This window comes from Juglans regia, chromosome 7 (assembly GCF_001411555.2).
Source record: "Juglans regia cultivar Chandler chromosome 7, Walnut 2.0, whole genome shotgun sequence".
Lineage (NCBI taxonomy): Eukaryota > Viridiplantae > Streptophyta > Magnoliopsida > Fagales > Juglandaceae > Juglans > Juglans regia.
The window spans coordinates 1,512,952-1,583,187 of NC_049907.1; the positions used below are offsets into that span (position 1 = coordinate 1,512,952).

Here is a 70,236-nt window from a genome sequence, read left to right on the forward strand (position 1 = left end):
TTTAACGTATTTGACTATCGTCGAAGTAAAGCGTTGACCGTTGATTGTCTTCGGTCATCTTTTAGGTTAATTCAAAGTTTTTCCCTTCCCACTTTAGCCTGCAAATTCCTTTGTTCTTTTGCTTTTGAATGATTCCTCATTTTCTTCGTCTCTCTCTCTCTCTCTCTCTCTTAATGAAAAATAGTTTCCCTTGATATTTATTCCTTAATCAGCATTTGGATCAGTAAATGTTTATCATAGATTATTTATTTGACAATATATCATGACTTTATAAATTATTAGATTAAAAATGGCTACCCATAGTTGGTTTTAACTTATTTTGGAGTATACTGTAGACTAATCTCCATCGCCCGATATTTTATTAATTTTCATCGCTCACAAGCTATATAAATAAGTATTTCATAAAAAACATGCTTTAATCACTTAGAAATTTCAAAAAAGTAAATTCGATATAATTTGATGTGGTACGTTAAATTATAAATTTATATTTTAGAGTGCTTCTATAGAGACTGATAGGTATACCGATAGAATGCACCTATGAGTGCATTTTTGGTTTTTTTTTTTCTCAAATATTAAGAAATACAAGAAAAAAAAACCAATTCAGTGCATTCCTTATTCGTTTGGTTCCTTAACTCATCTCAACTCATCATTACAACTTTTTCAAATTCCAACATAAAATATAATAAATAATTCAATTTTTTCAAATCTCAAAATAATAATAATATTAAAAAATAATATTCTAATAATATTTTATCATCTCAACTCAACTCAATTCAATTCATTTCAATATTCAAACACAATCTTAATGTTAAAAAAGAAGAAGAGAGAAATGCACCAATCGGTCTACCTAGTATTTTTTAAATTTTTATTATAAAATAGGTTTAATAGTATGTTTAGAATCTAGATAGATGAGTTTGAAAAGGATCAGGATTTGGATTTGTATTTTTTGAAATCCAAATCCTCAACTTGAGAAATAAACTAAAGATTGGATTTAGATATAGATAAAATCAGAGATTTTATTTTAAATCATTCCAATAAAAATGTTACAATGAATTTCAAATCCATTGAAACAAAAAATTTTAAAATCAATAAATTTTAAATTCAAAAATTCAAAATTAAAAAAAATAAATATATTTTTTAATACAAAGTAACGCAATTCAAAATCTGATATTTAAATTTTAAAACTAGAAGAAAACGAGATGGGGGAAATCTTGGAGTCTGGGGTCAAAGGGGAAGAAGTCCTTTTCCCTGAAGGCCGACTGCTCCAGCATCTTCTGGGCCTTTTTTGAATATTTAAAAAACAAAAGGGCCCATATTAGGTTCCATTAATGACTAATCAATTTGAACGGTTCTGATGCAGAGACGCCAGCACGAAAATCCCACGCGAAAGCAAGTACGCAAGAGAAAAGTAGGAAATAAAAAAGCGCGTTGGTGTGAGTTCCGAGTGCGTGACGAGTCGGCCGTGGCGATCGCGACGAGGACAAGCACCCCCTTCCCAAAAATACGATATCCTTTTGACGGGGCAAAGGAGAGAGTTTCTTCTTCTTTTACATATTCTACTAATAAATAATAATCGCCGATTCATTCTCCCTTTATAACAATCAACAAAACCCAGTCCTCTTCCAGCCTCAGAAACCTCTTCTCGAGTCCGAAAATCACATCACTCAAAACCCAAGCGCTGTCGTCGTAAAATTAGTTTTGAGTGCGGGTTTTCTTTCCTTCCTTTTTGGATGGGCCAGTCGTCTTCGACCGTCGGGGCTCCGACGGAGTTGAATCGCCGTGAATTCTTCCCGAGCAATCGTTTTAACTTCCGATCTTCGGCTGTTGTCCCGGAGTTTGAGCCCAATGAAGAGTTTGCCGAGGCTGACTTCTTGGAAAACGTCGTCGCCGGGCTTGACTACACCGCCGATCTTCCCGATGAGTGCTTGGCCAGCATTTTTCACTTTCTCGGATCCGGCGACCGGAAACGCTGCTCGCTCGTCTGCCACAGGTGGTTCCGAGTCGACGGTCAGAGCCGCCATCGTCTCTCGCTTAACGCTAAAGCTGAGATACTCTCTTTCCTTCCCTCTCTGTTCGCTCGCTTCGACTCCGTTACCAAACTTGCTCTCCGATGCGATCGCAAGTCGATCAGTATAGACGACGACACTTTGGTCTTAATCTCGCTTCGGTGCCCGAGCTTGACACGCCTCAAACTCCGTGGCTGTCGGGGGCTCTCAGACCGAGGGATGGAACTGTTCGCTCAGAACTGCAAGGGTTTAAAGAAGCTCTCCTGCGGCTCGTGTATGTTCGGAGCTGGAGCCATGAACGCAATCCTCGACCACTGCACAGCTCTCGAGGAGCTTTCCGTCAAGCGGCTTCGAGGCCTCCACGACGCTGCCGATCCAATCGGCCCCGGAGCCGCTGCTTCTTCGCTGAAATCCATCTGCTTGAAGGATTTAATTAATGGTCAGTGCTTCGGACCCCTCATAATCGGTTCCAAAAAGCTCAGAACTTTGAAGCTCATTCGCTGCTTGGGTGAGTGGGATAAGGTTCTCGGCATGTTAGGAAATTTCAACCCTGGTTTAATCGAAATCCACCTCGAGAGGGTTCACGTTGGTGATGTAGGACTTTATTCGATTTCAAATTGTTCAAATTTGGAGATTTTGCACATTATTAAGACTCCGGAATGTACGAACTTCGGGCTCGTGTGCATTGCTGAACGCTGCAGGCTCTTGAGGAAGCTTCACATTGATGGTTGGAGAACTAATAGGATTGGTGATGAGGGTTTAATGGCAATAGCTAACCAATGCCCCAATTTACAAGAACTTTGTCTGATTGGAATGAACCCCACGTATTTGAGTTTGGCGCCGATAGCTACCAATTGCCCAAAATTGGAGAGATTAGCACTCTGCGGGAGTGCCACCGTTGGCGATCCCGAGATGGCGTGCATTGCCACAAAATGCGTGGCTTTGAAGAAGCTGTGTATTAAGGGCTGTCCCATTTCAGATGAGGGCGTCGAAGCGCTTGCTTGGGGATGTCCCAGTTTGGTGAAGGTAAAGGTCAAGAAGTGTAGGGGAGTAGGTGGCGAAGTTGTGGAGCGGTTGCGGGAACGCAGAGGGTCATTGGTTGTGGTTCTGGATGCTTGTGAAATTGAGCCATTAGATGGTAGTGGTAGTGAGGTTGGAGTTCAAGAGAGTAGTATGGAGTTCCCACTAATTGGTAATCAGATAACCGATGCTTCATCGAGTTTTAATGGCCGGTTGACAACTATGTTCAGGACAAAGTTTGGATTCTTTGCTAGTAGGAATCTTGTGCCATGCACCTTCAGGAGGTGGTCAAACGGTGATGATAGTCTCAATGGTGACTCATGATGGACATTGTAAGAGTTGGCAGATTTGTTCTTGCTCTTTATCACTCACGCAGAGATCTTGATACGATTGCGTTGTGTTTATTGCTGTTAGTGGCTTGTGTTATTTATTTTTATTTTCCCTTGTCGAACTGTATTAGCAATAGAATGGCTGCAAAAAATGTAGGCCTGGGAAAGATCTCTTCTTGCTCCTGCTTAACAATATTTGCACTTTTGTTATAATATTTTCTGTTCACCAAGTATATTAACAGTTTCGCTAGATTCGCTACAGGGTCGATTAAATTTTGCGTAGTTTTTGGTTTCCTGATGTTTATAGTTTTATGTGACCTTTCTTGCGCAAGTCTCTGCAAAACCATGCAGTAATAGGAAGCTATGACTTGTTGAAGGTAGTTTGGAACCTTTGCTTCCGCATAATTGTGGATGCCGGAAGCTTTTGTTCTCCGCCCGCAGGTATTTGTTGATATGGAGCGTCTATGCGTTATAAATCTTTAGTTTTGGAACTTGTTTTCTCTCTCTGTTGAATCAGTCTGAAATTGAGATTCGTAAACTCCTCTCTGTATTTTTTGCTTGAATGGTCCCACGAGATTTTCTTACAGTTTTGTTATTGCTTGTTTGTAGAAAATTTAGTTGCCTTTAGGAATGGAGATATCATTGCTTATTCAGGACTCAAGACATTCTTTGTTCTTGATGATTCTTGTGGTTAGAAACCGCGTTACACGTTTACAACAGCAACAATTGAAAAGTTGTGCGGTATTATGGACTGTATGTTGTAGTTCCAAAGAAATTTCATAAAAGTAAATCCACAAATTGATGTGGTTTGATGTGATACGTTAGATTGTAAAGTTACTTTTATTGTAAAACAAATCTAATGTACCACATCAAACCACATCAGTTTGTGAGTTTATCTTTGTAGAATCTCTTTATGGTTATAACACTTCCCTGTCTTATAACATTGCTACTATCACTTTTCATGGAAGGCCTTTGCAGCTTTCAATTGCTTTTGTGTGGTTTGAGAGGAGAGTTACCCCTGATTCTGTGTGGCTCAATAGAAATTTGGGTCAAACCAAATAAATGGCTTTCGCAGAAATATTTTCTTTTTCTGCTCTTGGCCGGCCAGCTGGTCTCTCAGTTTGAATTGCATTTGAGAAACGTACAAATGTTGATTGCCACTCCAATAGAGGCCCTGTTAGCAAAGGATTTTAAAGAAATAGTCATCCATCGTGTACAGAGTTACCCTCCATCCAGCTTATAGACATATCAGACTACCAGGTAAACGGATATCTGAATCGTTCCAAATAGAGAGGGCCTCCATATCTCAAGTCCTTGTCTTCAAATTTCAAGACTTTCTGCAATATCCCATCGGAGGATACCTCCTCACGTAGATAGGCGATGCCTACATTAATATTTCTGGTTCCTTCTCCCACAAACTCACTCTCCTCTCCTTGGCTGCTACAATGTTTTCAAAGCCTAACACTGTTTCAAAATTTAGTATATTTTGGAAAAATCTATGTTATCAACGTCAAAAGTTTCTTATGGAAATCTTACTCGAACTCCAGTGCATTGGTACATTATCTGCTTTCAAAAGCTCAAGTGCTCAGCATTTTTTGTCATGATCTTAACTACTAATTATTAACCAGGCCTTGCATAAAGGTGGCTGGACTAGTATTAGGGTATGTTTAGGAGCACGACTTTTCTCAGATTTTTTCAGACTATTCCACTACTATTTATAGATCATCTGAGATACTCTTCTACCCGATCAAGTTCTGCATATTGACCAAAACAATTTCAGGTTGCCATCATGTTCAGAATGAGAGAAGTGCTTGGAAGAATATTCACTAAGAACTGTTGGTTGCTGCTGTTATAAGACTTTTCTATTCTTCCTGATTTGAATTTTTTAGGGTTGAGAAAGACCGTTTCCATATAGATTAGAAATTTAATCCAACTATAACATTGTTTATGCTAAAACTACGGCTTATTTGCTAATTAATATCATATTTTTGTTACGAATTATGATTGACAAAAAGACGAAAACTTATCAAGAGTCCTCACGCAACAGAACTAATGTGTCCAAAACCATGTGAATTACAAAAATGAATGTGAAAAAGACTAGCTTTGTGTTAGTTTAAGTTTAGTTCGATTCTGTCCAAAATGATCACGGATCAACTTCAATTCTCGGATTACGGTATACCAACATCATCCGTATCGTATCCATCTCTCTCTCTAAAAAGGATGTCCAAGAAATCGAACTAAGCATTAATTGAAAAATATTAGGTTTAGATTGATTGATTCTACAGGAAAAAAAAAATGAAGCGGTTGTAAGTTGAACTTTAACCAACCCAATTTGACCATATTGTTTTTTTCAACACTTGATTTTTCCCTTATTAAAACACCTTGGAAAAGTAAATATGTTGGAGTGGATAAAATATCGCAAGCACACAATGGATTTGTAAGTTTAAGATGAAGGGCTTTCATTAGAAGACAATATAAGAAGAGAGGAAAAAGAGACAAAGAGGAAATAAAGGTTAAGAAATGACAGAGTGTCAGGAGGAAAATGAAAGAAGTGAGATAAAGGAGAGGGGATGTGACATAAAGGAAGGAGTGACTGAAAATAAAAAGGGGAAACCAAACGATTTGAGGGGGACTTTTGGGGGCTTCCTGACTTAAACTTTTCCGAGAACTTTTTCAACCTAACGCCCTGGACACCAACAACAAGGCCACCATCAAAAGATAGATATTTGATCTTCATTATACAACGAGGATGAGAGATTATGAGAGACTGTAAAACAATCATATTATAGTGGATTCTCCCCCTCCAAAAGATCCGTGGACGTAGGCATTATGTCAAACTATGTAAATTTATGCATCTCCATTTCTTTTATTTCCTTGCATTTAGTCTCCATTCACTGCCATGGATGTAAGCATCGACACAGTACAGCCGCACCAGACTACTACTGGAGGCTTCAGACCACACTGATTGAGCCCGAATCAACATAGGCATTAAGAATTTGTGTCGTCTGTGTGATCGACTTCTTTTCTACATCGAAAGTGAGAGAATGATGATTTTTCAGCATGTGAAATAACCTCCGAATGAGCAAATAATTTTTTCCAGATAAGTATTATAACTTTTTTAACTGTTATTTTTATTAACGACACTGTTGAAAAAAAGTTGGGTGAGTAAACTAAACACTTCCTTGCCCATGTGGTAAGTGCACTCTGCACTTAAGTACTTTCTATGCACCCAATGCGTAAGGCCGGGAGCCCAAACTCCTTTGCCACTTGAACTATAAGTGCCCATTGCTTAGTGTACTTTAAGCGTACTATACACTTAAATGCACTGTCTAAATACTGCGCGTGTAAATATACTAGGCGCTTGCACATGTCATGCATAGCATTATGTACTGTGCCCATTATGCATGGTGCGTAGTACGCTAGGGTGAATGTTGTCGTGCCCCCAAAGGCTTGTGACGTCCCGCCGCGAGCTCGGTTGACCCGCTGGCGATCACCACATGTGCACCTCGCCGTGTGCAAGAAGCACCATGTCGACCCAGCCATTTTTCTTAGTCGATGCGATCCCCGACCTCCCATAATAGAGGCAGCATAGCCACGAGGCCCCGTGCATGGGAGTGCACGTGGCTGAAAACTTCTCGACCCATCCCAACTGTGGCATAGCCGGCAGTCCACATGCCATCGTCTTTTATCCCTATCGCAATGTCCATATGCGCCAAGATGCATGGCCGATAATGGATATACGCAGCATACACCCAACGAGGACCTCCCCCATGGCCACCGCGGGCTGGCAGGCAAGGCCAACCTCCACCAAGATTGTCAGCAACTGAGACGCTCCACAGCCTAACCAACCTCTAGGTCACGCAAGCGGGCAAGCTTCCCACCATGCACCTCGTCGTGCGTGCTGAGCACCATCTTTGCCAGCATCCTGTCTTGGCCTCAAAGTTACAGAACCATCCTGACTCGACCATCACCATCTTGACTCGGCCGACGCCATCCCGTCCCAGCCTTTGCATGAGCATCACGGACTGCACATGGCTATGTGCAAACAACCACCTTGGCCACATGCACCACCAGCAGCAGCATCCTGGCCAACCACTCACCACCCCGCCATGTATCCCGTCGTGCATCTCAGCCATACGCAAGCGGGTAGTCGATGCCATGTAACCGGCCAACACGTATCGGCCATGCAGCCCAACATACACCTCAGACGCATGCATCTCAGCCTAAGCTTAAAGTTGCACGACCATTGTTCTCCTCGGCCAGAGTAGGTCACTCGGCCACAGATACTCTATCTGTAGCACCCAACCGTGGAAGTTCCTCAACCACATAGGTTTCTCGGCCAACAACCCCTCAACAACAGGGTTACTCAGGAACAAGGCCCTCGGCCAACACAGCTTGCTTAATCCACAAGTTCCTCAGCCCTGCGACTTCCTCCACTACTGAAGTATTCAAAGGCAGACAACTCCCCCAGCATAAAAAAAATAAAAATAAAAAAGAAAAGAAACGAAATGAAAAGAAAGAAGAAGAGAGAACATAAGAAGAATGAGAGAGAATGAGAAGGAGTGAGGAAGAGCGAGAAAAAGAATGAACAACAACCAACAGTGGGCAATTTCAATCAAGCAAAAATGGCTACAACGGGTAAAATACCTCGGTCTGTCTCTTTCTAAAATTTATGTGAATTTCATTTTCACTAACATAATTTATTCTTGTGGTGCAAAACACTTGTTGCACAAATCCACTAGGGCATTGCTCAGACGTTTGATATGTCTCCATAAGAAGCGATTTCTTGGCATTAACATGCATGCGGGCACTTCAGACTTCCATCATCGCCAAAGCATGGTTGCTCACGGGCCTCGCCGACACGCATCAAACTTTCATCACACTCCAATGGGATGATTCGAGTTTGCAAATTTCACACTTGTGATTGTGGATTATTTACGCTAACCGATTTGACTTCTTTAGCACGGTCAAGTGCTCTAACTACTTACTTCCTTCACTTCTATAAGGGTCGATGAGGCGAGTCTAGTCTTACGAACTATTCGACCTCTGCCCGAGTTCCCTCACATCTACGAGGGTCAACAAGGCGAGTCCAATCTTACAAATTGCTCGACCTACCTTTCCCATGAGCATCACCAGGAGAGTCTAGTCTTACGAACTAACTGATTGACCTCCCTTACGACAACAAGGTGAGCAGTCTTACAAACTGCTCGACCTCCCCTCACGGCTGCGAGGGCTAACGAGGCAGGTCCAGTCTTTCGGCTAATCGACTTATCACCACTTTCATAATGAGCCAATAGGTAGGAAATGTTAAGGACTGCCCGACATTTTAGGCGCCCGAATAGGCGGGCAAGTCACTTGACTTCCCGACCACCCTTGCGCGCATAAATGTAGAGCTCCTCGCTCACACCTTACCCAGTTGAGTACATCTCTTGCCAAAGCTAAGCTCCACGCTTGCGCCTTACGCGGTCGAGTACATCTCTAGCCAAAGTCAAGCTCCACCGCCTTATGTGGTCGAGTACATCTCTCGCCAAAGTCAAGTTTCGCACTCGCACCTTACGCGATAGAGCTCATCTTCCACCTAGCCTCGCGCTTGGAAGTCTTTACCGCTTAATGCAAGCAAAACAAAAAACCAGGGACCCACTCCCAACTTTTTTTTCTTCTACAGATTTCTAGGGACTACCTCTGTTGCATATTTTTTCTTGAAAATTGTCAAGGCCATCTTTTGAAGTGAATTGACCTTAAGAATCGCGGACAACTAGAGGAGATAAAATATCTCAAGCCCACAATGGGTTTCTAAGTCCAAACCAAGATGAAGGGCCCCCACTAGAAATCAACAGAAGAAGAGAGGAAGAAGAGACAAAGAGGAAACAAAGGCTGAGGAATGACAGGGTGTCAGGAGGAAAATGAGAGAAGTGAGATAAATGAAAGGGGATGTGATATAAAGGAATGAGGGACTACAAATAAAAGGGGGAAACCAAGTGACTTGAGGGGGACTTTTGGGGGCTTCCAAATTGAAACTTCCCCAGGAGCTTCTTCAACCTAATGACCAGGACACCAATGACAAGGCCACTATTAGAAGATAGACCTCTAATTTCCATTGTACAGAGATGATTAGAGACTATGAAAGGCTGTAAAACAATCATATTATAGTCGATTCTCTCCCCCCAAACGACCCGTAGACGTAGACATTATGTCGAACCATATAAATCTGTGTGTCTTCCTCTCTTTTATTTTTCTTGCATTTAGTTTCCCTTCACCGCTATGGATGTAAGCATCAACGTCGTACAACCGCACTAGACTACTGCCAGGGGCTCCAAACAACACTGATCGAGGTTGGAATTGACATTGTGGCCGAGAATGACTCTTTTTCCCCCCCTCGACCTGTTGTGCCATTTTTAAGCGTTAACATATGTGACATGGTAAGATCAGATAATATATTTTCTCGTTGAAGATTGGATCAGAGGGTTAATTAAATTACAAAAATTTAAATATGTATTTTTCATTAAGATATGTTCCCTAAAATTATGTCAAATATACATCAAGATCATCCACTTTACTGTACCAACATGGCATTATTCATCAATTATTAAATTGTTGATCTAATAACTTATAAGTAATGGCATATCAACACATTGTGATGAAAGTGAAATGAGAGAAAGATAAAGTGTGTGGTATATAGCATAAGTTATACATCAAATATATATTTAAATTATGTTAAGACTGATTAATATAAATAAAAATAAATATAAGAAAAACCACGTCTGAAGAGCTAAGAACTAAGGAGTAACATACATAAAGTCATTATTCTTGGGGAATTTAGGATTGAACTGGAGGTTGAATATATCATATATCATGTTAGTGTCTGAACTTCCACATAGAAGCTCTAGATTGAGCGAAGTGATTGCACCAAGAAGCTGCTAGTTGGGTTGTTGATGGATCGTTTAGGTTCATATTTGTCGATCATGTTGTTTATGGAAGAATGAAGACTTGCTAATCCAAACACATTCACCGTAGTCATTATAATTTGTTGGCAAATTGCAGAGACAATACCTCCATTCGATGGGATGACAAGAAAAAAGAAACCAATAAGATTCTCATGATCTTGTCCTGGCAGCCTGAAACTCTCTAGTTTGCATATACATTCCTCACACTCTCAACTCACGAGGCTTCTTTTCACTTTGATTTTATCTCGATTTATGTGCTTTCGCAACTTTTTGGTACATACATGCATATATTTATTTTTTTAAGAAGAGGATGAGATTGTAATTATGCCTTCACTTATAGTAGAGGAATACCGTAGAATCGACCAGCTATCTTAACTTTCTACTAAAGCCCTTAACTATGAACTATACATATTTATAAAAACATAGCATATTACTTATAACGTAACACCGTGTTAAGGCATCCACTCCAAATGAGGAAGAAGCAGTCTCGCCCAGCCTTATGCCTCACGAATCAGCACAACCAACGGCCTCAACAAATTCTGGAATGCCCTCTAATAAGAACATCAGTCCTCACCTCTAGAATATTCTCTTATAACAAACTCACTAATGTGTAGCTCTAGGATTTGTGACTTGATTTTATTCTCTGCTGCACACTTGTATAAAGTTGGGAAATCTGATTGTATTCGGTCATTGAGAAATATTAAGAATCAGTAGAAAGATTGGTTCCTTCTAAGGAGCCTTTTCACAAACAGTGTCTATGCATTTCGTTTTCTTCTTGTTTTAGCATGGTACTAGAGCCCGAAAAGGACTAATATCCATTTTCCTTTTTTCTTCTTTCGGCCATTGCTATGGCATCTCCAGAAAATTCCCAAATATCCCATCCCTCTCACCCACCTAGCGCATATTCCTCCATCATTAACTCCTTCACTCACTTTGTCACCATTAAACTTACTCTTGAAAATTACCTCATTTGGAAGGCACAAGTTGTTCCATTTCTCAAGGGTCATCAGTTGTTTGGTTATGTTGATGGGTCTCTGTCTATGCCTCCTCCCATGATTGATGGCAATGTTAACCCAGACCACTCTAAGTGGCTTCTTCAAGATCAGCTTATCATTTCAACCCTCAATGCTTTTCTGTCTGATACCTTCCTCGCTCAAGTGTTAAATTGTACCACTTCACAGAAATTTTGAACTACATTACACAGTCTCTTTGCCGCCCAGACCTCAGCCCACATAATGCAAACTCAATTTCAATTTGCCACACTTAAGAAAGGATCCTCCTCCATAATCGATTATTTTCACAAGGCAACCTCCCTGGCAGCCACTCTTGGTGATGTGAGGCCAACCTCTTTCATCTTCTGAATTTATTATTTATTTGTTTGCTGGTCTTGGAAATGATTATGAATCAATTGTGTTCTCGATTACAACTCGGCCAAATCCTCTTACCACTCCTCAAGTCTATAGCTATTTGTTAAACCATGAATCAAGGTTGGCTCATCAAAGTAATAGCTTACTTGCAGAAACATAGATTGCAGCTCACGCTACTGCTTCCCGCCCAGTTCCCTTTGGTTCCTCATCTGGTCGTGGTCAATGTTCCTTTCCCCGTGGACAAGGTCGTGGTCTTTTTACTTCCTTCTCCAACAGACCCGATACTAGGCCTCTTTGCCAAGTTTGCCACAAACCGGGCTACACAGCCTTGGCTTGCTACCATCACTTTAATCAAGCATATCAAGCTTCTCCTCCTCCATTTCTTGCTGTCCACTACATAGCCTTACCCACCCCTTCCTCTCCATCCACAGTTTGGTTCCCAGACACAGCAGCCACCAACCACTTCACCTCTGATTTCTCCAATCTCAACTTCGACTCCATCTCATACCAAAGATAAGATCAAGTTAGCATCGGGGATGATTCGACACTTCCCATTCACAATATTGGATCTGCTCATCTTCCTTCCTCCTCTGGCAATTTTCTCCTCTCTAAATTACTTCCTGTCCCTGCTATTACTAAGAATCTTCTTTCGATTAAACAATTTTGTTATGATAATTTGGTATTCTTTGAATTTCACTCTGATTCTTTTTTTGTGAAGGATTTGCATACCAGGAGAATACTTCTACAGGGCCATGTTAGGAATGGCTTATATGAATTACCAACTGAAGCACTGGCTCCTTCTACTACACTCGGTTTCTCTCCACAAGCCTTTGTTGGTGAGCGCACGTCTTCACAAGTTTGGCACACTCGCCTCAGTCATCCGTCGCCTAGAACCACCTCCTTTATCCTCAATAAGTTTCGGCTTCCTTTCACTTCCAGTACCTTCATGCTGCCTTGTGAATCTTGTCCTCAAGCAAAGTCGCATGTTTTTCCCCACCCCATGTCACCCTCTAAGTGTGTTAAGCCTTTAAATTTACTGTTTTTGGATGTTTAGGGCCTTACCATTGTGCCGTCATCTAATGGATGTAGATTTTATTTTTCAATAGTTGATGATTTCTCAAAATACATATGGATTTTTTCATTGCAATCTAAATCCGATGTCACCTTTATCTCTCTTGCATTTTTAAAATATGTCAATAATTTTTTCTCCTCTAATATAGCATCCATTCAAATCTAAATCCGATGTCACCTCTATCTCTCTTGCATTTTTAAAATATGTCAATAATTTTTTCTCCTCTAATATAGCATCCATTCAATCTGACTGGGGAATGGAGTTTTGGCCACTCCATAAGATTTCTCAACCCATTGGCATACTTCATTGCATAACTTGCCCATATTCTCACCCTCAAAATGGCACTGTTGAATGGTGCCTCCACCACAAAATATTGGGCCGAGGCATTTTAGACTGCAGTTTTTTTAATCAATCCTATGCCTTCTCCCGTGCTAAAAAACTTACCTCCTTATCAAGTTCTTTTTCATTCACCGCCTAATTACAAATTTTTACGCACTTTTGGATGTCTATATTGGCCCAATTTGAGACCATTCAATAAGCATAAAATGGACCTTAGGTCTAAGCTCTGTGTATTTTTGGGCTACAACCCAGACCACAAGGGCTACAATTGTCTCCACCTCTTTACGGGCTGTCTATACACCTCAAGGGATGTCTGATTTCATGTGTCCACTTTTCCCTTTGCCAAGACCAGCCCACCAGCTTTTGTGTCTAGCCTCTCTGCGTCTCCTTCACTTCTTCTTTTACCACAACTCACTCCATCTAGGTCCAATCTTAACCCACCTCACTCCTAGACCAACCCAACTCCACCTGTGCTATATACTCCTTCCCCGTTATCTTCACACAACTCTACCAACACCAGGTCCATAACAGAAGTCCATGATCCCAGCCTCACTTCCAGTCCAAATACCAATCTAAATACAAGTCCAGACTCCTCTTTGTTGCCAACTAGGGCACACACACAAAACCCATCCCCTGCGCCGCATCCCTTGTCTTCAACCTTCCCTCTCTGCATCTTCAACCCCTTAACCCAAAATCATCCCATCCGATGACTACTCGCTCCCAAAATAACATTCGATGTCCCATTTTACGTACAAATGCCACAATGTTGTGTCTAGTGTCCAAACCCTCCCTCCATCTCATTGTTTTTTCTATTTCTCCTATCCTTGAATAACCTTCATCTTTTACTGAGGCCTCCAAACATTCCGAGTGGTGTTCAACCATGACCACAGAGTTCCACACCTTGTTACAAAATCATACCTGAGATTTAGTCTCTTTCTCCCTCAATCTTAATGTTCTTGGCTCGAAATGGGTGCTTAAGACTAAACGCCGTGCTGATGGCACCCTTGAATGGCGCAAGGCTCACCTTGTTGCCAAAGGGTTCCATCAGTAGGCTGGTTTAGACTTTTCTGAAACTATAGTCCGATTGTCAAACCCGTGACTATTCGATTACTGATTTCCATAGCCGTTTCTTCACACTGGCTGCTGCAACAGTTGGATATTTAGAACACTTTCTTGCATGGTGACTTAGAGGAGGGTGTCTACATGTATCAATCCCCTGGCTTTGCAAATCCAGACTATCTCAAACACATTTGTAAGTTGCGTAAGTCTGTATATGGTCTTAAATAAGCCCTTAGGACTTGGTTTGCCAAACTGAGCAATCGGTTACTGTCTCTTGGTTTTCTGCTTCTAGGTCCGACACTTCTCTTTTCACTTACAAAAATTCATGTGATTTAATTTTTGTCTTAATTTACGTAAATAATATTATAGTTACTGGATCAAATGCCACTCTTATTACTAATTTCTTAAATGCTCTTAAACTTTCATTTCATGTTAAAGATCTCAATCTGATACACTACTTCTTAGGAATAGAGGTTATTCGTACTCCTTAGAAATTATTCATGATCCAGTCAAAATACATATTTGACTTGTTGAAAAAAACCAACATTCAAAACAACAAATTTGTTTCTACACCCATGGCTACCTCAGTCAAATTAAATGCTCTTGAGGGTCCTTCATTTGAAGATCCTCGACTCTATTGGAGTATTATAGGTAGCCTACAGTATCTGGCTTTCACTAGACTAGATATATCCTATACAGTAAACAAAGTCTGCCAATATATGCATTACTCACGAATTTCTCACTGGCAAGCAGACAAGCGGATCCTTAGATATCTTAGGCTCACTCAGAATTTTGGCCTTTGCTTCTCTGCATCTTCATCATTTTCATTGTCTGCATTCTTCGATACTGACTGGGCTGGCTGCCCAGATGATCGAAAAAACAACCCACTATAGATAGATCCTCTACTGAGGCTGAATACAATGATGTGGCTAATACATATTGTGAACTTATATGGATACAATTTCTTCTTGGTGAACTTGATATTTTTCTTCTGGATCCTCATACTCTTTAGTGTGATAATTTGGGTGTCACTTATTTATCTGTTAACCATGTTTTACATTCCCGTACAAAGCATGTTGAACTTGATTATCATTTTGTACGTGATCGGGTTGCTGCCAAGTCCCTTAAAGTCTCATTTGTATCAAGTAAAGATCAACTTGCTGACATTTTCACAAAGCCACTTTCAACTGCTTGTTAAAATTTTTTGCGATCAAGCCTTACAATCACTCCTGTGCCACTTGGATTGACAAGGGCTGTTAAGGCATCCACTCAAAATGAGGAAGAAGCAATCTCGCCCAGTACTGTGCCTCATGAATAAGCACAACCAACAGCCTCAACAAATTCTAGAATGCCCTCTGATAAGTAAATCAGTCCTCACCTCTAGAATATTCTCTTGTAACAAACTTGCTGATGTGTAGCTCTAGGACTGGCGACTTGATTTTATTCTATGTTGCACACTTGTATAAAGTTGGGAAATCTGATTATATTCGGTCATTGAGAAATACTAAGAATCAGTAGAAATGCTAGTTCCTTCTAAGGAGCGTTTTCACAAACAGTGTTTATGCATTTCGTTTTCTTCTTGTTTTAGTACACCAACAATCATATCCTATCAAGTCTAAAAAAACCATCTCCTTTGGAGTCAATTCAAAATCTGCCATATTCCCTTTGGCAAGAAAATCAGTAGCTTAGTTTATCTCTCTATGTGCAAGCCTAATTATTAGATTCAAATCCTTTGTAGATTTAGAAATTTTCTCTCAAACCTCTTGAATTGACTAGTGAACATCACCCTTGCCATTCTACCAATTGCTCAATAGTTGAAAATATGTTTCGACGATAATATTAATTTGCTGCAACATAGTGCAAATTCCCAGGCCATCAAACAATTCCTTAATCTCAACCATGATGTCAAAGCCGCAACCATAATAGGCCATAAACCACCCAATAGATCCCCTTTAGAATCTCGAACACCACCTCTACCACTACATTCACCACAATTCCCCAAACTGCACTTATCAATATTTAACTTGACAAAATCTAATGGTGGGAAAGACCATTGTAGAGTCATAATTTTTTGTGCTTTTAAACCCAAGACAGGAAGTCCTAATCTATGAAAGATAGCCTCATCAGTTATGCTTAACTTTTTGCAAGCAGACACTTTCACCATATGTTGAGACAACATGCTTTTAATCCTAAAGAGAACCACATTAGTAGGTTCTGCCTTTCCTTCCATTCGAGTTTTGCATCTTCGAATCCATATACACCAACTTATAATTGATGGTATTAACCCCATTACAATACTGACAACTTTGGCCTTGTGAAACCAAACTAACACCAACTGTTGCCAACTTCTAATTCTATCCAGTTTCAGACCTGATAGCCCTGCAAAATACCCCACATTTCAATTGCTAAATCACTCAACCATAAAACACGATTAAGTGTTTCTACATTTGGACTTTCACAACAATTGTATTTAGAGGCCATAGCAATATTTACTACTATTGAGAGATGAGCTGATCTCAACTCATCTTACTATTATTTACAAACCATCTCAACTCATCTCATTTCTTCTCTGAATTTAAACGGGACCTAAATCTCCGTCTATTAGAATAAAAAAGGCAAGTTTTTCTGGAAGCATTTCATGTTGGGAAATGAAATGCTGTCCAGACACTTTATGGGAAGTGCCATGTGCCATGTGCCATACCCATTTTGCCCAATCCACTTTCAGATGGTGGACCAGGTAGACTTGGTCGAGAAACTAACCTGAGATCGAGGCTGTCCAGACAGGGTGATCCTTTTTATTCCTCATTCATAGATTCATGTTCATCAATTGATCGGCTAAACCTTCACCAATAAGCCTTTTAATCTGTTGGGAATTCCAACCATGTTGACCGCATACTTCTTTCACTGGTAGCCCAGTTTGAGTAACATGTTCTACTCTATCTGCTAATATATCTAGACGTGACTACTTATCAAACCAAAAGTAGATATTGTCCTGCTTAACAATCCAGCATATGCCTCTTAAGTTCTTCCGGTTAAAGCGATCTGATGGCATGGCTCTCCAAAGAGCAGAGTCCTTCCATGAGGCCTGAATAAGAAAAGGATGAGACTGGTTTAAATATTTATCCTTGAAAAATGTTGCCCACTTTATGCATATATGCACTTTATTCATTGCCTTGCGAAGTTGTAACAAGGTGGGAATGATTTTCTCCGGTAGCCATTTAAGAAAGCAACAAGGAGACAAGTATTCTACGGGCAGGTTTGGGGCCAAAACCAAAACATAAAATTCTCATCTCATCATTACACCTTTTTCAAATCTCCATACAAAATATAATAAACAATTCAACTTTTTCAAATCCCAATACACATTTTTCAAATCCCAAAATAATAATAATACCAAAACTTAATATTTTAAACTTCAAAACAAAATACAAAATTCTCATCTCACCCCCCAAACCTACACATCTTGCTATGCATCATAATCCACATGCAAGAGTCACATCAAGCATAGAAAACTGTGTGGTGGCAAAGAAAAGGTACGTACTTTTTTTTACACTATTCTTTCAACTTACTATACTACCTGCCTGGCATCCCTATTTTTGTTGGTTTTTTGCAATTTGAGAACTAGATTTTGTATTACTAGTGAAAGTAGATGTTTATTCATGGTAATGTAGCGAAGTCATATTACAAGGCATTGGGAATTAAAATTGAAAACAGAACGGTAGGGAATTTGATAAATATCCCTTGCCCCGACATTCATCAACTCCACGTTGTTACTTGAATAAATTGTTCATGTACAAGTGCTTTTGACAAAGTTACAGCCAGCGGCGAAGCTCAATACATGCTTCAATCACTTTCAAAATCTTCTTCATCCCCAAAACTGAATACTGAAGCATCAGCAGCAATAGCTTTGATATCACTTGCCCCTGCTGAGTCCATGTTAGGGGTCTTAAGGCCGGAGCCAGGTTTCCCAGTTCCATCACTATTTGTTGCTGTGGAAGCAGTACTTTGTGTGGGTTCCTCGCTGCTCCTGAGGGAGAGCTGATCGGTTCTACGTGCCATATTACCGATATTCTCTGCAGTGGCATTGGATGCATGACCAGTTGCAGCAGATCTAGCTCCAGAAGCAGCATGATTTTGCCTGCTCTTTGCAGTACTAGTCTCCTCTCCCTCGCTATCTGAGAACACATCATCGTTGTCTTCACTCCCAGAGACCTTACTTCTGTTGGAATTAGCTATAATCCCAGCATTTGAAGCAGGAGGATATTCTGAGCTACCATCAGATTGCTTGCTGACAGAATCTGCTTTCGACCTACTCAGTGAAGAACCATCGTAGTCTATCATAACAACTTCAACCTGGAACCCCGGAGAAGGCAATTTTCTCTGGAAAGCATAGCCAACGGCTCATTAATAGACCGCTGACAATGGGAAAGTGAAAGAGAAGAGAGAAAACTGTACCTTATTACTAACAGAATAAAGTAAAAGCAAAATCAGAAAAGAATGTCATTTACCTTATCGAAACCATCAAGATCAGAGGTGTTCAGCATTTTTCTGTTTTCTGTCATTGTTGTATTTAACCAACTGAAACAAAAATCCCCAAAAATTAAGTAAACGAAAAAACACATTTTTTATAGGTATATCCCTATAGAAAAAGAGTTCATGCTATTTCCACATCTTAGCAGAAAACAAAAAAGAAAGAAAAAACTAAACATTTGGATTTGAAACGTTTTATTTAAAAAATGATGTTCTTAAAATCATCAATGAAAAATTTTAGTAAGGCATTTCTTCTATTTGTTGGTTTTTTCTGATGATCTTCAAACCAAATGATCGAAGGTCAGATCAAAGGTCTCATCCTGTAAGGATACACCTTTTATTGCACAGATGGCATGCTGGCACAGGAAGACCTACGTTTCAAACTGTTAAGGAGAGAGATTCCTAAGGTTAGGGAAACTTCAATTGTTTGGCCAGAACGAAAACACAGCCCACAGGGGCCAGGGAGTGGGAAACAGATGAAATCGAGTTTATATGCATACCAAACTGGTAACAACGATTGTGAAAGGAAGGTGGTAATATACAGACCAATAGAAATCTCCTTGGTGGTCATGAAAATGAATTTTGAAGTCTCCCACCAACTCAGTCAGACCAGGCTCTCCTGGTAGAGCGAAGACAACAATCCCTTTCTTTGATGCACCGATCCAGAAATCTTCTGGCTGCAAAAATGAATTGGTGGGCTCATATTAGAAATTTGATTGATTATTTAGCATGTGATCCTAAAAGATTGAACTTAAAAAAAAAAAAAATCCATTAGAGGGAGACCAGATTAAATAAACATTCACCATTAGATCCTTTGTTTTTGGATGCTTTCTTGATGAGAACAGAATTCCTGTGGATTAAGGAAAAGTACCATGTCAAAAAGAAAAAAAGAATGCAAGTGAGATGAAAACAATGAAAATGCAAAAAGGTCCCTTTCTCTGCGAATGGCAACAGATAAAAGATAGAAAGTGAGATGAAAACAACGGAAATAAGATTCACTAAATTGAAGGCACTTCTAAAGACCTATCCCTATTTTCATGTACTTTTAACTCCTAAAACGATTTGACAGTTATAAAAGGTCCATGTTCTCTGCAAACAACCAAAGATCATAACTTTACTCAGTTTGAGAAATGAAACTTGACGATACACATACAACATAGAGTCTCTATCATATTTTTATATATGATACATTCTTTTATCAAGTATCTTTAGATATAACTAATATTGCAAGGATGAGTACAATGAGCCATAGCTAAGAAACATACCATTGTGATTGGAGATGGTAATGGAGGGTCTAACCCAATAAGGACACTTGTGTAGCCGAAATCCCCTTAGCATGCACCTATATAATTTTTAATTTCAGTAACCTTTTGAAGATAAAAAGAAAAAAATTAAGCATCATGGGAGAAAAATTGGGAGGATACCTACGCGCAGGCTGAATTTCACCATTGAAGTATGTTAAGACACGCTCAAAATATTTGACATACCTCTGGGAAAATCAGAAAAAAACTAAATTATTAGAAAGATGTAAAGAAGATCAACCCTTGAAAAGATAACAGCATTCTCTAAAACAATGGACTGACAATCTGACTTGGGAGAACCAGACCCTTCCCATCAATGCATCTTTTCTGGTTGTAGTAATCAATGGCCTCCTCGGCTGTTGGGAAGAACTGCAGAGAGATATCAAAACAAAATAATAATAGTAAAAAAAGCAATGAGATACAGGACAACTGTTTCCATGATACAAAACTGAAAACATTTAATGTGGCTGACTATAAGATCTAACCTTAAGGAACAAGAGAAGGCTACAAATCATCAATCCAGTCCTCGCCATACCAGCTTTACAGTGAACAACCACAACATTCTGAATGTCTTCCTTCAACCATGAATATGCACTTTGACAAAATGATTTTATGAGGTGGATAGGAGGACAATTATGGTCATCAAATGGGAAGCTTGCCACCTGGAAAACCTCCAGACAAATCAGAACTTGAGGAAGCTTACATGCCTAAATAATTCATGGACAACATTACAGCCTCAATAACCTAAATCTGTCTATTTATAGCACATTCTTAATTGGTTAACAACAACTAAAGGTAGACAGAAGTGTCATTTATATTTCTTCTTCTTCTTCTTCTTCTTCTGTGTTTAAATCCCCGTGAAATTTAGGCCTCGTTTGTATTCGTAACCCATCTCAATCCACCTCAACTCATCTCATATCATCTCATCATTACATTTTTATCAAATTCCCACACAAAATATAATAAATAATTCAACTTTTTCAAATTTCAAAATAACTTTCCCAAATTTCCACACAAAATATAATAAATAATTCAACTTTTATTCTACTATTCACAAACCATCTCAACCTATCTCAACTCATCTCTGAATCCAAACGACTCCTTAATGTTTTCTATAAACATTTATTACTAGTGGTCAAGCAATATAATGAGCACATTTTTGCCTGGTTTGGATAGAGAGATGTTTCCATCTCATCTCATCTCATCTCAATATCCAAACACCACAAACACAAACATTTTTTCAATTTTAAATCTTCAATTTTTTCATTTAATCATTACCTAATTATTCTAATTTTTCCAAACTTCCAAACAAAATATAAAAACCAATTTAACTTTTTTAAATCCCAAAACAAAAATAATATTAAAAAATTATGTTCTAACAATTTTTTTTTTTTATAATTAATAAGAGTTTTATTACCAAGAATAGACATAGCCCAAGTACACAGGAGGTATACAAGAGGAAATACCTACATACAGAAGCTAAAAAGACAGTAACAAACTAAAATAACTCCAGCATATCTTCACCATTCAATACAATAGCCTTAGCCCATAAACATAAAGTTTTGAGAAAAAATTCCCTAATTTCTTCCAACGACTATTCTTTGTCTTCAAAACAACTCCCATTCATTTCTAGCCATAAACACCACATCAAGCACAAATGAATTATTTTCCAAATGATTTTAACTTTATAATATTTTTATTCAACTTTTTTCTCTCTCCTTTCCCAAAACTCCATAAAATATTTTAACTCAAACCATTTCGGCAGGTTTGGGGGGTGGGATGAGACACAAAATTCTCATCTCATCTCATCTCATCATTACACCTTTTTCAAATTCTCTTATAAAATATAATAAACAATTCAATTTCAAATCCAAATTCACCTTTTTCAAATCCTAAAACAATAATAATATTAAAACACAATATTTTAAACTCTCAAACAAAACACAAAATTCTCATCTCACCCCCCATACATCTCAACTCAAATATCTCACTACTATTCACAAACCATCTCAACTCATCTCATCTCAACTCACTATCCAAACCAAGCATAATGTTTTCTGTTGTTTGTACTTTGTATGCTCAGAATGTATCTAGACAGTCAACACCACCAAGTGGAAACTAACTCTACTTTCACGTTCATTTCAGGTATCCTGAGTACGAATCTTATCTTACATTAATACAGATACCTTCAACTTTGATAACTAATACAATGAAAGAAATTGAGAGTTAAATGAAATCCTTTTACTTTTAATCTTGAATGTACTGAACACTAATAGTGGGAGCAAATGAACTATAATGCCTACAATATTTTTCTACCTTTAATCAATAAACAAAATAGAATTTGTAGTTCACATGTTGCACGAGGACCAGGATATAATCTTAAAAACTATTCATTGCAAAGAGTATATAATCAACCATTAATATTGAGAACAAAGAAAAAAAGTCAAGGTCCGATATCTGCACAATAGACACGATAATGCAGACTTCAAATTCTAATGATATAAATTGAGCATTTGACCTTAGTATTTTGTTTAGGCTCTGACATTGACGTTGAACATAACGATAATATTTTTGTACAAACATGATGGTAATACCAAAATGCAATATAGATTAAGGCTGTACCTTCCCCTCAAATAGTGATGCATCATACAACCTCTCTGAACAAAGATTGTAGACTTTGTATTTTCCCTGCATGTGAATGGAGGAATTTTGATAACACAAATTTGGAAGCCAGAAATAGGCAAATCATATTTGAAGTTCCAAATTTTATGGTTACTAACGGTGAACCTTTTTCCTAGATACAATAACTAGATACCCAGCCATTGCATATAGTTGGAAATTTCCAACCTCAAAAACTAAACCATGTTTTACCTTGTGGTGTGTTTCAAAAAACTTAATCACTTCTTCCATATGATTCCGATAGAATCCCTGCACAATATTTTTTTCAGTTAATTTTTTGTCCCAACAATACAGATGAACTTGCCTAATTTAACATCAAATACAAAGCACATAAGTATTTTACCTCAAAATATCCAAAAATCCCAGAGCTTATATCACCAGCTGGGAATCCCATAGCAATCATATTCTCAGTGATATATGCCATGTCCAAATCAAAACCTCCCTCCTGTCAATCAGGTATAGAATCTCTTTATATCAGTGACATTTTTGGTCCAAACATATTTTGTGAAAAAGAAGGAGTATTACAAAGATAGTATAGGATAATTGAGTTAAAGTTACCTGAGCAATAGAAGATATTCACGACCAAGTTATCACATCATTTAGCACTATAAATGAAAAAGAAAATCAACATAGGTAATAGAATGGTGAGCTACCATGTATCTTCGTTTGTTTTGAGAGACAATATGACGTGCTTTGACCTGCATAGCCTTCACTGCGCTCCGAGATGAGTCAACCAACCCTTTTGTGAATGATTCAAGAACGCCAGATTGGGCAGTTTCTGTCACTCCTTCACTATTCTCGGCTGGTATGTTTGCCACTGGACTGATCCGCAATCCTAACCCACTAGTGAAACGTGCAAATGTTGATGTCCCAGCATTTCCATTTTGAGAGTCCTCTTGTGCCGCCCCGGAGGATTGTGGAAATTTCAGACTTCTAGTCCAAGATGATATCCCAGAAGAAGATGAAATAGATGGTGTTTGATGTGCATTACTATCTTGCAGAGAGACAGCAGCAGCAGAATGTTCAACATCAGAGGCTGTAGCCAGAGGTTGAGATGATGAGTCAGCAGATTCCGGATCCATTCTGAAACCGAAGGCCATAATTAAATCAATCCACAAGAGGCTCAACCATGGAGCTTGTAAACTTAATAAAAACAAACTGGGATTCGTTAGTTGATAAAACTTGAGAGGAAAAGAAAAGATTAACCAGCTACTAGCAATTTAGATGAAAGATAAAATTATAGATTTCAAATATATCATTGTGCACAAGCCAAGCTCAACTATGGTTGTAATTTGTAAATGAGCCAAGCTGCCATGCAGTTTATCCTCAACGGCTTCCACGAAAATTTTGCATGGGCAAGCATGTACTAAAGCTAATGTATGCGACAAACAAAAGTTGGCAAGAAAAGAAATTTTAGCAGTTTTTCTCAAGGAATGGGCACTTTGTAGATACATACCTATCATGTAACATTTATATTATTCCCCTGTACTTGGGCCATGCCTATTATTCTCACAATTAATTTTCTTATTTACCGATGAAAAAATGTACCATTTATATTACATAATATTTACTTGCCAAAAATAAATAAATAGCACAATGAACTACTAAGCATCAAACTACTTAAGGAATCAATCTTTAATCCTTTAAACCAAACACAATGGCAGGAATAATGAGTAAGCAATTTAATGAAAAGGACCATATATTCTGTGGACTGTTTCCCGTTTGAGAAAAAGATTAATTGTACCTCACATTTAAAGGTGCATGCATACACGCCAAACCAATTTAATCGGCGAATTGACCAATTAAGTGTACAAATATGTCATCTTTTCAAATCCTCCAACCAAAACCCACAAATTCAATTGAAGCTTATCGTTTCAATCTCATTTGGCCAAATAAATAGATTTACAAAACGAAACAATGAGATCTGGCAGGGAAAGAAAAAAAAGATTCAAAATGTGATCAGAAAATCCACTCAATTGCATTACGAATCTACGAGTATATGCGGATAGTGAAACGCGTTCGTAAACGTAAACGACCATACTGAGCAATGGGGTTTGAGATCATTTACCAGACAAAATGCAGGCGTGCTCGGGTTGACGGAGGATCTGAGAGTGGGTTGAAGAGGTACAGCGGCGATTTCTTAGAGTGTGAAGCCTTTGGTAGAGACGGAAATGAGAATAAGCGAGTAGCAACAATTGCAGGCGGTGGCCGTGGTAACGAGCAATCCTATACAATCTTCCAATCTTCGCATACTATAATTTTTTAAAATTTTTAAATTTTTTTTAATTTAATTTAATTTTTTTATTCATTATTTATATATTTAATATTTAATAAAAATTTTAAAAAATATAATGTATAAAAATTATATGAATAATAAGAAATTATGTAAATTTTTTCCGTGGTAATAGCTGTGAGTCGCCGCGTTAAATGGTTTTGACCATTTATAAGCCATTTAAACATTCGAAAAATTGGTCTATAAAAAAAAAAATTAAAAAAATGGAACTATTATTTCATTGGGATATATCAACCTTAGTAGTTTTGAAAAAAAAAATATATATTTATTATATGATAATTTTGTATACACTTAAACACTTTGCTTATTCTATCTTTAATTTCATATTTTAATTTCCTATAAAAAAATATATATATTTATATATATATATAAACAAATTATAACCATTTTAAAAGAAATATTCAAAAGATTATTGTTTGAAAAAAAAATTACATCTTAGAACACTATGAAATTCATATGTTCTTGTAATTCATAGCATTTTCTAATGTAAGAAATTATATCATTACTCCATTTTTATTCTTAATATTCAAGAAGAGAAATCCCCATTAGTATCCCTAAAGATAATTGTTATATCTTTTTTACGTTGGTATTTACCAGTTCTTTCTAAATACATATATGAAAGAAAGTAAGGATAGATATAGTTTTGATTACAAAAAATCAAACTATCTCATTTTATATCATTTTATATAATCATTACAATTTTTCTAACTTCCACATAAAATATAATAAATAATTTAAAATAAAAATAATATTTTAATAATATTTTATTCAATTTTTAACAAAATATTTCATTTCATCTTATCTGAACTATATAACTAAACGAGACATTAGGATCTATAAATTTATTTCTTACACACCCAACATATTGCTGATGTGAAAATTTTATACATTAATTATACTAAAAAATGATTGGTATTTTAATTTTTTAAAATTATAGTAGGTTCCACTATAAATAGTGTAATGAACACACCAATTTATGCATAGCAAAACTCATATATATATATATATATATATCAGATACTGCTGAAGCTTGAATTAAAGAATGTGTTTGGATTGAATGTATTTTTGAAAACTTTTTAAATTTATGGAAAAATAAATTATGAGATTTTTGAAGTTTTTATTTATCTCAACCGTTGTCCTAGCCTCTTCTTGTTATTATTATTATTTTTTTAAGAAATAATATCAACTTACTTGCTTAATAAAAGTCAAACACCACCGGACCACCGGTCATTCATTTCATCTTTAGAGGTACCGGGTACGTAATAAAGTGATCCACCCGGATAATCCGATCCGGCCCAAGCTGGCACGTACAGAGCTCAAGTCTTGCGGCAAGTGGCCGAAGACGAAGGGTACGGCCCCACACCTTAAAAGGGGCAACAAGAAATTAAAGAAAATATGTCTTAAAAAAACAAAAATAAAAATCGCATCCTACGGCACCAAAAACGACCGCAGTAAGTCCAATCAAATGGAGGGGGCACCGGCCGGCGGCGATGATGTCTCTCCGGCCACGGCTATCTCCCGGTGGAGTTTCAGAGTGTCGCAGCGTTACCAGCATCTGCTCGACAAGTCGACCCCGCACATGCTCAACCGCTGGGTCGCCTTCCTCTTTGTCGCCTCTGTCTACGTCCTCCGCGTTTACCTCATCCAAGGGTTCTACATCGTTTCGTACGGACTCGGAATCTACATTCTTAACCTCCTCATAGGGTTTCTCTCTCCCCAGGTGGACCCCGAGATCCAGGACCTCTCCGAGGGGCCCTCGCTACCGACACGTGGCTCCGATGAATTCCGCCCCTTCGTTCGTCGGCTCCCGGAATTTAAGTTCTGGTGCGTCACCGTTTTCATTGCGCCCCCAATCATTTTGCTTTGACTTGTATCTTTTGATCGGGGCATCTAACCGTGGTTCATAATATTGGTAGCTATGTATATCTATGTGCGGGGATTGGAGTTTGCTTCTTGATTGGTAATTGTAGGTACCGTGCAAAGTTTATGTTGCAAAAGTAGGTTAGTTGGGATATCCAATCATTCCATGAAACTACCAGGGATTAATTAGATTCAGATTCTTTTTGGGTATGATATCTGCAAAGGGGATTGCAAGCAATATTGGATTTATTTTAAAAAAAATAGAAATAGGTTCATTTCAATTTGATTTTATTGATTGCTGTGTGTGGAGAAGACGTTGATAATCAGTGTATGCATTATATTTATTGTGTGCACTTGTTTGTGGTTTTGTTAGTAAGTGGTTCAAAGTGAGAGGTTCGCGTGCATAGCATAAAGACGAACTTGATTAGCAACGGATTCTTCATGCAAAGCAAGGGTGTTTAGTTAGGAATCTAGTTTGTTCTGTTTCCGTTTGTGCTGGATGATCTACAAGAACTACATATGGGTTATCAAAGCTCAAAGGTTGCATATCGAGTGTTTAATCATCCTAGTATGTTAGACCATAAATTAAATTATTAAATTTTCTTCTTCCCATGGGAGTCAAACTCTCATTAATAAATCAGTCTAACCCGTAGATTATTCACGTGTGGAGTTAGGTTTCAAATTTAGAATATCTGCTTTAATTTTTTTGATTGATAAACGAAATTATATTGAGTTTAAAGTAGACAAAGGCACGAGTATACGGGACATATACAAGAGCGTCTCCTATATATGCGAGTTTAGCGATACAAGGAAGTCATGAAAAGATATTCGATTAAAATCAATTACAATCGACCAATGGAGGAAGGTATTGAAAAATAAACTTCTAAGCGCTTCCATTGACCACTCTTGATCTTCAAAGCTTATTGCATTCTTGTCCCTCCAAATACACCACCATAGAGAACATGTATTAATAACATGTTAAATCAACATTTGTGGCAAAAATTGAAGCTGATGAGAAGAAATGTATTTAATCTTTTTATTTATATTCTAACATTAATGAACTTATAGTATTATAGTACACTAGCTTGTTTTTTGTCGGAGGGTTACACACAATGGCCTATAATTCCAATGTTATTCTGCCTCTTTTATTTGTCAGGGTGCTTTTTAGGCAAGCGTTCTTAGGACCAATGCTCCAACTTATGCTCTTAGACCAAAATATATTTTTATGATCATGGAAATATTCATCTATGATGCTGTCATTTTCGTTCTGTATTAGTAAATCACTTAAAAGGGCCTCTATTCTTGATTGTTCTGTGTACTGAAGTTCCCTTGTTTTCCTCCTTGGAAGGTACTCTATCACAAAGGCATTTTGCATTGCTTTTGTGATGACATTTTTCAGCGCATTTGATGTACCTGTGTTCTGGCCAATACTGCTTTTCTACTGGCTGTCACTCTTCATTCTCACCATGAGGCGACAAATAACGCACATGATTAAATACAAATATGTTCCATTCTCACTCGGAAAGCAGGTATCTAAGGACCCATCTTACTTGGAGTTTAGACCAACATGGTTTGTAGGCTTGTGTGTTAATTGGAATTGTGTTGTTGGTTTTAACGATATGTTCATTTTATTTTACTTTTCATAGCGGTATGATGGAAAGAGAGCATCGCCAACTGAAAGCTCAAGCCTTCCTACAGATTGATTGATTCAGGTAGATTGAATTGTATTTGCTTCTTTTACACTGCACACACCCATCTTCCTCAATTTATTCTGCCTTGTTGTGACAGTGGAAACTTTCGGAGAATGTGCTTACAACTAGATTCGGCGCCATGGATGATTGTTCATTTTCCCTTGATTTTTTCCAAGCTTCTGCCTCCTGGAAATCTATTGTTGGGGAGATGAAGTAGTTCATGAAACCTTTTTTCCTTTTTGCTCATGGTATAATTATCCTCATGTATAGAAGGCACATGCTACATTCCCGTTGCTGAGATTTTTAAAATCCAGCGGCATATGTTTCACAGAGCCTTTGCTGTGAGGAATGAGTCTAGCTTCGCAATTGGGTTAATTCAAATTTAGATTAAACTGTACTTTTTTCCCGCATTTACTTGGAACTTCCCTTTGCTATTATGCGACATTTTCAACAGTATAGTTACATAAATTTTCTTAGCTATTGGCTCTTATTCTTAGATCTATTGCGAGGATTATATTGGAGGGCATCTTCTCTGCCTTATTGTTGATGTATGCTGTATTTGTAGTTAATTGGCTTTATGTAAGTTTTGTATTGTGTTTGTAATGCTCATGTGTAAGAAGTCCTTGCATGATTTATTTCTCGTTTCTGGCCTGATGTCATTCCTTTATTATTAACCAAGCCAGTTTTTCACGAGAAATGGTTGAAGTGGGTTAGCCTGTTGGTCATGGCTTTAGTGCGCTCAATCTATATTGGAGTTGGATTAATAACCGAATCGCACGCGTTTGTAAATTTTTGATACTATTGGAATTTCAGCATAGTCTCAATCAATTGTCCGGGATCGACTGTTGCACGTAAAACATTATTTCTTCAAGATCTTTGCTAATTATGTGCCAAGTAGTTTCTGAAATAGATGGCTTTAGAATCCAGCAGTTTTTTGTAGGTTCACCTATGAGGAACGCGAACTGTGAAATTGTTGGAAGTGTGTGAATAGCAGCAGCCAATACATTTTTGGGGTAGGTTTGAGTTACGTAGAAATGAACGTGATTACGTGAAGCCAGCCTTTATCTGTGCATGTTTTAGTCATGCTTTTGATTACATATTCTGGTGTTTTAGCTCGCTCGGTTAAAACAAGCTATTTGGCAACCAAAAGGTATTCTGGAGTTTTAGTCATGCATTGATTATTCACCCTTCAAAATTGCCACAAACGTAGAAGATAGGTGACTGCTTGGTTGAAATTTATTTGGCAACCAAATTTCAATATTGAGACCTCATTAAGTATCTCTGCAAACCGAGACAAACACATTCAAACATCTGGGTATTCATTTTCCGGACTCTGTAAGAAAAAAACTCAAACCAAAGACCAAGCTTCAAGCTTGGACTCACCCGATTCACCTCGGCTTGTAATAGCCATATATTCCGTAGAAACTCTGTCCAAAAGTAAGCAGCAGCAAGACAACAGCAGCAACTACTGATAGAATGGCCCAAGGATTGCTGAAATAATTATGCTTCAAACTTGCACGCCAAGTATTCCACCTATGGTTGTAATACCGATTTACATTCTCGGACAGACTAGAAAGGTAACTGTCATTGATGTCAAAAACCACCTCTTGACAGAGGCGGTTGAAGAGATCGGCAACTTCGGCATCACTGCCAAGCCAGTGCTCGATTATTCCATGGTAATGGAGGTAACTCACATCCTGATGAGAGTCGATCAAGTTGTCCATGAAAACAACATATGAGGTAATGTCATTGCTGCAATCAAGATGACACTGCTCAAAGGCAATCAGGTTGAGAAAAAGCGACTTGGTACCATCGTGGATCAAGAGCCGAGGGATTTGGAGAATTCCATTCTTGAATTTTATGTCCCAGAAGCGATCTGTTCTCCTTTTCGTAAACTTGATTCCAGCCTCCTTGAGTTCTGTAACACAATGTATCAATTGCTGCCTTCGTTTATCTGCAACGCGATTTCCATGAGACCATCTCTTGATCCAAATCCTGGGTTCCGGTTGAGGCCCTGTGCGCAAAAGACTTCGTCGGAAAACATCAAGACAATGAACGCAACCTTGATCTGATAAGGGGTCAAAGGTGGTCGAATGTCCAAGCGATGACTCCAATTTGTTCCTATCACTTTTTGACATTGGCTCGTCTGTGGGCATCAAAGGGTCGAAGAACTGGAGGGTTAGCCGGGCTACTAGTCCTTTCTGGTCTGGGTAGCCTAACTGAATTCCCAGAATCCGATCGAGAATAAAGAGTGGAATCTGATTCTCCAGCATTATCATATCTCTCTGAATTGAATGCATTGAGCCACGCATTGCAAAGATGGGGTCGTTTCGAGGGTACCCCAGTTGCTTGAATCCTTCAGCAGCACCCCGGAAGAGCTCAAGCACAAAGCAACCATCTAGCACCATCATTTCTACGAATTCATTGCTGCTAAGAGAGATCGATCCTTCGTAACAGGTGCGGGCTTTTTCTTCTAGTTTTTTTACAGCATCAAGATAGACTTTAATGTCATGGTTAGTACGCTTGAGGACATGGTGAAGGGCACGCCATTTGTGGCGATCCATTTGGCGTAATCGTCTCTTTCCGTGGTGGTAAGGCCCCAAGGAAACGATCTGGGGAACATAAGCTTTGTCATCGCCTTCTCGTAGGTAGTGAGGGATTCTGTAAATGCAGAGCTTTGCCCATGAGCCTGCAATATCGTCTTGACACGCTTGCTCAAGCTTTTCCTTGATAGATATCACCCATTCCGAATCTGTTGGATTGTCGTCTTCCTCTTCATAATTTTCACCATCATTTGGTCTTACCACGATTTGCAGAGATTCTGATGGTTCCTGCTGTTGTTTCTGCAGCAGCTCCCGAGTTTGTCCTGAAAATCCCGCAGGCGTTGTTGGTACCCCAGATTCTAAAGCTTCTCTGAGTTTGAGGGTGATGAGGTACCAACTCAAGTGCTCCTTGTTGAACACAGCCACCATCTTTTTGGTGGAGAATCCTACTGATCTATTTCTGGGTTTGGCTTGGCTTGGCTTTGCTTTAAGAGATGCCTTCTAGCAACTAAAGCACGATTGAAATGTTTATTATTCCTAAAGAAATAAAGGAGATGACCAGTTTTAATTGGCCTGCCCTCAGTTTATCCCCAACATGGACCCCTTTGTTTTGGAACAGCAATTTCCAGACAACTTTTAGGTGTAGTGTTTTATTCCTACTTTTTCAAAGTTTTACATTCATCCATTCCCCAATGTTCGAGTGTATCTGTTTTATGACCAGATTCTAAGGCAGCAATTGCTCAGAAGGAAGGAAAAACGAAAAATCAAAGTCAAGTTAGTGTGAACTGCCTGAAATGTCACTTCTGAGGCATCAGAAGGAAATGGATAATGTCAATTTAACGAGAGAAACCCATTAATCTCTCCAATACAAGATTAGTTTCGTGTGAAAGCATTGCTAATATGATTCAACAAATAATGTGGGGATTAATGGAAAAATATCAAGTTCCAAAGATAGACAAGCGAAGTGAGTACTACGTAATCTATAATTGTCTTGTGTAAATTTTTCGAACATCATTAAATATTTAATGAAGAGTCCATTTTATATATCTATCTCTATCTATTTTTCAAATGAAACCCTTAAATTTTTTAAATTTAATAAGAGAATTGAGGCAATTTGATTCAATATTGATTCACACGTTCAAGTAGCAACCATTTTTTAAAAGGAGCTTAATGAATGACAACTAAAGGGACAATATTCAACAGATGAGGTGATAATGATTATTAATTATTAATTAAGCATGCTGGCAGGACATGGTTGACAACGAGAAGGATATCACACATTTCTGCACGTGGAATTAAGGTGGGACATAAACATTGCAATAACAAGTAAAAAAGGAAAGAAATCTATGCCTTAACTTACCTCATGATTTAGTATAATTTGAAAATAATATTCCATTTACAATATTCTTTTATCTTACTAGAAGTTTCATGATTTAGTATAATTTGAGAAAATTAAATCAATAAGAAAATACATTTATTTTTAAGTACTTTGTTTATTTTGAAACAATATTAAAAAAAATTAGAAAAAAATCTATCAATTGTTGTGGGACAGGAATATTAAAAAAACAATAATTCTACAGACAACCGCCACGCATCCCCACTGCGGCATCGCGTCCGATGTGGCAAAAATAAAAATGGCAATGTTTCATTTCACTGCAGTAGAAGGGTCTCCTCTGGTCTCCATCCTCTTTTGCCCCACATTTTCTCTTTCTATTTTCTCCATCTTCTTCTTATCCATCCCCAAACCTCTCTTCGTCTTCGACACATTCATCACTCTATCTCACAAAAACAACCACAAACACTGTCGAACCCATGATAGGTCTCTTCTCTTCGTCCTATCCACGAAGCCACAGAGCCACACACGAATCCACTGGTTTCTCTTCGTCGTCACCCTCCTTCGAAGCCCCTTTTTTCTTCTTTTCCACCCAGATCTGAAATTCCCTTCCCACAAAGCCCACCATCTTAGACTATCTTTCATGTCAATCTCGTTTGTTAATGCAAGAATTTTCCAATTCATCAATGGGTTCTCTGCATTTCTCCTATCCAAAACCTCCCAAGCTTCCGAAAGATAAGACCTTGAAGTTGCAGTTTCATCAACAGGCTCTTCTTCCCCATCTTTCTTTCCGCATTTTTGCAACCCCGGAATGAGTGATGCCAAGCTCGAATTCCTATGTTCTTCTAAGAAAACAAAACCCAGATCCATAAACCCTCTTCCTTCTACCACTACTCATGACCTTTTTTTTGGATGATATTTCAAATCTGCAGGTATGATTTCCTCTGGTTATATGACTTTTTTTTTCTGAAAGGATGGTTTGGAGCTTTGACACGAGGAGGACCGAATCTGGAGACAGAGAGCCATCGTCGAAACTTGCTTTGGAGCTCAATTGATCACTCATTGACCTTTTATGGAGAGTGGGGATGCGCAAAAGCTCTAGCCTTTTTTTTTTTTTCCTTGAATTTGATTTTCTGGGATTGCCTAATGAAAACTGGACGAATCCTGTTGATTTGGTTGTTTCTCAAAAATCTCGGCCCCAAATCAGCACAAATCAAAGAGCTTCATGACCTCCTCTGCGTCCATAGATGGATGTCGACTATGAAGCAAAGATGAAGATTTTTGTGGTTGGTTATGCCGTGTGCGGAATTTAGGCTCCATATATATACCTAAGCTTCAGAAAACTTCAACTGGTTCAAACACATTTTGCTTGAACGAAATTTGAATAATGTCTAAAGAACGACAGTGACCAAAGATGCATAACGGTGACGAAAGACGGAATGCTCATATCTCCCTGTCTGGTTTTGCTCTACAGCATCCAACCCAAAGCACAGCTCTTTTCATTCGATTTCTCTCCTTTTTTTTTTATTATTTACTAGATGACGTGGCAAACTAGTGTCGCGGTCGGGACGCAAGCCGATTGTCTGTAGAATTATTGTTAAAAAAAAGTAGTAGTGACATGTAATTGGTCACAGGCTACAGCTAAATTCTACTATGCATGAATGAAACCAAATTAATTCCAATCACCACGTGTTGTCATTAATTGTTCCGGCAATGATAAGAGTGATTTTATGAGCTACAAAAAGTTGTTTTTTTTTAATTATTAAGGAAATATTTTTTAATAATATTGTAATTTTTTAAAAATATTTAAGAGAATTAAAAAAATGCATAAATAAAAACTCGACTTATCGAGACCAATTATCGAAAAAATGTGTCGGAACGCAGCACTACTCAAAGAATACTAGTACCTGAAAGAACCATTGGAAGCACTGATTGAGCATTAGGGCTATATAAGAAATTGAGAAACTGACCTAAATCGACTCAAATCGGCCGCCAGAGCTCAGAATTGGCCAAAATCGATGGAGAACCGATTGGCGTGCGGCAGCAAATAGGAAAAATCGATATCGGCCGCCAGAGCTCAGAATTGGCCAAAATCGATGGAGAACCGATTAGCGTGCTGCACCGACTTACTAAAGAAACAATTTTTTTTTTATCTATTCTGTACTCAAAACAATGTCCTTCTACTTTAAGTTTAAGTAGAACAACGTTGTTTTAAGCATGTAGTTGTGTTTTAAACACAACTAAAACAACGCAGTTTGGTATTACTCTCTCTCTCTCTCTCTCTCTCTCTCCTCTTCAACACTCTCTCTCTCTCTACTCTCTCAGAGGAAGCTCAGTCTGAGAACTAATCGTGAACCGTCAGAGAAATGAAGTAATAGTTTCGGCCGATGTTTCTCCTCCTCGTCGACCGGTTTCGACCGGTTTTCTCCCAAAAATTAACTTTCAGTCGGCGTCGATTTTACCCAAAAACCAAACTAAAGGGATAGGTTTTCACCCCTACTGAGCATACATCTACTTCTCCTACCCTACTGATTTTATTTTCCAGCAAAACCAAAGAAAACTAGGATATCTTAAAAGATCTTATTTGGATTCATAACTCAACTCAACTTATCTCAATTACTCTCATCTCATCTCATCATTATAATTTTCTTAAATTTTTAAATTAAATGCAATAAACAATTTTGTTTTTTCTAAATTTTAAAACAATAATAATATTCTAACAATATTTTATTTAATTTTTAACTTTCATTTCAACTCAACGTCCAAACTTCCCTTATCTAATAAAAAAATGAGAATATATATAACAAAAAATATCATGTCCTTAAATTTAGTTCATATAAATATTAATTTTTAATAAAATGGCATACCATGATAATATATGTCATATGAGTACTACGTATCTATAGTCAGAAACTACTTAATAGTTGCTCATTTATGTGAAGGAGTGATCTGAAGGAAGTTCTAAGAGACGGGGGGGACATCATCTTCTACTGTATGAGACTTAGAGGATTGAAATTCAGAGTTAAAGATTCTTTTGGATCATGGGAGAAAGATAGGTGGCTTCCTAGTTGAGATTTATCACAACCCAATTTTTAACAGTGAGATGTGTTTGTTATGCTATTTTCTTCCTTGAATGTGGGTTTTGGTTTTAGACATATAATCTGTTTGGAGTATTTCAAATATTCCCTTCAATTTGATTTTTACTTCTTTTGAAGTTTCTATTTAATGTGATTTTTTGTTAATCTCACGTTGAAAAGACAAACAAACTTTTAGTGATTTATAAGTTAATGGATTTCACAAAACATAAATTGGAATATAAGGGTAGACACATAATATTAGAGTCACCTAATGCCAAGCACTGACCACGCGCACGACCCATAGACGCATTGATGCTTTAGACGCACTTAGGCGTGCGACGCATCGACACATACACGTACGCATCGTTGTAAGTGACAAAATTATTTTAATTCAAAAGAAATGATGCATTTTTTCATCTTTTTTTACAAATATTATTAACTATCAATAAAAGTTATTTCACACTTTTCTGATAGAAATCGTTTTATTTATATTTAAATGAAACATTGCTACTGCTACATTACATCTGTTCGTTTTAAGATTAATGTTCAGAATTTACAATCTGCACACTATTTAAATAGTATTGTATCCTGAAGATATTATTTTTGTCAGATTCTCTTTTGTAGAACTCAATTCATGAGTGAGAGAGAATATTTGTCTAAGAGAAATTAACAATCATCTCACTGTTTGCTATTTTCAATCTCTGTTGCTCTTCATTTTTCTAACATAATCAATCCATGATGGTATTGTGAATTGGTAGGTGATCACCATTCTCCAAGTCTATTTATATTAACTCTCAAGGTAATAGTTTGATATATATATATATATATATATATTATTCATAATAAAATTAATATCAGTTTTGCAAACGTGATTATTACTTTGTTGTGCAGCCTTCCAGTACAGAACAAGCGATGACCGGAGGAGGCTGGGAGCCGGGGGTTTTGGCCAGAACCAAGTTCTAAATAGACTGGAATATCATCTCCTACTGTAAGCAAACCATCAACATCAGCAGATAATAACAGATGTAACTTCATTTAAACCCCTGGAGAACTCGGAATAATATTGCAAAAACAAATGACATTGAACTACAACAACATCAATTCTTGAGAGTGCACAGTTCGACAGGCTATGTACAGAGATGATCAATGACCAAATTTAAAAAAACAAAAAACAGCATCACCCAATGAATAGCATATGCCACACTCAACCATGAAGAAGAATCAGAAGCATTAGCTTTCAAGCACTGCTGACCATCTTGATAACGCTCTCTGAAGCGCGACTGTAAGGGTTATTTGGGTTTTGGGGAGTAGTCTTAATGGGATAGGAGGCCTCCATTGCAATTCCACACTTGCCAGTAAACGTGCCAACGGCGTTGCGCTCTATCTTGATGTATCCATCCTCACCCCAGTTGGTTCCCCAGGAGTTCCTCACAAGCCAGTACTCCGCCCCATTCTCCGTGCCATATCCAACTGCAACCACTGCATGGTCTAGCTCTGATCCACATTCACCTGTAAATACACCCTGAAATACGATTTGAAGGCAATAAATACCCCATGGTATGAGTGAAATTACACTCGAGCCAATTCAGGAAAAGAACCAAAGATTGACCAAAGCTGTCCTTTGAGAAACATACAAGCCTACCCCTAATGCCAAATCCATCTTTATATAGTCACATCAGGAACCCCAACGAGAAAGAAATAGAACAGCAAGTAAGCTTACCGACTCGTAGAGCTGTAGAGCCCTGCCACTGGCTTCAATTGCAACACTCACAGGCTGATGCGCCACAGCCTTCTTCAACGCATTCTCATCATAGGGTGGGACATCCTCGTACCCATCAATGCTAACTACCTTTGAATTCTTCTGCAATAATCCAATACCAATAAACCCACAAAAATATAAATAACAAAATAAACTTCAACAAAGCACAAAAAAGAAAAACTGAAAATAAATTGAGAGACTTGGATACTGACCCTGGCCGTGTCGCATTTGCTGTTAACGCCTTGGTAAGGATAGTCTGCTTCGGTGTCCATGCCTCCATTGTTGATAATGAACTCGAACGCGTAATCCATGAGACCTCCGTTGCACCCGGCGTTGTATTCTCTGTCACAATCCACAAGTTCTTGTTCTGATAGAGAGATCAATTCGCTGGTGACGATTTGGTTTATGCCTTCCACCGTTGCCACGGTAGAGAACGCCCAGCAACTTCCTGCTCACCATTTACAAACAGAGTAGTTTTATTATTTTTATGGAACAGTTTCATTAAAATACTCGAATTTATTGTCATTTCAACAAACGCATTCCCACAGTTCCTAACGTGAAGTCCAAATATAACACAGTACGCTTTCGGCCACCAAAGAGTCTCAATTCAATGCTTCGACAAGCATTTGCTTCGTTTTCCTTTTAATATTAATTGTCTTAATTGGAAATAAGAAATTAAAGAAAATAACAAATTTTTTGCTTACCGCAACTTCCTTGATCCTTGACAGAATTAACAGCACCTTTCACCCTCCAATCCACGGACGCCGGCAACTTTTCACCGGCTCTAAAAGAGTACCTCTGGCTGGGGTTCTTGGACTTCATGACCCTTCGTTTGGGGTCAGTCCTGGTGCCCAAGTACAAGGCACGGTACTCCTCGCTGGTCAAATCAGCAAAACGATTCAAGCCAACCTTGTAAGTGCGGTTTTGGGAGTTGTGTTCCTCGATGAACCTCAGATTATCCTTAAAAATCTCGAACCTCTTCTCGTTCTCTCCCAGCCCATTGTAAGCTTTCCCATGCCTAGACAGCCATGACATGTACATGTCCTTCAACTCGGCGTCGGTTCGCCTAGTCGGTTGCTCGTGATTTTCGTTGTTGTAGCTGATGATGGACATGTCAGAGGCGGAAGAGGAAACAAAGAAGAGGAAGAGAAGAGTGCTGATGGCTACGGACATGTTTGCCATGGTGGAAGAAAATCGGTTGGGGGCTATTTTTCTGGGAGAACAGGAGAAGAGAACAAAGGAGCGGGTGTTTGATGAAGAATGTAAGGTGGGGTCGAGCTTATATAGAGAACGGATTTACCAACCAGGAAAAAAAATTACACAATTACTCGCAAGAAAAGAAAAGCTGAATTTGTTAAATATCCTGGAATGATTCATGGGTATTGAGAGAGAGAGAGAGAGAGAGAGAGAGAGAGAGAGGGGACCTAACTCCTTGAAACAGGGGCACAGAACTGCGACACCATGTGGCCTCGTGGGTTCTCGTTGGACATTAGAAATACAAGGCGAAGCAGAAGCCCGGCAGTTGCGAGTAGTTACGGAACCTCAATACTGAGGAGTTGGGGAAGTTAAGTGAGAGCCTCCAATTTCAGCAAATGAAATATTGCCACGCTGGACGTCTTTGCTTAGATCAGAGGTAAGGCTTTTTTATGAAACATGGCAGCCAACTTGAACTCCGTGCCACTGATCTTTATGGGCAAAGAACTGAACAAAATTATAAAAAGAAAAAAACGAATGGCTGCCGAAAGCAAAAGAAGACGGTTGCAGTCATAAAGCTCTACGATGACAAAAGCATTAAACACCCTTTTGTCCTCTTGATTAGTTTTTTTTTTATTGGTAGGATAAACCATCGTCCTCTGGATTACAGATTGCTGTGAGTTAAGATTGATTTTCGTAGCGCCATCATCAGGCATCAGACGAGACAGAAGAGTCTTTGGATTCTTTTTAGGCTTCTGAATACTGAATACTGAATACATCTCTCTGGAATCCTCACTCTAGAGATGTCTTAAAGCCAGCCATTCATGTGTTAATATTGTTTGTGTCTCTCCACGACAAGGAAGAGTTGCAAGCTTTCAACCCAAAGACTTTTGTGAATTTGTTTGTTGTTGTTTTCAATCCAAAACAGAGTGTGTCGGATCCTAAGAAATTTCCTTCCCTATCGCTTGGCACAATCAGCCCATAACCTGTTTTGAGTTTTCGATAGGTCATTCTCAATCCTTCTCTCCTCTGAAAGTTAGATCCAACTAACTGTCAGCAGAGTCACCCATCATGAAATGAAATCCAGCCCCCCAATCTCCCACCCTTTATTCATTCAAAAAAAAATTAAACAGATATTTTGCCACTATTTTCAGTTTACGCCCAAAAAGATGGGGTAAAAAGATGGAGTAACCATTTTTGGTTCACTTTTGGCACTTGTTCATAAATGCTTCTTCTGGGATGCAAAGAAAATTAACGGGAACCCATTACCCAATTGGTGGAAAGATCTGGAGAGGTTTTTTGAAACATGGGGCTCCTGTTTCGGTTTTGATTCTCTCTGAAATTGCCCACTGTTTTGCAGTGAATGCTGAATTATTACACTTGGTATTGTCGCCAATATTTTTATCTCAAACGTACCGTTACATCTCTCCATATTTTGAGACACGATATATACAACACTTTCTACAACAATATTTTAAAAGGAGGGATATTTTTGTAAAATACTTTATAAAACTAACATCACTTTACAAAAATACCCTTATTTTATAACATGTGTTGTGAAAAGTGTTGTACAAAGTGTTGTGTGTTTATCACTACTCTTTTAATTTTTTTTAATTAAATTACGTCACATTTACACACTTCACAACTATATATAATCATATTCATCTTTTTTCAATCACAGAAAGATACTATAACTTGGGAATCTCACACTATATGGGACGAGAATTGTTCTGCTCAGAGCATTCACATCTAGTGTCTCAAAGCACTGAATTTTCTATAATTTGAGGTTCGGTTTTGATCAAAATATCCCCTACATTCGAATCCTTATTTTAGGAAAAATATTTAGGGGATGAACAGTGGAACTACTATTCATCCTCTAAACTATTTTTTATCAATATTTTATTCTAATACATAAAATAAATTTTTCTTTCAATCATCTACGCTTTCTCTCATACTCATATTTGTTATAGTTATAAATAATAATTTTAAAAATAATTTAATTAATTACAAAAATTTAAAAAAATAATAATATAAAAAATATTATCATATCCACAAAAAAATAATTTAAATTTTTGTTTAAAATATTCATTAGAGTAATAGTTCAAAATATAAGAAAAAATATTGAGTAGTTAAGTTTGTAAATAGAAGTGAGAGAAAAAAGTAATAGAGAAATATTATTTTAATAGAATAGAAAAAGGATAAGAAATGGGATGTAGGAGATTTTTAAAAGATGAGTAAAATTTATAAAAAAAAATTTAGAGAATATACTTTTTAAGTAAATTACAACAAATTTTATGAGAAATGAGATGGAGTGCTCTTACAAAGGGATGAACTATGTTACTTCTGCAGTCGTCACTGCCCCTTAGGGAGTCCGCCCACACCTGTTCTAATGAAGGGATGGCGAAGGGGCTAGACTCACTTGGGCTCTTAAATTAGGCTCTAGAGACTCATAGTTAGCCCAACATGCTATCAAATTTCAAAGTCCCGGACCCTACAAACCCAAAAGAAATACCACAAATTTAATAGTAATTAAGCCATTCAAAGCCAGAGCTAATGGTTCTGATTGACATAATTCCCGGTCTTCAAAATGGAGATTTAGTTCAAAAACTCTCTCCCAAAAAAAAAAAAAAAAAAAAAAAAAAAACAGAGTATCCATATCCATATATGAATGCTGCTTTTGGATTGAGTGACCCAAATTGTCCCGTTGGTCGCTCTATAGTACGAGGAACATGGTACGAACTAGTTACAGATTTTATTTGCTTTTAATAAAATTGTCAACAATTTTGGCAAGTACGTGTGCGCCATCTTGGTAATAGTCATTATGAGATCAGTTTGTCCCAAAGCTTCATGGACACTTCTACATATGATAGGTCATTCTCATCTCCATTCCAACCAAGATCTGTACCTCTCAATTCCCTCCTTGACACTTCTACATAAATGCTTCCTAGGGATTGACAAATAAAATGATTAGCATAAACCGGGTTGCCGGCTACGACTAGAGTGGTTGGGGGCATCAGATGTTAGTTCAGTCGTGTCAAGCACAATCGCAACAACAATGTTTTGTAATGAATGATGATTTTATTACATTTTGGTATCGTTTCCGAGAGGCCCAACTGAACGCAACTCTATAATTCCTATTTAGAAACGATTTCCGTATAAGATTTGAAGCCTATTGGATACAAGCTTTCTACAAAGCATGAGACTCGTCAGGATCCAGTGAATATACCACTTTCATGAGACCAGAATATGAATCACCCAACAAAAATAGAAAATCAAAGGCGAAAAAATGCAAGATTCAGGTGGAATTCAGGCTGAATCGCGTGACTGACCCGCTGTAACCAGTGCCTTCGCCATGTACCCCGTAATACCTTGCTTCTCTGCTATATCAATTGAATCTTGAAGCTGAAAAGCCAGGGGTTTCAAATTCACACAGCATTATATTATCATTAGATGTACTGGGATCATCTTTCAATTTTGTTCAGAATGCCTCACTGGAAGCCGTGTGTCTACTATTTTTGTGTCATGCTTTCTCTTACTACGAGTGCGTTTAGATCTGGGTGTTCGAGTCTTTGAAGAATGCTTCGCTATTTGCTCTTGGACACCAGTCACTACTTTTTCAGTAGATGGGAGTTCAGGAGGAGCATCCGGCCATGGTGTCCGTTTCGACGGGACAGTGATCTCCAAAGGAGGGTCAATTATCCATCTGTATAAAACACACCAAAAATCAATACATATTATGCATGCTTGACAGCTTCTTGAGTTAACATAAATTGTAAAAGAAAATACAGATCCAATTACACTCGTTTGAGACATGCATATCATCGCAAAATTTATGCCTTTCATGTGTTCATATAAAAGAAGTATATAAACTGGAGATAAAATGGCTCAAGATGACCAAAATATTGAACATTTTTAAAGAAAAATATTACACTTTCAGCTGAGATTAGAATTTTTTTTTTTCAAGTCTCAGAATTTTTTTACGACGCAAAACCTCATCAAGGCAAGGCCCTTTGGACCAACCAAAACCCAAACACCACGCCACCCACCAAAACTAGGGGTGGGCGATGAGGCCCCGCAGCTCATCCATCCACCCCCCCTGTCTGGCCCCACCCATCAGCTACAAGTTGCGGGGCATCCACCCACATGGTGAAGCCATGCAGGGATGGGACCCGGGCTGGGCCCAGGCCTGCCCAGGATATCCCTTGTCTGGACCACAAAACGGCATCATATCATTACAAGGTTACAAAATCCTACGTATAAATATTACATTCTCTCTCTCTTCTCTCATTTCTCTCATTCCAGACTCCCAGTCCCAGCTGCCTCCCTTCCCCCCCTCCTCTTCTCCGCTCCTTTTCTGATTTTTCTCCCCCATCCGTCAAGTTTTCACGCCTCAATGCCAATGGCCACGGTCTACGGCCACCATCCTCGACTTCTCTCTCATTTCTCTGTCTCCCCTCTTCCCTTCTTCTCCTCCTCCTCTAAGCTGGCAGAGATGAGAGAACTTCTCTTCGTAACTTCGTTGTCATGGGTAACAGATGGCGGCTGCAACCGTGGGTGACACTGGAGTCCGTGACACCGTGACAGGTATTAGAGTTTAATGACCCATGGCCGTGACCATGGGCCATGCAAATATGTGTACAAATTTTCGAGTGTAATGACCCATGACCGCGGCTGTGGCCCACGGGTCTGTTGTTTGATTTGGTTTTTCGTTCAATTTGTTAGATTTTTCTGATCTGTATGACTGTAAGTTTGTTTGGTTGTAAGTTTATTTTTTAGTTTTTGTTTGGATTTGTAAGATCTTGTGCAATTTTGGAGTTTTTTTTTAAGATTCGTGATTTTGTAAGATTTGTATAGTGTATTATGTAACCGTGTAATGCAATGTTGGACACGGGGGGGCGGGTGAACAGACAAGGGGGTCAATCCGCCCCCCGGCATCCGGATGAGGGCGGTGCCAGGGTTTGGGGGCCCAAACTGTCCCTCCCTCCCGCCCAAACAATATGGCATAGATGTTTCAGAAGGCATCTGGAAAATCTAGCTTTTCTTACTTATCAAAAAAAAAAAAAACTAGATTATGAAGCTATTCATACACAAATTTAATTGGGGAAGGCCTTTTAGTTCACATGGCCAAGTAGGCATTTACCTCATGCAGAGTCCTAGAATCAAGCCCTAGGACATGGATGAGTTGAAGTAAAATGCAAAATCAATAAAGTTTGTGCTTATGGCTGAGAGTTCTTTTATGTAGTAAACAAGAACAAAACGAAATACTAATGAAAACCAAAAGAATGCATTCTGTCTCACATAGCATTTCTTTATTTTCTAGGCATTCAACAAAAACTTGGTTGAAGTAAGAGGATATCATCACCACAAACCAAGTTAACTAGAATGTGACTTGTGAGTAATCAGAAACCTAGAAACTGGAAAAGGTGACTCATGAGCACCTATTCACCAATATCCATTTCACGAGAGTCCTTTGGAAGGACTCTAAACTGCCACTCAACATCCCATCCTTTCACTGCCACTCTCATCACCGAATGGATTAAGAGCATTCTTGAACCAACTCCTCTTAACATTCACCTTTGCACTTATCAATAAAGATTTCTTACTTATCAAAAAACACCTCTTGGCCATGTTGCACACAGTTGCATGAGAGCCGTGGCTCTCTCTCTCTCTCTCTCTCTCTCTCTCTATCTAAATTACCGTTTCAGATTCATAATGTCACTCCAAAATACGTTAACCAGCCACAAAACCGTGTACTTTTGTGAAAGAGGACATTCTACTTTTGGGATTGCGATACAATTATTATGAATGCACAAAGATTCTCCTCTAAAGTTAACGGATAGGCTCAATATAGCGTTATTCTAAAAATGCATAATTCCCAGTTAACATCAGGCAACAGTTTTCTACTGTATTTTGTTTCTATCAATAAATTTTTCAATTGCTTACTAAAACAATCAGGCCACAGCAGTTACCAATAGAGTTGAAATGAGCATAGTTGTTATACTGGGTTCTTAAGCAATTTGTCAGGATAGAGGCAATGTCAAGTCTTGATTCATTGTTGAGCACTGGGAGATCACAAAAGGCACACAGCCAAAAGACAGCGAGCTACTTAGGACCTTATTTTATGTTTAAAAATAAATATAAAAATAAGGTGGCACAGAAAAGTTAAAAGTAAGGTCACTTAGTTTCTGCTTCAATGTATCAGCTTTAGTGGTTAAGCTCATGGTCAAGAAAGGATGCAAGGTAGGACAGCCTTAAGAATTTTAAATGGGGAAGGTCATATGAAGGAAGGTGGTGAGATGGCTGCTAAATGTTCTAAGGTGATGGAGGATTGATTGAGCAGGGCAAGGAGGCTTTATGTAACATACAGGTCCGTTTAAAGAAGTAACAAATAGCTTCTGCAGAGAGCTTAAAGAGTCAAGTGCACAGAGAACCACAGAAGAATAAACATGGGATCTGTAACGGCAACTAGCAAGGAGTTTAGGTCCACAGGACATTCTACCAGCAGAACCCTACAAACTAGTCCTGTGGATAAAGCAAATAAATTCTGCAGCCCCAAACTCCTTGCTGTTACAGATCCTCAGCTACTCAGCAAACAATATTAATCCCCAAGTAAGACATCATGTACAAACAATTAGAATTCAACATATTCCGGTCTGTAACTTCATTGCAAAGCAACATACACATAACTTTAACCAGACAGCTTGTATTACCATGAACAAAGCATGATCAAGATAAAATGCTTGCATATAGATTTTGGAGATTTATGATATTCAGGCTTGTACATGCATACATAGGCAAATTTTAGATAAAACCTCAAAAACAAAATAGTCAGCAACCCCAGCATGTACATGCATGCATACTAGATCAGCCACCGTATTCACCTTCTCGATAAGATGTTATAAATTAGGAAGTTGCATATGGGCTATATATAGTATACTTAAATTAATATAGATAAGTGAACTAAGACTTGGATTATTTCACTCAAACTGCAACCCCAGCAGATCAGAGGAACTTTGAGGCACAAAAGCATCTAGGAAAGATAAATTGCATACTTGATGCTTATTTCTCGTGTAGTCCACCTTCAAAAAGTATGTTTTTTAATAATGTTTGATTTCCAAAACTCTTAAGGGGCAGTGCTTGAAATAATAAGTAGTATATGGCATTCAATCAGCTTAACTCTACCGAGAAGTTCACCTTGTTGTCTAAAACTATAAAGTCGTAGATGCCCTTTCACTAATGTTCCAATTTCAACTTATAAAGGAATAAACAAATAAGTTGTTTTCTATAGTATCAACATGATCTTTATACATTCAATGACTTTGGGAAGATAATCATCAACGGTCAGGTAAAAAGAATTCTAGCATGCAAAAAATGAGACAAAGGTCAGCACATCAAACCTTCAATAATTGATATTTATTTCGGGCAACACGACAAAGATCTAAAATGACTTTGCACTGCTCACCTAACTCAGCTTTTACACTAAACAAAGCAGATATTCCAAAAGGCAAAACTCAATTATGTCAGAATCATTAGGAAGCAAGACATTTGCAATAGCAAGAGAGAAACGACTCACCCAGGAGGAAATTTGCTGTCCGCACGAGCTTCAACTCGAAGCCACCAGAGCAATATCTGCCGCCCACAGCTTCCAAGTGGCTCCACCATAGAAAAATCCTTTAGCAGAAATAACGGACTCTCTATGTCCTCATCGTTGTGAGTTAATGCATCTAGATCCTTGACCCACTCTGGCCCGTCTTCAGCATCCTTCCAAAGCAACTGGGAATTCAACACAAACCCAGCCCATTCAAGCTTCCTGGGCAACACAATCCCTCGATCACCAATGTAAGTAGCACTCTTCCCGAGATACGGAAGAGAATTAAAGGTGTGCCATCCAGCCAACTGATTGGATGAGTTACAGGCAGGACCCTGAACAGGCGGTGATGGGTTCTCCTCTTCCTCGTTTTTCTCAATTACAGACGCAGAGGACTCATCTGCATCACTCGAATGTGCAAGTATCCCAACCGAAAGAGCACCAACCCATCTGACATTCTGAATCTCATCAAAGAGCTCCATACTATGCATATTACTATCATCTGCAAACATCACGATCCCATCCAGCTTCTTTTCTCTCACAATTCTGCTCAATCACAGACCCACTGGATGAAATTCATATTCTAACAACAACCGAAATCCCCTACTCAATTGATAACAAAAACCAAGAAAATGAAGCACATAGCTTAATTACATTAGAACGTTTGGTTAATCTTAAGTTTATTTTCCAGTCTTCTACAGTAGAGAATGTAGAAGTTTTCTCAGCAACCAAAAATAATTACAAGATACAAGCAAGGCAGAAAAGCAAGAACATTCACCTCAAAGCTTGAAGCCGCATCCGAGCCTCCAAATGGTGCCGTCCCTCCCACGAATTCGGCATCCGCTGACGGAATCCGATGTGGATAGTCCGAAGCCCAGACTTAGAGAAGAGCGAAGCGGTCTCGTTGGTGGCTCCACCGGCCTCAACCACGATCCAGACGAGATCGTACGGAACCAGCATGAGCGAGTGCATCACACCTGTCAAATGCAGCGCCTGGAACGTCCGTACATAGGTCGGCGTGATCACGATGACTGTCCTCGGGTTCTTAAGCCCAAACTGAAGTCTCTGCTCCTTCTGGACCCTCTCGATGATCTGATGAGCCCTCATGACCTCGACGGGGTTCGGGTGAGGCCAGGGCCGGATTCGGATCCCGTGTCTTCCGACCACAACTCGACTACTGCCAGAGCTCCCGCCGGCCATGGAGGTTATGTTCCCCGGCGGAAACTCGAGATCCCGAATTGGAGTGGAGTGAACGGTGAGGGTCTGGGCGAGCTCGGAGGCGGTGCGAAACGGGGAGGTGTAGAGGTTGGTAGTGGCAGAGGTGGAGAAGAGGAACAAGAAGACCAGCCGTGAGAAGCGGAAGCCGAGAAAGAGACTAATGAGGCAGCAGAGTCCGTGGAGTACCAGCCAGAAGATCGCGGAGGGGGACTTGATCGAACTGTCAGAAGAGGAATCCAACGGCCCAGATGACCTGAAGCTGTTGCTCCGACGGTTCAAGTAGCTTTGCTGTAACGCCGAGAGCTTCATCTTCTCTTTCCCTCTCTCCGGCACTGTCTTTATCTGTCTCTTTGTTCTCTCTTTGTCTGTGTATGCGTCTGAGAGCTGTGATTTGAGGGGCTACTTGTTGAGTTTGTTTGGAAGTTTGGGTTCGATTTGGTGGTGGTGATGGTGGTGGAGGAGGAGGTGGTGATGGGGATTAGACTGTTGGGGTTAGGGGGTGGTTTGATGGGGATTAATCAGAGTTTTCTTTGGGTTTACGAATGAATCGCCGCTGTGTCTGCCTTTTTTTCTTTTTCTTTTCTTTCTTTTTTCTTAAAATAATTTATTTATTTCTTACTTCTCATAACAACTACAACGACAACAACAGAAAACAGCGAGGTCGGATAGACAGTGGAGCCCGTTAATGTAGGGGACCAAGGGCCCCTCGTGATGGGCTCACTTTCGGACGGTGAAGTTTTGGTTTGAAAGACCAGCGCGAGGTAATTTTGAATGTTTTTTACTCGGACGCTTTTAACATATACACGACTTTTGACTTATTCCATTTTTTTTTTAAAAAAAAATTTATTCATTATCTTTTTTCTCGTCATTTTCTTATCATCTCATGATGTGATATTAGATGATAAATTTATAAGTAAAATATAATAAATAATTTTCAATCGTCTCATATCACATCATAGGATGATGAGAATTGAGATGATGAGTAGCATTACTCTTTTTATTTTATTATTTTATTGAAACTTGACCGATTTGATGATGACACATATTTCTTGTATTTTGTTACGACATACATACTTGTTGAGATGTGGAAAATAATGTATAGTCTGATTTTATCTATAGATAGTCTTTCTATCTATGTATCTAATAATTATAGCATTTTGAAAATATAATTCTTATGCATTTTTATCGGAGGAATTAAAGCCTCCAAAGTCCGGATACAAATAAGTAAAGCTTTGAACAAGTCGATTGAGTGCTTGAGAAAGAGTTTGAAGTTTATGGCAAGGTTGGTAAAAATGATTCCATTCAGATTGATTTGGCCAGTAAGAAACCAAATTGATTTTAATGAACATTTTGAATCGTTCACTGAACCATTTTAATCTACTAATTCTAGTTGATTTTAAATCGATTTGAGCCGATTCAAAATTGTATTTATTTTTAAGTTGTATAATAACTTGGTTTTTCTTTTAATATTTTGCACAAAATATGATAGAACTAAACATATATTAACTTTTAATCATTGTATTCATTAAGAATTGCATAAAAATTCAAAGATAAAACATATAGCTCTTTATTTTTTTTAGTTGAATGGAAAATTAAAGAGATAAATTAGTATTTTATATTAAATTTATGGTTGTGCATAAAATACTATATTCTTCATGTATTTATAACTTAATGGTCTTTATATTTTTCATATATAAGGCAAAAAAATGTCGACTTTTGAGGTTAAACACATAAATTATATATTTATTGAAACAATTTAGATTCATATCATATTTTTATTAAAACTGGTCAATAAATTTATATTTTACTTTTTTATACATGATGTAAGATGCTTGGATTGCATCAAATATAATTTTTAATACTTTTTTTAATCAATATTGAAATATCCGATTCAAAATTGTAATCAATCATCCATTCATTGAATCAATCTTTGCTCAATGCTGAACCCGATTCCAATTTTTCAAACCTTGATTTATGGGTAATTTAAAACTTGGACATCTTAATTTGGGCTAGGTTTTTAAAGTTGAAAAATGTTATTTATCATTGACACACCACATATCAACATATGATTTGTTATTTTTATTTTTCTATTTAAACACATATATTTATACATTAATGTGTATGTTCAAATAAAATAACAAAAATAACAAATTATATGTTGGTGTGTGGTATAGGGGATAATAAGTATATTTTTTTTAAAATAATCAAAAATAAATATTTTTGTATAATAATAAAAAATAAAAAATAAATAAATATTTTTATATTTCAAAAATATATATAAATATATATATATATATCACGTAGATGTCAATGTATATAATGTTGCGGTATACGAATAGTGTTTAATATAATAAGATTCACATATTATATATATTTCTTTTCAAATTATAAAATATATTTAAATTAATAAACTACAAGAATGCTCAATCCATTTTGTTTGTAGCCTCTGTGACCATGGTAGATTGGTAAGTAAGGGTTATAATGTGACACGATTTATTAATCTAACACAAACATAATGTAAAATTAGCAGATTTAAATTTGATGTTAACGGGTCGGGAAACATGGTAACCCATTCAGACGCGATTCATTTACGGTTTACTAATAGGTCAACATGTTTAATCCATTAGTGACTCATTTAAATCCGTTAATATTTTTACTTAAAATGACATTTATATCCTTTTTAACTTAAAAAACAAAAATACTATAACCCTATTTAGTATTTCTTAACTCTCTCTCAAACCGTCACTCTCTCTCAGTTCTCACAAGTCAAAACCACCTCATTTACTTCTTTTAGATTGTAATTTTAGACTTATATAGTCAGTTTTATATTTTTAGGAGATATTGTGATTTTAATTTTTATGTGAAATTATATTAATAAGTTCAAATGTATTACTTAGGTCAATTCAACTCATTTATATAAACAGGTTGAAACGAATTGTGTCGTGTCAATATATTTTTAATTAATTTATAACAGGTCAAAACGGATTGTATTGTGTCAATCCATTATTTTAATGAGTTGTGTTAAGGTTTGAAAATCTAACCCGTTAAGTTTACCTGATCGTATTTAGATTGATCCATATTATATAATATACATAACTTGACATGACATTAATACAATTCATTAATATTATTTACCACCCCTAAATTAGTAGGTTACAAATTTTAAGAAACACGATACACGTGTCGCCTCAATTTTCTAGACAGTTGCTCGCTTTTTGCGGCGATTTTGTTGGGAACCAGTAAAGAAACTGGAAGCAATTGAAATCAAAGGATGAATCTTCGAAGCAAAGTAGAGAGTGGAATAGGAGAATTGATGTTTGCCCTTGTTTGACAGATTCGAAGTTGAACATTGACCCATGTCACGCTGCCATGCACCAAAGTTGATTCTCCATCTGTTTTCCTTCTCATAACAACTCAACTCGGCTGTGTGATAAAGAAGGTGGGAAAGTACGAGAATGGAGGCTGACCCATTTAGTTATTAGTAAGAAAATAGCTTTAGTTATACTGTTATATGAGAAAAGCTATTTTATTTTGCCTTCTCAAATGTATCGTTTGATAAAAGGTTTTTTTTTTTTTTTCTTTAACTTAGTGAGTAAGGAAATGATTTAAAATGTATCGATGTATTTTTTTATTTTTAAATATATTAAAAAATTTTGAATAAAAAAATTTTGAATAAAAAAATTATAAAAGTAATTAGCGGTAAATCTGAACATATAATAGGAATTTCACAAAAATTAACATATAAATTAACATAGTTTTCACGATATGTTCGATTATAAAAATCACTTTTATTATAAAGTAAATCTAATATATCACATGAAAGTACGTCAATTTATGAATTTATTTTAGTAAAAAAAAATTTATAACTGTAACACTTATCGAATATTAATAAAACAAATGATGCACGGTTTTGATGACACAAAAAATGGCAATATTATAACTCTAATAAAATTCCTCTTGGAACCAAACCCCGCCATGGAACAGGAAAAGGGTTGGGGGTTAGGAGGAGTGGTGGTTGGGGTTTGGTGCTTGATTAGCATATATCACCTGAAATGAGTTTGTTTCCTTTATAGGGAGGCAACATGTCAAGGTAACTTTTTTTAAGCATCATTTTAATTCCAACTGTAAACATATGGTTTTAGCAGCTTTCACTAACACCCACCAACTTACCTGAATCTAGTATTTTTTGCCACTGATGTTTGGTAGAAGCTCCACCATTCATAATTCTCAGGAGTCTCAATTTTCAATGAGTATTTCTTTCCGTTTGAGATTGAGAAATAGATTAAAAAAAAAAAAAAAAAGGACATTTAGTCATCTTGTGGTTGATTGATGATGATTGGAAACCAAACCATACCAAAAGGGACAGAATTCAGTTGGGAAGTCAAGTTAATAATATTATTTTTTTATTAATAGTAGAGAATTTTTTAAGAGTCGGGCTACTCGTCCGCTCATTTTGATCGATAGTTACTTTTTATAATTTTTTTTATTCATATTTTTTTAATATATTTAAATATCTTTAATAAATAAAAAAATACATCAATACACTTAAAATTATTTTTTTAATCACTAAGTAAAAAAAAAAATTAATCAATACATATTTATTTTTATTTGATATTATTATTTTTCTTAATAAGTATATAGTATATAAATGATGAGTAGAATAATTCAATTAATTTAATAAAAATAAATAAATAAACTGGGCAGCATTCCTCAAGCGAAGAATACTACGATGGTTTAGATTTTTATTTTCAAAGCCTAGTGGGTCCACAACTGAAGCCCAAGCTTTTTGGCACATTACTTGAGCCGTCAAGAAGATTGTGAGCCCAGCATCAATTCATTAGGCCCAATAGTATATTTAGAGGATATGCATGCTTAACTACTTGAAAAGAAAGATTAGACAGCACTCAAGAAAAAAGAAAGTAGAAAATAGAGAGGTAAAGAGCTGAAGTCAGTGGGTTAGAAATAAGAGTGGCAACATGCCCGACAGAAATGGCGCAATCAGATTCTTCATGTGAACATCCCAACCACCATGTTTGATTACTGTCTTTAAGAATGCAACCACAACAATAGTCAAAATCCTCTTTTCGTATTTGGATCTCGACAGCAATCTTATCTTTATCCCCAATGTATGTTTTTTATAATTTGGATTTATTGTTTAAACTAAACTCTATAACTTTAATTTTTTTTAAAAAAAAAAGAACAATTGAAAGAAATATTATAAATTTATGATATATTTATGAAACAATATTGAATGAGAAAAGATATTTATAACCGTAAATTATGTAACCGTCGCATAATCGCTTTGAAAAAAAATAAATAAAATATGAGATTCACATAAAAAAAAAATTAATATTTTAATAGTGAATCTTATTCTTTTTCAAAGAGATTATGCGGCATTTACGCACTTTACGATTGTATATATAATTATTCATATTGAATACTCAATAAATTTTATAAATTATGATTTATATGTTTATATATCTCTCCCTCTAATTCTTAAGTTTGAATGTTATTTATATTTTGAAATATCTGTTCAGGTGTTATTTAAGTTGTTGCAACATAACACTTGAACTAAAACAGATTTAGGATAAGGGAATAGCTTGAGTGATAATTTAGCAAATTTAGGATTGAGTTTTGTTATGTATTAGTTACTATTTATCCCGCATCCCATAATTAGATTTTTTTTTTTTTTTTATAAGATGTGAGGTGTGAATAATAAATAGTAACTGATGAGAAGATTAATTCTTCTTAAAATATATAATTTTTGTAAAGGTATTAATTTCGGGATTTATGTAATCTTAAAGCCCTTATTTGTAAAAACTAAAAAGTATTCCTCCGTTGTAAGAAAATAATATTAATAAAACTGAATTTTTTTTCTCTTTATTAAAAAAGAAACATAACCGTTAAATAATTTTTATTTTAATAATTACTTAATTAATATCATAAAAAACAAATTTATGAAAGAATGCTAATAAAAGGACAAGTAAAATAATATGTTTAAAGGACTTCTAAGGTGGGAAGTCAATAATTAAAAGAGAGTGGAAGCCAACTCTAGCACGTTCCTACTCTCTCATCCAAATTCAGAATTTTTATTTTTATTTTATTTATTTATTTATTTTATTTTTTTAAAAGCTTTCCGTCATTTGACTTTGGTGGCTGCGACTACGAAATCGGATCTGAAACCTGCCTCAGTTTTCAAACTTATCGTCCAAATGCGAACACATTACACACTCCTTGGTTGTTGTCGCTGTACTTGTTCGGGCAGTTTGATAATTGCTTTGTTCATTAAAAAAAATGAAAGTCCCTGTCCAAACTGCAGATATTCCACTCACATGATCGACGAATCAATTTCTCCATGCAATATTGCAATCCCGTGACTCTTCTTTTTCCTTTCTATCCACTCTTGCATTTTTAGTATTAAAATTAGATGAGTTAAAAATAATTTATAAATAATAATAAAATTATTAATTAAAATTAGATGAGATACAATAAAATTACATCTATATCTAAACAGGCCCTTGCTTTTTTAATTTATGATCAGTATTGGTGAAAAATTGGTGCACTTTTTAATTATTTAAATTTATATATCTTTCTCTTTATTGATATATTTTTTTAGTTAACAATATGTTCAAATGATCCGTAATGATGATTAGGACGTTGATACGATGTTCAAAAACTTGGTCATATAATAAATGATAAATAAAATGTATAAAATATAAATAAAGAGAGACAAATTTTACTTAATTCGACGTAAAAATATATGTCTAAGGATTATATATTGATTTATTTATTTTTACAATGATCATTAAAGAAGTTTTTGAATAATTGAAATAAGATTCCTAATTAACCTAACGCTCAAAGAAGGAAGGAAGAAAAAATGAGTTGCTTTTACCATGTGGTTGCTTTATTAAGGCTGTACTGCGGTAGCAGGGGATTCTTTCTTGCACGCAAAACGAGCCAGCAACATGAACTTGATCATTGAGCAATGTAATTATAAAATAATTAAAGAAACAAAACAATAAAGCATAAAATAATAATAATATGTTAATATAATCACCAATGTCACCATAAATCGGATAATGACTTCCTACATTTTCCATTTTATACTTTTTATAATTTATAAAAATTAAGATTTTACACTACTAACTATTATTTTAAATAATGTAAATATCAACATTATATATATATATATATATCATTGGGTTCATATATTATGTCGATTTTTAATTCTAAATATATTTGAGATAAGATTTTAAAGATTCCAAAAAACATCTTCATCCCCACTAATGTTCTCTTAGTCTTTTCAACTCTCAAGTTGTCAAAACACATTGCATTACCATTGTAATAGCTGGTCGTGCGTATGATATATCTTTGTCAAAGGAAATCAAATCCAGTTTAGTCAAGCATAGGAAGGGACCTCAATTTGTGGGTGGGCACAATAAAATAAGTTTAGTACAAAATAGCATTGACTATTCTACGACTAGTCTATATTTAAAATTTAAAAAAAATAATATTTACAATTTTAGATTATGCAAGTAAGTATGAGAGATTTACATGTAAAAAATTAATTTTTTAATAATAAATTCTATTATTTTTTAAAAAGAATAAGTAGAGTTTGTACGTCATAAAACTGTATCTAGCAGTACTCTTAATCTACATTTAATTTAATCTGATTGGTTAAAAACTAGCGATAATTACAGAAAATGTGTAACAAATACAATCAAGTTAATTGAGAATTAGGCATAGGTTTGTTGATATTGCAGAGAAAAACAGACCATACATGTAACGAATCAAATATGTGGTAGAAAAGGAAATGAACATAGGGAGATTTGAAAGTACCGGAAAAACAACAACAAAACAATAAAGACATCCTTATTATTAACAACTCCAATCAAAGTACTGTTTCAAAGCCCAGCATTACGAAGTCAACTCTACCGTGCTGGCAGGCAACAACAAATTAACCCACTTTCCTCCTCCAACACAGATCGAATGGTTAATTGCCAATGGTTTGACCTGATGTACGCCAATCTCAATTCACAACGTTCGTAAAGACTACATTAACCTTAACAGGCCCCACATCGATCAGATGAGGTCAATGTCGTGACTAATAAAAAAAAAAGGTTAAAAAATAGGAAATAAAATTAAAAATTAATTTTGTGAACGGTAATCGATGAAAATTGTCATGTAGTTGGGGGCCTGATTCGCACCTACGGTTTGACGGGGGCCGCTAGCGTGACAGGTCGGTCACGCTGTGGGCCAGTAGGGGACTGAGGAGGGCTAAAAATTTAATGGGCACCTCTTTGACCAGAGACCCACCTTTCGTTTTATTAGCTCTCCTCGTTCCTTTTTACCCTTTTCCTCTTTCGTTCTCTGTCTTTGATGGTTCTGAGAGATGGCCGTGGAGTTCATGATGGAGTATAGGAACAGCAATAGCAGCAGCGATTTCAGGGCGAAAATGGAAGAGAACGCTGTGCAGGAAGCGGCGTCTGGGCTCGAGAGCGTCGAAAAGCTAATCAGATTGCTTTCCCAGCAGAGTCAGCAGCAACAGCAATACCAATTGTCGTCTTCCTCTAGTTCGAAACCTTCGTTGGAAATGGAGATGGACTGCAAGGCCGTGGCGGACGTCGCCGTTTCGAAGTTCAAGAAGGTTATTTCTCTTCTGGGTCGGGCTAGGACCGGCCACGCTCGCTTCAGAAGAGGTCCTTTGGCTAATTCCCAAAGCCAAGAGAAAGAGAAGCCTTCGGCTTCTGCACCCAACAAAGTTTACTACGCCACCCCGATCCAGCAGATCCCACCTGTTCCTCACCACAACCTCAATAATCAATACCAGTACAGCGACTCTTTGATGCCTAAAAAGATCAGTGCGATCGAGAAGAAGGACTCGTCTACCACGATCAATTTCTCCTACTCTGGCGGGACCTCGTTCATGTCGTCGTTGACGGGCGACACCGACAGCAAGCAGCCGTCGTCGTCTTCGGCGTTTCAAATCACGAATCTGTCTCAGGTTTCCTCGGTAGGAAAGCCGCCCTTGTCTTCTTCATCGTTGAAGAGGAAGTGTAGCTCCGAGACTTTGGGTTCCGGCAAGTGTGGTGGCTCCTCCGGCCGATGCCATTGTTCCAAGAAAAGGTTGGTCACCTCCTTCCCTCTGCCTGTCTGTCTGTCTGTCTCTCTCTCTCTCTCTCTCACACACACACACACACACACACAGAGATATATATAATATATATATATATAATATTGATTTTGTATTTATGTCTCATTATATATTTTCATTTTGCAGAAAATTGAGAATGAAAAGGGTGGTGAGGGTTCCGGCGATTAGCTTGAAGATGGCAGATATTCCACCGGACGATTATTCATGGAGGAAGTACGGACAGAAGCCAATTAAGGGTTCTCCTCATCCAAGGTATATAGATAATAAGATAAGGTTCCTTCAGTTTTTAGATTTCACTCTGTTAACTCTGTCGTCAACACTGTCATCAAGATGCTTAATTACTCGTTGACCTTTGTTTCTTTTCCAATTTGAAAGATTACATTTTTAAAGTACGACCATTTTTGTTACCAAAGATTGTCTTTTGAACTCAAAACAATAATTAGCGAATTTTCAGCAACAAAGTTCTTGATCAGAGTTTTGATACATATGCAATATTTATATGGAACAGGGGCTACTACAAGTGCAGCAGCGTGAGAGGTTGCCCAGCACGTAAACACGTGGAGAGAGCTCTGGATGATCCAGCCATGCTAGTGGTGACATACGAGGGCGAGCACAACCACTCGCTGTCTGTTGCCGAGGCCTCCAGTCTGATCCTAGAATCCTCTTGAAGATCACAGATTCACAGCGCTGCAAGGAGCCTTCCGCTTGATTTATGTTTCTTTTTATTTAAAGGAGCTAGAATAGTAGCAGTTTAATGGCAGCAATATATCTGTTCGCTCGATCGCTCAGACTCAACTATATCTCGAAGGAGATATATTAGTGGGGTTAGTTTAATTCCTGTAACATATTGGATTCCTCTCTCTCTCTCTCTCTCTCTCTCTGTCTCTGAGCACTGTGGAATCGTTATGATTTTAAAACAAGGAAAAAGGAGAAGATGGTGGATTTGGTAATAGTTTCTCAGTATGAAAAGCAGAAAACAAAAGTGGGTTATATTCGCTTTGAAATTGTATTGATTGCTTTAACTTTGGTTTTTGTATTTGGAGGCCTACCTCTCTACTTTATTTTCCCATCACCCCCAAAGTTTTTCTTCGATTTAATAGTGTAGCAGCAATACAAACAAACAAAGAGACGTTAAAGGAAAGAAAATGACTAGGTCAAACAAATAGAAATAAGTGGACCAACATGTCGTGCTAGGGACGGTTGACCAAAGGGAGGGGAGATTTGGAAAGAGTAATGTTAACTTAAACTCTTAAATAGACAAATTTTATTTAAATCTTTTATAAAAAAAATTGGATCTAATTAATAAAAAATAATTTTTTTAGACTAAGTCTATTTTTTTCTCATTTGGAAAAAGGGGTTGGCGGTTGCTGGTTTGGGACGGCCAATTTAGTGAAGAAGGTGGGTGATGGGTGGGGAAAACAAAATAAAGAGAGAAAGAGAGTTGTTAATGCAAAAAAGAAAAAAAAATGTTGCCCTGTTTGGCTTGTGGGAAAAAGGTTGGCTGAATTTGGAGGGGACTTGAGAAAGAGATGGTGAAAGGGAAAAATCAAATCGACAAAGTCAAAATGGGTGGGTGCGAAATTGATAAGTCCTAGGCATTGCCACTGGTGATGTGGGGACCCCATCTGCATCGTCCACAATTTTGGTTCTTTGCCTTTGCCTTAACGTCAAACCCTGTTGTGCATTTGTGGTCCCTTCCTCAGTCCTCCCACATATTTCTAGCCCCTCCTTCCTCCATCATTTTAAAACTTGGGTCATCCACACATGTGGATGACTCATTTACACGCTTTAAAACACACAGAATCGAAAGAGAAAGAGAAAGAGAAAGAGAGAGAGAGAGACAAGGGTGGAAGTTTCTCGTTGCTTTTCACAATCCGAGTAAAAAAATAGTAGAATGATGTTTGCATATGAAGTCTAGCATAAACTCGAAAGCATTTGGATTTTTGTGGGATCTTCGCACCTACGTTACATAAGTTGCGAGGAGACTCATCGGCCTGTACTTCCACCGACGTGATGTCCTCGTTGCTGCTAAACATGTAGAAACTAGGAAGTCTTGCAAATTGTAAAATAGTTAATACTACTTAAATTGAGCCGTGTTTTAACTTTTGTTCCCACATTAATTTTTATTATCAAATACCTTACACTTTATAAAAATAATAATAAAAAAATTATCAAATATAGAATATGAAAATAAATAGTAACTGATGTATAATAAAACTCAATAAATATAAGAGATTTATATACTCTAAAATTTGAAATATTATTTCTCTTATAAAATTAGTACGCATCTTCCGAGTACATGAGAAATATATAATCTTTTAATAAAAAGACGCACAACAATCTTTTAACTTAAAGACCAAGATTATTCAATCTTGTTAGAGCACTCTCATTGGATTAATTAAAGTTAAATGACATTTTTTATTAATGTGAGAAAAATTTGACTTTTAGCTATTCCATTCACATAAATCTCTACATTGGAATAACTATTTTTTTTATTATATAATAATAAAATAATATAAGATGAATTTGATTTTAATTATTCACATCAAATCTCCATATTAGATTATACATTTATTTATTATATAGTAATGAATAACTAATAATTTCAAAAATATTTAATTTTTTTAATTATTAATTTATTTTATTTTATCATATTTTACTATTCTACCTATTATATATTAATTAATAATCATATTCTTATTAAATTAATATATCACTAACTCAAATTAATATATCAATTTCAAAAAAATTTTAATTTTTTTAATTATGAAATTATTTTATTTTATCATATTTTACTATTCATAATATTATATATTAATTAATAATCATATTCTAATTAAGTTATGGATTAAAAATAGAAACTAGAAAGACATTGATAGAGACCTCAGGAGAGAGAAACAAATTATATAAAATAGATTTGATGAATTAACAGTGTCTTTGAAATTTAGAAATAACTTTAAAAGTTACTGTAGCTATATTCCAAATATTTGAAATATAGCTATTCTAGTGTGATACATTTTATGGTTCAATAGCTAAATTTTCATTTTAACTAATCTAATGAGAGTGCTCTAGATAAGTTACTCCAAATAAGAATAATGTCATATACCACACTCACATATTCTATTTTTATTATATTATGTAAGATGTGACATATTATTACTATTTAATAATAAAAAATTATCTATTAAAGGATCATGTAATAGTGATAAATGTAACGTATCTTACATAGAAAGATAAAATTAAAATATTAGTATAGTGTATAGACATTTTCTATAATTTAATATCCGATATATCACTGTAAGAGCAAACTATTACGTGAAATACCCATCCCAACCTCCATGCGGTGAAAAGGGAAAAGTATTAATCTTTGGAAGACCATATTTATCTTTCCATATTCAGCCTTAACTTGCCCGCAACCGTCAATGATCATAAATATGGACTCGGCTGAACAAAGTTTGACAAATCTTCTTATTGAACAAATTGAAATGATACGAAATATCCACTTCTCGACTGGAACAAAAAAAATTGATGAAAGCTTCTGAATTTGTCAAGTCCACGCAACAACGTTGGAAAAGCGTGTCACAACATAAAATACTTTTATAAATATAAATTTATAAATTGATATGATTTGATGTGATATAAATTATTTATATTATAAAATAAATTTATTTTATTATATTATGTCATATTATTTTATGAATTTATTTTTTTATAATATATTTATAATTGTAGCACTTCTTTTAAAATAAATAGAATTCATTAATTATTATAAAATATACTATTGGCATTATTTTCAGTCAATATTAATAAAAAAATAATTTAGAAATTATGGAGACCATTTAAGAATAATTTTTTTGTTGCTTTCTTTCACTCGAACATAAAAAAGAGATTTGCTTTCAATACGATGGAATTATGAGCTCAATGCGGAAATAATATAAATTGAATGTCGATTGAGACGTCTTTGACTTTATTTTGCACGGTTAGGGAATCCCAACGCACGTATTTCTTTAAAGGAAAAATATTTCGCGCACGAATGGTAAGACATTAATTAGGTTTTTTGTTTTGTTTTTGTTTTCATTGAAAATAATTAGTTGTTTAATTTCTTTCTAAGATTGAACAATACGGTGGAAATGGCTTCTGATTGAGATGCATTTGACTTTAATTTTACGCGCTTTAGAGAGTAGAGTTCAAGTTTAGCCACACCTCTCTCTCTCTCTCTCTCTCTCTCTCCTCTCTCTCTCTCTCTCTCTCTCAATCATTAATTATCAAAATATTTTTCAACAAGGGATTGGAAAAGGAGTAATGCTACTATGTTGTTACTTGGCTTATCAAAAAAAAAATATATTTAAAATAAAACGGAGCCCAAAATTACAAAAAGATAAATATTAAAATTAAATTTTCTATTTTCTATAAAAAAAATCATTAAAAATAATACAAAATCAACTCATTAAACATTCTTAAGTTGTGTACCTCTTGACTAGAAGTGGTATTTGACGTTGGCGGGGACGATGACGGTCGAAAGGCACGAAGAGCGTTCAACGACACTTACGTTTAGAGAGAAAAAATGCAATTGATAGAGGAAGCCAAATGTTGTTTATAGTGTTATATCATTCGAACGTTCATTTTACATTCGAAAGTTAAAATTAAACGTTCAAATGTTATTCTATATGATTTACTGTTCGAACACCAATAATTAAAGTTCGAACGATGTCTATATACTATTTATATATAGCATATAATATAATATATACTATATACTATATACAATATATTACAGTATATAATATTAAATATTGTAGTATATAATACTATACCATATTATAGTATACTAACACTATAAGTATTAGTCTACTATAATACGGTCGCAATATTATTGTCAGATCAGTATACTAGTATGTATCATGATATAGTATATATAGCTATATATATTATATCTATATATCACTATATGATAGTATATGCTTGTATATAATACTATACACTATAAACTTGTTATATATAATACTATAACTTGTTATATATATATATATCATCACTCTTTATATGATATCCATGTATAATATCACTATATATCATTGATATATATCATATATAGTATATATATGTATCACTCACTATATTGTATATATCACTATATACATCTATATGCTGATCTATATGATATCATATCATTACAATTATTATATATATATAAACATATGTGTAGATGTTAAAGTCTTATTGATTTGAGTGCCGCCGGCAGTAAACTAGTATAGCTAAATTTTCGAGCCACTTCTTCACCACTTCGACTAGAGATATTTCCTTTCAAAAATCAGAGAGAGAGAAAGAATCACGTGATTTTGTTTTCAGTTTAGAGAGAGAGAGAGATAGAGATAAAGTAGTTAAGATTAAGGAGATTTGGAGAGAGGGCTGCACACAATTTTTCCAAGGTATGTTCTTTGTTGAATTTTTATATTTTAATGTTCTTCGTAGTAAAGATTTGCCTTTCACTAATTTTATTGTATTTACTATATGTGTAGGTGTTTTGTAATGTATTGGGTTGTTTAGAGTTGTATTTGAATGTATAATTTATAATTTTTACTCACTATGATATATGTATTTCTGTGTTTGCAATTATTCTTACTAATTTGTGAGGTTGTGATTATAGATATTATTTTTAATGGGTTGTTTGTTCACGTTGTTATTCGTTCTCGTCTTAACCTGGGTTTAAACTGTTCGAACTATATATGTTACCATTCGAACGGTTATGATGCATTGAAACATACAATATATACGTTTGAATGAAAGTTTGCATTACAGATAACACATATCATTTAATACTTAGAAACACTCAATTAAATTAAAAAATATATATATGTAAAACAGTTAACACCTTATTTAATTGCTATTGTTGATGTACTTTAAAAAAATAATTAAGAAACTCAAATATTTACAAGAATAACAATTTAATTAAATTACTAAATATGTAAAATAAATAAATAATTTACAACATTAACACTTGTTCTTAACTCTCCATTTGAATTATCACTAGAGATTGACTTTACAGAATAAGATAAAAATATGATAGTCATTTTGTTTTAATTAAGATAGTTCATACATATTACATCGTTTCTAATCATCATTTTCTTCGTTTCTACAATGAATATTATATTCTGTAGAGTTCACAATATAATCTCGTCAAGGTGGAGACACTATTAGAGGCGTGACGTTAGAAAAATATCGTAAAATGGATAAGATTAATGTTAACATTCCTCACGAACATACCGAAGGTGAAGGACAACCAGCAGCTTGACTTGTATCGCATGTGGGTGCTCTTACATGAACTTATGCACTTTTGACTACGAGTTTCTGGCAGAAAGTCTCACAATATGTGAAAGAGCTTATCAAGAAGCATTATTTGGCAATTTTTAAATAATTGATTTATGATATTATTTAATATGTATGCAAGATTTAGAATATGCAAGTGATAATATCTTTGTGCATATATTTTTTCAAAAATGATTTCGAACTAAATTTTGGTCAGAGAGAGAAGCGTAAGACTATCAATGAACTTATGTGTAATGTATTCCGTAATATAAGACAATGTGTCATGAGCATTATAATAAGTTCGAGAATAATGAAGATGCACGCTAACATCTTTTTAAGGATGTCCGACCTTCAAATTGAAAAAAACTTTGTGATTTGTTTGAGAATCCATCGTATAAGGTAAATTAAATAAATTTGTGTGCGTGTCCTATTTATAATTTTCGCTTCTTAATATTTACAACTTCTATGCAAAAACTAAATTGTATAAACAAAAAAAATAGATCGAAGTTGAAGATTCATTATCATGCAAACTTAAGATCTTTCAATCGCGTCTCTAAAAAATTAGTAATGTTATTTTTTTTATTGTATATAGTTTTTTATTTAGAGGTATTCTAATGATTATATATCTCAACAAATATCTCTTGTAGCAAGAGTCAGATACTAATTATGATCTGACAAAATTATATGTTGCATTACATATTGATTGTAATGGAGAGTGAACTCATCCAGATGCCCATGAAAATTATGTAAATATTATTATCTGTTTTAATTAAACATATTTGAATATTTCTGGCGATATTAATTCTTTCTCTTGTGTGTAGGAAAAAATGGTTGCCCTACATGCTGAATTTGCGTCAAATCAAAATTACTCTACAAGTGATGCTGAAAATTTTACTCAAGTTTTAAGTCAACGTTCAGGATATTTGAGAGATTTAGGTCGTTGTGCAAAACCTTCTAACTCTTCCTCATCGCCTGGGTATGCCTCTAACACCTATATAATGTTAGAGAAATCGAATTTCAAGATCGAGGAATTGAGTACAAGGCAACATGAGTTAGATTGAGGCTCAATTAGCAAAACAAGCAGATATGGAGATGCAAATGAAACAATAAGAATAACAAGTAGAGTTAAGGAAAGAGATGCAGCTCCAAATACAGATACTTATGCTACAGTTCAAGCCTCCAAGCAACTGATTTACATTATATGTACAAATTTAATGATCAATTTCTCTACCAAGAACGCTAGTACTAAACAAATTGTAATGTATTTTTTTAAAAAAATATTATGTATATCTATTTGGTTTTTCATTTTTGAGTAAAATAGAATAGTTACCGTTTCAACTACCCAAATCGCTCAAATAAAATAAGTAAAACTATTCGAACATTGATATAGAATATTGGAATGTAATCGTTATTAAATGTTCAAACAATACTTAAAAGCATTTGAACGATACCATCAAACATGAAATAAATGTTTGAACATCATCTCATAACAAATCGTTCGATCGTATCATGGTCCGATCAAACGTTTTACTTAAATGTTCAAACATATTTTACTGTTCGACCATCAAATTATTTGTTCAAATATTTTTTCATGTCTATTTGGTCAAACAGACTTTGCGAATGACGCTTTTGAACATAATTAACGTTTGAACATTACGTTTGTATCATTCAAATATGATTCTGGGACAACATTTAATAGTAAAAATGAAATGTTCCGTTAGAACGCAATCGAATGGTTTTCCTCAAGTTCATCCCAAAAAAAGTGATATTTTCGTCCTAAAATACTTTTTAGGACATTGTTTTTTAAACCATCTTGGGATGATTTTTTTTTCATTTCAAGTAATATTTTGGGAAGAAATCACAGTTTTTTGAGATGAAAATTTTAGCCCCACCAAAAAACCACTATGTTGTAATGAATATTGTCCTATTTGAAATAAAAGGACAAAAAAAAAAAAAAACAAAAACAAACAAACAAATGGTTTACATTCTTCATATGATAAAATCCATAATACTTTTGAAATTATGAAAATATTTTGTTTGTTTGTTTTATTGCTTTTGCATGAACAAAATTATTTATTATGAATATGGTAAAAAATTATGCGGTAAATGCTACATTAACACCTCTCTCTCTCTCTCTCTCTCTCTCCAACAAGAAGTTTCCTTTAACAACAGAAGGACTGTCGCTAGTTAAACATGTTTGGAGTAGGCAGAAAATTAATTAGCACGACGATAACCAATTGAAACTTGAAACGTGATTAGAATGATCAGTATTGGCATGAGAGTAGATTACGATAGTTCAAGGAAATACCGGATATCACATATGTAATAAATAATGAAACCAACGCACAAAGACAATAAATAAAACAAACATTTATTGTTATTCAATGTTTCTCCATAATACTTCCAAGGTAATGGAAATAATTCAAGATTCAACCACATAGTTCGAGATTCTTTGGAAATCTATTGAGATTTTTCTTCTTTCTTTTGTCAGCATTTGAAAAAAAAAAAAAAAACCATTTTCCACCTTTCAACTCTAAGATACTTTGAACTTCACCATGGTTATTAAAGTCCTTATATTGCACTCTTCAACTATCGAAAGTTCACACTTTGTAACTTTGTTCAATTTTAATTAGGGGCGTAAAACAATTGAAAAATCGATTGAATCGGACTAAACCGAATCCATGGTCCAGTTTGTAGTTGGTCTGGTGTGGTACTGATTTTTATATTCTGAAAACTGGTTTCTGAACTCGACCAATATATATTTTTAATTTTTTATATGCTAAATTGTTAATTAATATAATATAAAATCCTAATCTTATTATTCAAGTCTATAACATAAAATTAATGTAACATTTGATTTAAGTTAAACACTCCTTATATTAGTATATTTAGACACTAATTATACTATTTGAATCTTATTGTTCAAGCTTATTAATCTCACTAATAAGTTAAATACTACTTATACTATATTAATATAATTGAACATTAATGAATTAGTAATTGTTAATAATAAATATTAAATTATAACAATTAAGTTTAGTATTGAAAAAATTATAATATTAAACTTATATAGTGCCACGCATGTATACAGTAAACTGGAAAACCAGATCAGACCAAAAATTTTGATTTCGATGATGAATCGGTCTGTATTGATTCTTAAATTTCTAAAACCGGTGCATATCGGTTCGTTTCTAAAATTTATCCAAAACCAGATCGAACCGAATCAGTTATATCCCTAATTTTTATTGTTAAGATAAATAAAAATAAGTAACTTAGCAAAAATCTCGATAGGTAGATTTTAACGAATGATGAAGGTGTCAATTTCTTATAATTTGAGCGTGAAATATGTATACTATTATCTATACATTTGAAACATGTCGGGTTTTAACGATGCATAGATTACAAAATTCTTAATAGTTTGAGGGTGTTAAATGTATTTGTTCATTTTAAAATTATTTTCGTTTTTCTAATCCATTTTAAAATTATTTTCGATACATCAAGTTATGATATATGCAACACCTTTAACTTATCCATATCCATATCTTACCATGTTGACGTACCACTATCCATTACTCCACTAGTTATAGGACATGAATTTGTTTAGAAAAAGATTTAGAATAGAGTAAGGCCTCATTTGTTTTCATAGATGAAATGAGTTGATATAACGTTAAAAGTTGAATAAAATATTGTTAGAATATATATTTTTAATATTATTCTTATTTTGAAATTTGAAAAAGTTAAATTTTTTATTTTATTTTATTTTATTTGAAAAATTGAAAAAATTGTAATGATTAGAAAAGATAAGATGATATTACATATAAAAGAAAAAATATATTTACAATCTATTTACAAACGAGACTTAAGATAAAAGAAAGGAAAAAATCTATTTACAATCCTAAATTTACACCTAATACACTGAAAAATGTGGAAATATTACATATAAATTAGGTTAAAAACTGATTGATATTTTGATATTTTAAAATTATAATAGATTCTATAATAAATAATGTATTATAATAAAATTATAATAGACCTTTCGTTAATTCAGGCCTTAGCAAAATAGGTCTCGATATATCAACTGAGGCCCAAAATCAACGCAGCCCAACTTTGTCACACGAAGAATATCTCACGCCCACACTCCTACCGAATCATAGACGAAGTTAACCAACGGTGGCGATGATGCGTCGTTGGAACATCCCCATATCATGAAATTCATAATTCCCTCCCTATCCCTCCGCTCTTCGCGCAATTGCTGTTACCCAGCACAAAAATCTATCATGGCCTCCCCTCTCACCCAAACCCTAACCCTATCCCAAACCCAAACCGGAAGCTTCCATGCCGACCCAGCGCAAGACGACCTGGATGATATCCCCTGCTCCGAACCGCAACAAGAACGACAAGAGCGACAACAGTTGCTTCTTTCTTCCTCCGATTCGTTGCCGTTGGGATTTGGCTCGCCGAGCCGGTGCTTGTCGGGAGAGTCCCTCGTCGAGCGGGCATGGACTCACTGGGCCAAACTCGGTCGGCCCAAGTTGATCGTGGCCCCAATGGTCGATAACTCCGAGCTACCGTTTCGAATGCTCTGCCGGAAGTACGGAGCTGAGGCGGCGTACACGCCCATGTTGCACTCTCGCATTTTCACCGAGAACGAGAAGTATCGTAATCAGGAATTCACCACTTGCAAGGCAAATTCAAAACCTTCCACCTCGATGTTTGATTTAGCATTTGTTCAGGATTAGTTTTTTTTTTACTCTGTACGTAATTTGCAGGAGGATCGCCCATTGTTTGTTCAATTTTGTGCTAACGATCCAGAAGTTTTATTGGAGGCTGCAATGAGAGTGGAACCTTTTTGTGATTACGTTGACATCAATTTTGGGTAATAATAGTTTTGTTCATCGTTAGTGCTCAATTCTTGGACCTTTTTTTTTTTAAATATATTTGTTTCCCGCTATGATGATATATAAGATAGTCTTTCTGATCCATACGTTCACATAAAGCTCAATGGCAATACTTTCTATGATACTAATCTATTTGAACCAAGATTTATGCAATCAAATAGTGAAAGGTGAGAAAGACTTCTAACTTATAAAAAAAAAAAACGAAGGTCAGAAAGACTTCTATTAAGCGAAACTAATAGGAAATGGTGAATTAGATAACTTAAGTATTATTTAGGACTCCCTCACTTGCGAGCCTACACTTTGGAGCCACTCCATTGATTTTTTTTTTTTTTTTAAATGGGAGGTAGAGGGAAGTTAGGATTTGAACTCCGACCACCTGCTTTGATATATGATAAACTAACATTTGTTTCTAGAAAAATGATAAATAATTTTTGTATCAAAGCCTAAGCTGATAATAAATTGTGAATTGAATTAATCGATCATTATTTTAAGAGAAGTAAAAATTCAAAGTCATTTCAAACATCAACAGTGAAGGTGCAGAAGACAATAGTAGAGGTATCTACCTCATAATGTCACGAGGTCGAGGACTACCGACTGATCACACCTTTAGTAGTGAATGTTAATTTCTTTTCACGTATAGACTTACCTAAAGGCTTGTTTCTGTAGGACAATATCAACTGACATATAAGTGACAAAGATGACTTTGTTAACTCTGAAATGACATCTAACAAGGGCCTACTTGTCCTAACCAATTGTAACATAAATTCTTGAGTAACTTTTACATAATGTAGTACGTGTGCTACTGTCGTTTTGAAAAGCTTTTACTCAAAATGCCAATTCCTCTATGGTCTCATGCAGTTGTCCTCAGCGTATTGCTAGGAGGGGCAATTATGGAGCTTTCCTTATGGATAATCTTCCCCTTGTAAAATCTCTAGTGCAGAAGTTGGCTCTCAACCTTAATGTTCCCGTGTCATGCAAAATCCGAGTATTCCCAGATTTGCAGGATACAATCAAGTATGCTAGGATGCTAGAGGATGCAGGTTGCTCTCTTTTAGCTGTGCATGGCCGAACCAGGGATGAGAAAGATGGAAAGAAATTTCGGGCAGACTGGGATGCTATCAGGGCAGTAAAAAATGCGGTTAGAATCCCTGTTCTTGCAAATGGGAACATTCGGCACGTGGATGATGTTCATACCTGTTTGGAAAAGACTGGTGCTGATGGGGTGCTTTCTGCCGAGTCTCTCCTTGAGAATCCAGCTCTTTTTGCTGGGTATCGAACTGCTGAATGGGTAGTGGGCAGTGAAGGAAGTGAGAGAGATGGAAAACTGGACCAGACAGACCTGCTAGTGGAGTATTTGAAGTTTTGTGAAAGATATCCTGTCCCGTGGAGAATGATTCGTGCTCATGTGCACAGGATGTTGGGAGACTGGTTCAGGATGCATCCACACGTCAGAGAGGATCTCAACTCCCAATCCAAACTGACATTTGAATTTCTTTATAACATGGTTGACCGTCTTAGGGAGCTGGGAACAAGAATTCCACTTTATCTGGATGATAAACATGGAGATAGAGTTCCAGCAGATGGGCTGGTATCCAGAGATGTATGAAGCGGATTGTTGGGTTGAAGGTATCCAAAATTTTGGATTTATAGCAAAATTTTTAACCGGTAATCAGATTGATTGTTAACTTAATGATTTTTGTTATTATTTTTTCACATTAAAGGTTTGCATTTGTCGGCATCTTAATTGTTGCTGCTGACGGTAGTTGTTGACCATCTAATATGCTGAGGAATTTCAGTGTGTATCTTATCGGAGGGAGAAGTTCTTTCTAACTGAGGTCTTTTCTCAATATGATTTATTGTGCCAGTTTTTAAGGTAGTTCTGCTGTATGAACTTTCCTCTGTCAGAAAATATGTTACAACATTTGCAATGCTGCAGATGTATCAATGTTGGAGGCATTGATCTTTTCGAAGTTAAAAGACTTTGCATTTGATTCAGTTTTTTTTTTTTTTAGCTAGTCAGGATTTTTGGGCTGTTTTTGAAGATCCATGCTATTGCAAGTGTAACTACATACGTAATTTCTGGGGCAACAGTTTAGCCGGGATGTCAATGGCCTTCGCATCAACAAAGCCTTCCTCCTTTGGAATCCGTCACATTTATAGAAGTCCATTCTCTATTCAATCCTTCACCCGGTCTATCTTGGCATTCTCCATCCCCCTAAAGTTTCCCTCGACAACTTGCCTCTGGCATTTTCGTCTCTTCACGCTGTTCATCTTCATTCTTGCCATTCACATTCTCTACATAAGGAATCCAAGGGTGGGGGTTGGCCAAACGAGCATCTCTTGAATGTTGGGGCACATCAAGAGAAGAAAACGAGAATCCTTAAACAACTGTTCTTACAACTCTAATGGAGGACAGTTATGTTAAACTTGAAATGCAAATGAAAAAAATTAGTAGTTTTTATTGATCGTAAGATGAGTTGTAAAATAGTTGTATAAATACTATAATTCCCCTGCAAGATATGTAGAAGAGTGGCACTACAGCACTGCTTCTAGCTACCGATAAATGGTTTTATAATTTTTTTAACTCATAAATATTAAAAAAAAAAAAATTCACAATATTATTAAAAAGTACTTAATCATTAAGTAAAAAAATAATTAAAAAAATAAAAAAAACAC

General features: G+C 36.2%; 8 protein-coding genes across 10 annotated transcripts; 4 read left to right on the forward strand and 4 right to left on the reverse strand.

The window, feature by feature from the left end:
* The first annotated feature begins 1,376 nt into the window (after positions 1-1,376).
* LOC109009113 (F-box protein SKIP2) lies at positions 1,377-3,637 on the forward strand. Its single transcript, XM_018989481.2, has one exon. It carries the CDS (start codon positions 1,731-1,733, stop codon positions 3,348-3,350), a length of 1,620 nt encoding a protein of 539 aa, XP_018845026.1. The 5' UTR covers positions 1,377-1,730; the 3' UTR covers positions 3,351-3,637.
* Positions 3,638-17,762: 14,125 nt separating this feature from the next.
* Positions 17,763-24,900, reverse strand: LOC109009112 (phosphatidylinositol 3,4,5-trisphosphate 3-phosphatase and protein-tyrosine-phosphatase PTEN2A-like). The gene is made up of 13 exons (XM_018989480.2): positions 24,715-24,900; positions 23,300-23,729; positions 22,990-23,091; positions 22,839-22,895; positions 22,590-22,655; positions 20,453-20,629; positions 20,250-20,336; positions 20,091-20,155; positions 19,932-20,008; positions 19,470-19,516; positions 19,213-19,343; positions 18,645-18,714; positions 17,763-18,516 (listed from the first exon to the last, which is right to left on the reverse strand). The coding sequence occupies exons 2-13, from the start codon at positions 23,726-23,728 to the stop codon at positions 17,980-17,982; spliced, it is 1,845 nt and encodes a 614-aa protein (XP_018845025.1). The 5' UTR covers position 23,729; positions 24,715-24,900; the 3' UTR covers positions 17,763-17,979.
* Positions 24,901-26,324: 1,424 nt separating this feature from the next.
* LOC109009111 (protein RER1A-like) lies at positions 26,325-29,129 on the forward strand. Its single transcript, XM_018989479.2, has 4 exons — positions 26,325-26,763; positions 28,148-28,328; positions 28,446-28,511; positions 28,588-29,129. Exons 1-3 carry the CDS (start codon positions 26,405-26,407, stop codon positions 28,500-28,502), a joined length of 597 nt encoding a protein of 198 aa, XP_018845024.1. The 5' UTR covers positions 26,325-26,404; the 3' UTR covers positions 28,503-28,511; positions 28,588-29,129.
* Positions 29,130-29,698: 569 nt separating this feature from the next.
* LOC109009109 (UPF0481 protein At3g47200) lies at positions 29,699-31,622 on the reverse strand. Its single transcript, XM_018989477.2, has one exon. It carries the CDS (start codon positions 31,460-31,462, stop codon positions 29,879-29,881), a length of 1,584 nt encoding a protein of 527 aa, XP_018845022.1. The 5' UTR covers positions 31,463-31,622; the 3' UTR covers positions 29,699-29,878.
* A 4,827-nt stretch (positions 31,623-36,449) lies between these two features.
* LOC109009110 (cysteine proteinase COT44-like) lies at positions 36,450-38,835 on the reverse strand. Of its 2 annotated transcripts, XM_035692158.1 has the most exons (5): positions 37,907-38,835; positions 37,415-37,650; positions 37,164-37,304; positions 36,643-36,965; positions 36,450-36,592 (listed from the first exon to the last, which is right to left on the reverse strand). In XM_035692158.1, the coding sequence occupies exons 1-4, from the start codon at positions 38,382-38,384 to the stop codon at positions 36,681-36,683; spliced, it is 1,140 nt and encodes a 379-aa protein (XP_035548051.1). In that variant the 5' UTR covers positions 38,385-38,835; the 3' UTR covers positions 36,450-36,592; positions 36,643-36,680. The 2 variants fall into 2 exon arrangements, with proteins under 2 accessions (XP_035548051.1, XP_018845023.1); XM_018989478.2 differs by having other exon boundaries at positions 36,450-36,965; positions 37,907-38,834.
* A 2,607-nt stretch (positions 38,836-41,442) lies between these two features.
* On the reverse strand, positions 41,443-47,781 carry LOC109009108 (beta-1,4-xylosyltransferase IRX14). Its single transcript, XM_018989476.2, has 3 exons — positions 46,763-47,781; positions 45,970-46,530; positions 41,443-42,099 (listed from the first exon to the last, which is right to left on the reverse strand). The coding sequence occupies exons 1-3, from the start codon at positions 47,509-47,511 to the stop codon at positions 41,865-41,867; spliced, it is 1,545 nt and encodes a 514-aa protein (XP_018845021.1). The 5' UTR covers positions 47,512-47,781; the 3' UTR covers positions 41,443-41,864.
* Positions 47,782-55,517: 7,736 nt separating this feature from the next.
* LOC109009107 (probable WRKY transcription factor 7) lies at positions 55,518-57,392 on the forward strand. The gene is made up of 3 exons (XM_018989475.2): positions 55,518-56,328; positions 56,483-56,608; positions 56,865-57,392. The coding sequence occupies exons 1-3, from the start codon at positions 55,595-55,597 to the stop codon at positions 57,022-57,024; spliced, it is 1,020 nt and encodes a 339-aa protein (XP_018845020.1). The 5' UTR covers positions 55,518-55,594; the 3' UTR covers positions 57,025-57,392.
* Positions 57,393-66,842: 9,450 nt separating this feature from the next.
* On the forward strand, positions 66,843-69,436 carry LOC109009106 (tRNA-dihydrouridine(16/17) synthase [NAD(P)(+)]-like). Of its 2 annotated transcripts, XM_018989474.2 has the most exons (4): positions 66,843-67,347; positions 67,432-67,538; positions 68,419-69,186; positions 69,282-69,436. In XM_018989474.2, exons 1-3 carry the CDS (start codon positions 66,868-66,870, stop codon positions 69,164-69,166), a joined length of 1,335 nt encoding a protein of 444 aa, XP_018845019.1. In that variant the 5' UTR covers positions 66,843-66,867; the 3' UTR covers positions 69,167-69,186; positions 69,282-69,436. The 2 variants fall into 2 exon arrangements, with proteins under 2 accessions (XP_018845019.1, XP_018845018.1); XM_018989473.2 differs by having other exon boundaries at positions 66,844-67,347; positions 68,419-69,436.
* The last annotated feature ends 800 nt before the right edge of the window (positions 69,437-70,236 follow it).

Coding starts and splice junctions, on each gene's coding strand:
- LOC109009110 (XM_035692158.1), bottom strand. CDS start 38,384: ATGGCAAACATGTCCGTAGCCATCAGCACTCTTCTCTTCCTCTTCTTT. Junction 37,305..37,414: donor GCAAATGCGACACGGCCAGG/GTCAGTATCCAA, acceptor GGATTATTGCAG/AAGAATTCAAAGGTAGTTAG. Junction 36,966..37,163: donor CTCTACAGCTCTACGAGTCG/GTAAGCTTACTT, acceptor ATCGTATTTCAG/GGTGTATTTACAGGTGAATG.
- LOC109009109 (XM_018989477.2), bottom strand. CDS start 31,462: ATGGTGGCTGTGTTCAACAAGGAGCACTTGAGTTGGTACCTCATCACC.
- LOC109009107 (XM_018989475.2), top strand. CDS start 55,595: ATGGCCGTGGAGTTCATGATGGAGTATAGGAACAGCAATAGCAGCAGC. Junction 56,329..56,482: donor TGCCATTGTTCCAAGAAAAG/GTTGGTCACCTC, acceptor TTCATTTTGCAG/AAAATTGAGAATGAAAAGGG. Junction 56,609..56,864: donor AAGGGTTCTCCTCATCCAAG/GTATATAGATAA, acceptor TATATGGAACAG/GGGCTACTACAAGTGCAGCA.
- LOC109009106 (XM_018989474.2), top strand. CDS start 66,868: ATGAAATTCATAATTCCCTCCCTATCCCTCCGCTCTTCGCGCAATTGC. Junction 67,348..67,431: donor AGGAATTCACCACTTGCAAG/GCAAATTCAAAA, acceptor CGTAATTTGCAG/GAGGATCGCCCATTGTTTGT. Junction 67,539..68,418: donor TACGTTGACATCAATTTTGG/GTAATAATAGTT, acceptor GGTCTCATGCAG/TTGTCCTCAGCGTATTGCTA.
- LOC109009108 (XM_018989476.2), bottom strand. CDS start 47,511: ATGAAGCTCTCGGCGTTACAGCAAAGCTACTTGAACCGTCGGAGCAAC. Junction 46,531..46,762: donor ATGCGGCTTCAAGCTTTGAG/GTGAATGTTCTT, acceptor GTGATTGAGCAG/AATTGTGAGAGAAAAGAAGC. Junction 42,100..45,969: donor GACAGCAAATTTCCTCCTGG/GTGAGTCGTTTC, acceptor TGTTTTATACAG/ATGGATAATTGACCCTCCTT.
- LOC109009111 (XM_018989479.2), top strand. CDS start 26,405: ATGGAGGGGGCACCGGCCGGCGGCGATGATGTCTCTCCGGCCACGGCT. Junction 26,764..28,147: donor CTCCCGGAATTTAAGTTCTG/GTGCGTCACCGT, acceptor CCTCCTTGGAAG/GTACTCTATCACAAAGGCAT. Junction 28,329..28,445: donor CATTCTCACTCGGAAAGCAG/GTATCTAAGGAC, acceptor TACTTTTCATAG/CGGTATGATGGAAAGAGAGC.
- LOC109009112 (XM_018989480.2), bottom strand. CDS start 23,728: ATGGATCCGGAATCTGCTGACTCATCATCTCAACCTCTGGCTACAGCC. Junction 22,656..22,838: donor TTTTTGAAACACACCACAAG/GTAAAACATGGT, acceptor ATTCACATGCAG/GGAAAATACAAAGTCTACAA. Junction 20,630..22,589: donor CATCACTATTTGAGGGGAAG/GTACAGCCTTAA, acceptor GAGGTTTTCCAG/GTGGCAAGCTTCCCATTTGA.
- LOC109009113 (XM_018989481.2), top strand. CDS start 1,731: ATGGGCCAGTCGTCTTCGACCGTCGGGGCTCCGACGGAGTTGAATCGC.